This window comes from Candoia aspera, chromosome 1 (assembly GCF_035149785.1).
Source record: "Candoia aspera isolate rCanAsp1 chromosome 1, rCanAsp1.hap2, whole genome shotgun sequence".
NCBI lineage: Eukaryota > Metazoa > Chordata > Lepidosauria > Squamata > Boidae > Candoia > Candoia aspera.
In genome coordinates, this window is record NC_086153.1 from 296,442,580 (window position 1) to 296,514,668 (window position 72,089).

The following is a 72,089-nucleotide window of genomic DNA, read 5'->3' on the forward strand; positions in this document are numbered from 1 at the left end:
ATAACTTCAATATGGAGAAATGTAACTTAATTTATACAATGGCTGGAGGTCAGTGAACTTCTCACTGGTAATTTTATAAATAAGAACTTTATATCCTGAAGCAAGGGAATGTACACAACAGTAAATTATGTAGGGGCACAGTAGGTCACTTGATATGATTTCTAAACACAAGTTGGTTCTGAGATTTGGTATTTCTAAATAAAGAAGTGCAACAATTTCAAATGTGAAATGTTCCAAACTCAAATAATTGTATCAGGTTTGAAATGAAGTGTTCTGATCATCTGGAAATATTTTGAGTTCAAAATGTTTGTTTCAAACTCACACCATTTCTAAATATTTTGTGCACATCTACTTCTGAATGGATATATACAGAAATACTCCTATGCGGAGAAAAATAAATCTATGGTATGATTGCCCCTATAGCACTATAAACAGCATTTTGTAACATTTCAGTTATGCCCTACAAATGTTGGTGTGATTCTGTTGATCCAAAGGGCCAAATTGGAACTGTATAAAAAAAGCAGTGGAGACACAGACTGGCTCCTGTAATTAGTATAAAAATGCAAATGGTTACTCTTCATGCCAATGATAGGGTTGTGCTGTAAATCTTTATCCCTTTTATCCAGTGCCTTGGGCTGTTTAGGAATGGCAACTGAATTGGTATTTTTTTTCTCCATGGCCATCTTATGAGCTTAATTTTCAGGAAAATATATTATATTCATTTAGACGTCAGCAAATAACAAACGAATCAATCTTAGGAGATATCTGAATATCTACTGGAAAGAAGTGTGATATCAGATTAATTGCTCATATGGAAATCTGAATGATGTCCTAGGAAATACCAGGTTGATTTTAAATCTTGTTAAAGACTTAAAAGTAACAAACTATGTCCTATTTTAAGGTGGCTGTATTTGTATGACAGACTGAATCACAGACTATCCAACCGCATTTTATTTTAGAATGTTGTATGGCCCTAGCCTGTATAGCTAGTTTATGATTCACTGTTTTGTGCAAACTCAGACTCAGACTTGATACAGGTAGTCCTCGACCTACAACAATAGGGAGCGGAAAATTCATTAAGCGGTGTGGTCGTTAAGTAAGGCATTGTGTGACCGCACCCGATTTTATAATCTTTTTTGCAATGATTGTTAAGCAGGACATCACATGACCATGACTTGTGACTTCCTGTCAGCTTCCCCACTGACTTTGTTTGTCGGAAGCTGGCTGGGAGGATCACAAATGGCAATCACGTGACTGCAGGACACTGCAACTGTCATAAGTGCTAGCCGGTTGCCAAGTGCATAGTTCATGAGCATGTGAGTATGGGGATGCTGTGATGGTCATAAGCGTGAGGACCGGTCGTAATTTTTTTCAGTGCCGTCATAACTTCGAATGATTGCTAAACGGTCATTAAGTCGAGGAATACCAGTAAATCATAATAAAAATAACTGGATGAATATTCCATGTGAACATGGCCAGTAGTTTAAGGAGTCTGAACACTTAATTATAGACAAAAGTGTTAATGCAACTTTGTAAATAAGCCCATAGTAATCTAAAAATGTGCTGGTTAAATGGCTAGAACAGGACATGGTAATTTTTTCAGAAACTAGGCAATAATAATAATAATAATAGCTAAAATTGTGAGACTGCAACATTTTGTATCGTTTTGGAATTCTTACCCTCAACATTCTCATGTTTTCACACAATAATGCCAAGGTCATGCAATATGAAGATTTTGCAAGACTTCAAGCATTTTCAACTGAAATCTCAGAACTCATATGAGAACGTTAAAATCTTGTGGTTTTGTGAGATCTTGACTTTAACATTTTAAAAAAAACAGTGTACTGGGGATATGTGCACATAAATCCATTTTCCTAAGCCATATTTAGAGAAGTACTCCTAGTAATCCTACATTGTATTCTGGATTCAGTCTCTTCTAGGATTTATCAGTGTGATCTAAAATCAACATTTCAAATTTCAATTTATCAGGCAAAGAGACTGAGAGCTAGTCTATGGTCACCCAATGAATTTCATGAAGGGATTTGAATTGCTCCTAACCTAGTCATTTAATTACAGTATCACACTAGTTCATTTATGGCTCAAGGAGGCAGCAGGAGGCAGGAATCTATCTGAACGCCCCTTTTCTCTGACTGGAGAAAAAATACAAATTAAATGCATACATTTTAAATGAAATGTGGACAGTTACTTAAAAAACCCCGGTGCTCATAGGTAAGACTTAGATATACACCTAAGTTCTACCCGAAAAAGAGCATTAGGTATGAATATATTCCACTGGAGAATGATCAGTCTGTGCTAGATACAAAATAAATGTTTCAAGAATAATTGGACACCAGAAGGCTTCAAGGACAGACGCATCCACGTTTTATTTTATTTTTGGCAGTTATAGAGAAATGGTTTGCTACTGCCTACTCCTAGGGTGTTGAAAGTGGAATACAGTAAAACAACTCAGGAGTAAGCAGCCGTCAGTAAGTTGGGTGGGTGAGATAAAGGGGGAAGGGTTTACTACTGAAGCCAAGTTGGTCTGGTTACTTAGTGCCTAAGCCAGAGTTTGCTCCATACCTAGAGAGGGGCCGGCATGAGCCAGCAGCGGCAAAAACTTGAGAAGACGAATGGCTTTTGTGCCTGCAACTCCCTTCACGTTGAGGTATAGCCACCTCAGCACAAATACACGAGTCACTTCAATAACAGTGAAAGGGGCGCTCGCGTGACCTCACACAGTCGGACGGCATGGAAACCCAACTGCCGTAGAACATTTGTCGGGACAAACGCCGGGCTACGAGTGTTCTTCAGAATTGATTGGCGCGCGAGTTGTTTCCGCGGACGCCGTACTTGGAGATCACAGACGCCTTTCTGGAAAAGAGGAAGTCCCTCTCTCCGGACGCGACTGCCAGGCTTCCTGTGCTTGGCTTCCACGTGGACTGCCCGAGTCTTGGCCTCGCTTATTAAGAATCGCCGTACGATCCTACACAAGGTTTCTCAAATGTGAATCCCGCTGGATTCATATAGACTTTTCTTTCTCAAAGCAGGGCCAGTTTGCTTCCGCAGGAGGCACGAGTTCCCCGCGGCGAGCCCCAGCCGCCGCATTCAGAGCTGCCTAAACCGGAGAAGCGGGAAGGGAATGACCGAGCGAGAGTCCCCACAAGACAGGAAAGAGACGCCAGGGCGGCAGAGCAGCAGCCCCCGCCTGCCAATTCTCGCCTTGCCTCGTTCCCAGCGCCTGCACGAGAGCCCACGAAACCCGCCCGGCCACTGGTACCAAGGCGAGGCGTGACGTCGATGTTTCCGGAAGAGGAGGTAATGCCCCCCTCCGAGGACCGGAAGCGGTTTTTTGGAGCTGACTCCGGGCCGAGCCGGGAAGGCCTGGAGAGGTGGTTGCGGTGAGGGAGTTGGGAAGGTTGTTGCGGAAGTCGGGTGAGTTAGCAGATGCGGGAAGGGGGAGCGCCCGGTGCCGATAGTCAGTGGCCTAGCCGCGGAAACGGAAGAGGGACTGCTGGGGTGGGCCGAGAAGGCCTTTCGCCCTCTAGGGAAGCGGGGAGCGTAGGGACCGCTGTTTTGGGAGGATCGGGAGCTCAGGGAGACAGCGGTGGAGCGGGGAGGGAGAGAGGTATGGGCAAGGGAGTGAGGGGCGGAATAGAACAGGCGCCCCGCTGGATCGGACGAAAGATCCACGTCGTCCGGTGCCAGAAGACAGCTCGATGCTTTTGGCTGTTGCTGTCCAACAGCAGGTGATGACCAGAGCCTCCGCCACTGTTTGGAGAGGAGAGCGAGCGAGGGGGGGGGGCTAGATCAGCATTTGGTTATCCTCTCGATGCTGTCTGTACTAACTAGTACCAGTTTCCCACAATTTCGGGCAAGGTTGCCTGTTTTCCAGCAGTCTCTGTGATGTAGTAAATAGAATTTGGAGAGTGGCTTTTATCACAGAGCAATGACCTTTTTATAAGATAGCTAGTTCAGACACCAGTTGTGATAAGAATTAGGTTATAGAAAGGGAATAGAATGCCCCACTTCCCTATAACCATTCTTCTCCATTTGGTAAGGCAAGGTGTCAGTTGACTAGGATGGATATAGAACAGGATGGTGCTTGTTCTTAGAGAGGGTGGATGCTGTTGTATTCTTAAGCCATGTACCACCCCTTGTAATAATGTTGCTAACCTTCTTCCCTTTATCTGCATGGCCTGTTTTATACATGGTCTCTTTACATTACTGTACTGTTGTTTTCTTCCCATGATTATATCATGGATTTCAGGATGCTGCATAGGGTCCCTTTCTTCTTCTTCAACTCTGTAAAATAGTTTAGCCCGAGAGACACTTATAAACAGGTAGGTATTAACGTTGTATATTACATCTAAGTGACTTCTTTTCGAAATGGAGCACAGTGTTTGGGTTATTAGGCTGCAGTGGGTTTTAGAGTCATTCTCACAGTTCTCTATCACCTCAGAAAGACTAAGCAGAAGACTTTCTTAAGAGTTGTCTTCAGGTTCAACACTTGTTTTTCTTTAGGCTTTTTTTCTGTAGAAGAAGAGGTCATTGAAGTATATGGTACAGAGGCCATGTTAACACTTACCTGATGAAGCGAACTATATCTCTTTCATTTTATTCTTTGCTTCTTTAAAAAATAAAACTAAGCAAAAGTTATTTTTTGAAAATATGTCACTTGAAAATAAATTCGATCAATGTGATGACCTAGCAAAATGGCTGATTTAATTGTTTATTTTTCTATTGGTAGACATTGCTGATGGATGAGCTAGTACATGATTTGGCCTCAGCTCTTGAGCAGACATCTGAACAGAACAAACTGGATGAATTATGGGAAGAAATGACTCTGAGCCCAAGACAGCAGCGGCGGCAGCTTCGTAAGAGACGGGGACGCAAACGGCGTTCAGACCTCACACACCAAGCGGAACATGCTTGCTGCTATAGCGGGGCCTCAGAATCCAGCCTGGAAGAAGTTGTGGAAGACTGCCGGGAAGTGCTAACTGCTTATTTTAGTGACTCGGATGACATGGCAGTAGCCAAACATCATCCAACTCTCAGCACAGCTCTCAAGAATAAGCAGCACTCATGGCATGAATCAGACTCCTTCACTGAGAATGCACCTTGCCGACCCCTACGGCGCCGTCGAAAAGTTAAGCGTGTGACATCAGAGGTGGCAGCTAGTCTTCAGCAGAAACTCAGAGTATCAGAGTGGACTTATGAGAAGGGTTGCAGATTCAAATCTGCTAAAAAGCAGCGCCTGTCCCGTTGGAAGGAGAATGCTCCCTGGACATCAACTGGCCGGGGACTCCGTGAGTCAGCAGAGACCAGGGCCTTCCTCGGCAAGGGGGGAAGGAATGAAAGGATGGAGTGTGAAGCAGATGAACAAAAACAGGGTTCTGATGAAAACATGTCAGAATGGTGAGATGTCTAGGCCTTTCTTCTCTTACCTGAGGCTCTAATATTTTGCTTTATTTCTTTGCAAGTAGTGGCTCTTTCCTTTAAGTAATTCTCTTTTTAACTAGACTAACTTGATCCAGTCTTCTCAGATAATTTGCTGAAAATATGTTTTGCAGGGTGTATTTGTATAGACCAGTATTTTGTGTCAGACTAATTTCCAGTGTTTGCTAGAAGAAAATAAAGTGTGATTGTTTAGTCTTTAGTCAGCATTATTGCCATTTTGTTCTTAACCAAAAATAAGTAGATATGTCAGAATGGTGCGATGTCTAGGCTTTTCTTGTGTGTTTTTAAATTCTAGATGTTTGAAAAGTGATTTGCTGATGTTGAAATGGAGATGTTCCAAAAGGAATGCTACTATATGGATTTCTGTGAAAAGAAGTATCAATTATAATTCATGCTGTTGGTTGGGTAGAATCACAGGTGTAATAAAGGATGTTGAATGAGAGTACATCATTCTCTCCATTGCTGGTTATTCTATAGATTTATAACTTTCACCCTCATTTACGATGAATTGCATTTGTTTCTGAATAATATGCTCTAGATGGAGTTCAGCTACCTGTAACATTAAGTCAAGGTTCATGTGATTGTTGGCCTATTTCAAAAATATAGATTCACTTGAGAGAAGAAATGGTCCTGCATGCACTTCCTGCAACCATTTACCTCCAAGAACATGCTATTTTTAACCTAACAGTTTCCTATCATCAGTTATAAAAGATGTGAGTAATTGACTGTGGCTTAGAATGAAGCAAAACTGTTTAGAAAAAGAGGTCCTATTGGTTATTCCATCATGTCTTTACCGCTAAAGTGTTGGAAGATATTGTAGGTTCTGGAGCCTTCTTGATAGTGGCACCTGCCTGTAGATTTATGCTCAAGTAAATTTATTTGGCTTTAAATTTATTGGGACTTCAGATACGGGTGAATGCTGATCTATTTCAAAAATATTTTATTGCATTTTGATTGAATATGTGAATGGTATGGAATTGTATGTCAGGTATGATGATGAGTAAAATACCTTTCTTAATGAATACTCTATACAGTTAATATTTAAATTGTGGAAGAATTCTGGATAGAACTAAAACAAGGTTGGTCATTAGGATACGGATGAAATAGAAATGTTTTCCATGGCTTACAGAATATATTGTCTTTTTGCATTATTTGACAGAGCTCTACAAAAGGGCTGTAACCTGGTTGTATATCCTTGAACTTGATTTTTGAACTGAATTTTTTAAATGACTGGTTTTCAATATGTGCTTTGTGTTAGAAATAGTTCAGGATACATATATTGGTACCATGATTAAACAGCTTCTGAGTGAAGAAAATAATCTACTAGTCATTACATCTGGTAAAGGAACTTAAATTAAATTCATTTTTAATCCTTTATACAAATAAACAGTACAAAGATTGGTTTATCTTTTCTTTCAACATCTTGAGTTTAATTGTAAAGTAAGACCATCCCATTTATCCATCTTCTCCCTTTTTATGTTATTTTCATTCTTCTCTGTCCTGTATGGACTACAGTATGTTGTTGGTTTTTATTTCTCTTTTCTGTTCAGGGAACTGTCAGGAAAGCAGAAGCTTTCAATTCTTTACTAACTGTGAGAGGTCAAATACGGTGGAGAGCACTGGGTGGGCAGCATACCTAGCAATTCAGTCCTGAATTACATGTTAGTATGTTCTATATTCTGAAGAATGTTAGATTTAGTAGCCCTTCCATTTGAGCATAGCATTTTCTATGTAACTAGGAAGAGATTAGTTGAAGGTTGGCTTTTTCTGAATTCTCTTAGAGGAGCAGTGATATCTTTCTTAACTTCTCCATACCCTTAATCAAAATGAGTAAACCCACAGCATTCGAGAGGACTCACTCTATAGTTCTTTAGCAATGCAGACATGCTGTCTAAAACATTTCTACTTATAGTTTATAAGGTTGTGAGTTATACTTTGGAAGGACTAATAGGAAAAGTATATCCAGGATTAGTTGATATGAATAGTATTTTATTATGTATTAATTTCATTCCTTGGGCCACCCAAATTGGTCTAGCTCTTTCAGATTTTAGGAAGTTACTGATCAAATAAAACTCCCTTTAGCACAACTAATTTGCTTTATCTTGTGGTGCTTGATTGCAAATAAAATGTAATGTTGAGTGCCCTTATTTGTTTATATGTTTTGTAGTGTGTCAAATATGAGACTTAAACCATCTACTTGTTTCTTGGGTTTTTAAGCTTTCTTTCTTTTCCCTCTGACGTAGAGAGTATTAGCTCATAGCCTGAAGTGGCAGTTGAGAACTTGGGTAAAGAGGTATGAGTGCTTGCCTGTTTGGTGACAGAGCAAATGACAGAGATGGAGTGTTTAGCCTTCCCCTCCTTCTTCAGCCCAGCCTGACCTTTTCCACCCCCTCTGTGCCTCTTGTTTTCTTATTTTTATAGAAAATCAATACTCTTCTTGACACAAACAATAGCTCAGAAGCGGAACTAAACGGGAGAGAGCTGAGATCTGTCCATCACATCCCACTTTAACTCTTTTGAACTATTTAATTATAGGCATGCTTTGCTCCAGGTGTTGGCAACAGTGCAGTTGCTAAATGAGGACCATTTTAACCAAAGATTGTGTGATCAATAACACTCTATAGCAGTAGCTTGTTGGATCAATAGCATTCATTATTTTCTGGTTAAGGCAAGTGGCCTCCTTTGTAACTGGAGGTCATTAATCAGTGCTTACTGGACTGTATGGCCTGTACTAAGGGATTGTGAACTTTCCAGTAAGTATCTGAGGTAAAGAAAACCCAGAGACTTTTATATGATCCTTTGGGTGGGAAAAGTGAGAATTGAGGCTTAGTGACTTACTCTGCTACTTTCGTTTCATCCTATTTGAGGATTTGGTATGATTTCCAAAACAGATCTGTGTAAACCATACATGTCAAAACTGCAGACCCTTATACCCCCAGATTCTGTTGCCAATTACCAGCAAATCCCTACATAGGAGGTACCAGGATGCTGTCTTGTCCTGGTACCTCCTATGTACTTAAGACTTGTAAGTAGATGTATGGTAGAATCTATGTATAAGAGAACAGGTTGCCATTTTGTTTTGCTCACATCTTTGTATATGTTAACATTAAGAAATGAAAACAAGAATCACTGTGAGTTTACATTTAACAGTTAAATAATTGCACAAATTATATGCTGTAATATTACTGTTTGATTATCCCTCAGTCATTTTTCAGACGTTTTTATATAGCTTAATTTCCCTCTGTAGTGCTGTGCCTGACGTGCCATTTAAAGATGGACATGATCCTCATAACTCCAACCCCACCCCCAAGTTGTGCAACACTGATATAAGCAAAAGAGAGAAGTACAATTGCCATTTGAAGCAAGAAGGCCTTGGCCAGATTTACAGCAGCTACTGGTGTCTGCTGCCATATAATGTATTCTGTGATTTTGCTTTCTAAAGCTGCACTAAATGTTTCTTTAACAAGAGAATAGTACTGAGCATTTGCATAAGCATTAAGTCTCCCATCCTTATTAACATTAATACTTGTATTTTTCAAATTATTACAAAAGGGCGATCCCATTTTTTTTTATTTTTGAGAATAACCATTTAAAACTGAGAAACAGATGGTTGCAAGAGCTGATTATTATGGTCTTTTAGTGCCTTTTTAATGACACTGACAAAGATACCCCAGAGAAATTAATATAAAACACATAACCTATCATACTTACCTGATCTTCTGGTAATTGCAAGATATACTTAGCAATTGTAACTATAGCATGTAAACAGAAGGAACACTGTAGTGTGTTCTTCTGTTTAAAGACATACAAGAGCACCTAATTATTCTTGCTTAGTTTTTTATTTACAAAATATGAAGATGACCACAAAGCAGAATAGTTAGTAAATAAATAATTACCTAAGTATTTGGAATGTTTGCAGTTGACCTGAGGTACATGGGGATCCAGGGAGATCTATAATTTTATGCAGAAATAAAATTTAGCTTCCTTTCCAAATTAATAGAGAAGGCATTTACATGTGGTATAAGCACAGTGTTATCCTGCAAATAGTTTTGTTTCTACCCCTCCTCCCAAATAAAAGATTATATTTTAAAATGCCTATTCATTACTGTATAATATTTGTGTCCTGTCATTCTAGTTAACAGTCTGGATGTTAGTTAAAGCAGTGTTTGTCAACCCTGGCAACTTCAAGATGTGTGAACTTCAACTTCCAGGCTGGCTGGGGAATTCTGGGAGTTGAAGTCTACACACCTTAAAGTTGTCAAGGTTGAGAAACACTCAGTTAAAGCAGAGTTTAATCAGTAAGAGTGACAAAATAGCTGTGTGGTTGAGAAAATCTGTAATGTTGCCTTTGCTTGTACAATGTGCTTTATGTCCTCATTCATTCTTCTTTGCAGATGCCCAATCAGTTGTGCTCATTTTCTCTCATTATCCACCAATAGGTCTCTGTCTTTTTCTATAGAGAAGATACCTTGATTCCCTACAATTAGTTCTCTTTAGACACATTCTCTGTATGTTCATTGTACAATGCTGAATAACTTAAGAATCATTGCTTACTCTTTTTCTGTTGTAATTACTATAACTGGAACTGTCTTGGAGGCTTCACGGAAGCTATAGTTACTAACTGGGCATAATTTACTAAAGAGAGCCAGTTTGGTCTAGCGGTTAAGGTACCATGCTAGAAACTAGGAGACTGTGATTCTAGTCCTGCCTGAGGCACAAAGTCAGCTGGGCGACTGGGCCAGTCACACTTTCTCAGCCCTAGGAAAAAAGCAATGGCAAACCACTTCAAAAATCTTGCCAAGAAGACTGCAGGGATTTGTCCAGGCAGTGGCCAGGAGTCAAGACTGACTCAAAGGCATATGTACATGCCCCCAAATCACTAAAGCCTGCCTGTTTCACATGTTCTGAAAGGCAGCACCAAAGTTTTGGTGTATTTAAATAGCATAGATCCCTCTGTTTCTATATCCTCCCACATGACTGCCCAAACCTTACATTCTTCATCACTTTTCTGTCTCCTCACAAACACTCTAAGTGTTAGGTGAGCTGCAGCGAGAGAGAGGATGCTCAGTAGCTTTGCTGGGTCTCTAGAATGCGCACTTGAAGGCTATCTTGGCACCAGCTCTGTTCTTCCGTTATCAGGCAATCTTTTCTCACCCGGGCTTCCCAGCATGGCATTGTTCTCTGATTCTCCTTTTAATAGGAGGTTCCTTATATTTTTAATGCTGAACTAAAACTTCATTTTATGCCCTTTGAGGGCAGGAGGCCAGTATATAAATATTACATCAGATGTCATATAAGCACATAGCACCATGAAAAGTAGCCCTTAATGTTGCTCTCATTTGATGTCTCCAAATACTGGCTTTCCCCACCCCCTGCACTCCTGCTTGCCAGATTTTCCCCTGCTAATCTGTAGGGTGTCCTTTTTCCCTGCAAAATTACTTTACTAGCAACTTAACTTATTTGGGGGATTTCCTTAAGTATGGGAGAGATGGCAGACTGGGCTGGCATATTGCAGATCTTCCAACATTTCATTTTCCAGAAGATTGTACAGGTATGCTGGGAGAGGGGAAAAAGTCTGGAAACCACTTATTTCTGCTTTCCAGCCACGCAAGATGTATAAAAACCAGAAGGGGCAAGAGGTAACTAAGGATACTGTTATGCCTATGGGCACTGCCTTGTCAGTTGCAGAGTAAAGAATTGCCCAATATATGTCATTTTTACTCATGACTGTGGCAGAAAAGAAACAGTGGGTTCATCACTATATGTACATATTTATCTTCCATGTTTGTTTAACTCAGACAAAACATACTTGTTTGTTGCTTTTTTGTTGTTGTTGTTCCCAGGGGAAATGATACCTACATTGACATAAATGCCTGTATTTTCTCCCTAGTCCCCTTTTCAGATTATTGCATATTTTCATGACCTATTTTTCATTCCATATATTTTATATTCACCTGACTTGTTTGGGCATTTTAGTGCTGCTCATTGATTAATCCCATGTCAGGATTAATCAAACTGTAGAGACGAATAAAGCAATACTGCTGTTATGTGTTATACTGAAAGTTTGTGAGAATCTTCCTTGCTGTGAAGGATTTACTCTTGGAAAAAAGAATATATATGAAATGCATCTATACTTAATTCTCTGTATTCTCTTTCCAGTGAAACCAGCAGTGTCTGCAGCAGCAGTGACCCTGGCCTTTTCACCAATGACGAAGGTCGCCAAGGTAAGAATAGGCCATGTCCCTTTTTCTTCTTTAATTTGGTGCTTTGCCAAGGTAAGAATAGGCCATGTCCCTTTTTCTTCTTTAATTTGGTGCTTTGAATTATAAATCAGGCACAGGTGATTGTGATCAATCATAATAGCAGAAAAAGAAAAGGGAAGTTTAAAGTATTGTTTGGAGTATAGGCTCTGATTCTCAGATTGCTCTGTAGGGTTTTAGGGTTTTTTGTTTTGGCTTTTTGCAGTTCTTTAAAAGCCAGATGGTATGAAACTTTGCTTTTTAGCCTGTGTTGTGGCTCTGTAGCGTTAAACCTTGAAAAATAATCCAAACTACAGTGATCACTCGTGGCAAGGCTATCTCCATTTTTCATTCCATGCCATTTATTAAAGCGAAGGTGAAAGTGTTGTGGCCATTCACATTTTGCTGAACTATAAGTCTCAGCAGCCCCAACTAAAATGGCCAGCGATGAGGGTTGCTGGGAACTGCAGTTCAGTAATATCTTGGGGGTTGTAGCTTTACCATCCCTGTAATAACCGAAAAAGGCAGTGACACATAGATTTAGATTGTCTCTTCTAAGGGTGGCAATGAGTTGTGTCAGGATGCCTAAGGGTTCATTTGGGTGGGAGATGGAGGTGTCCACAGATAATTATAGAGACATCATGGTGCGGTACTGTTATCATAATTTAAGATTTAGTTGTCATATATGAATTTAGGCATAAGGGACAAATTTATCTTAGAAGAGTGGTTCTCAAACTTTGTGATATACCAGCCCCCTAAAATGATAAATGAATTTGTGTGAACCCACCATGAATAAATCTAATGATTTCATTGGTGTTTGGTCTGGGTAAGAAATAAATACACTGTTTTTAACTATTACATTTTAACTGATATATCACAAAAGTTCTCCAAACTTGTGGAATGCAACTGCAGGCAAAATGAGCAGCAAAACCCAAGGTAAGTTCTGACAGCACTCCAGCTTTGCTTCTTTACATAAAAAGAAGCACTGTCGAAACATGTTCTCAGATTGTCTGGGCCAGTGTTTCTCAATCTTGACAAGTTGAAGATATGTGGAGATGCTAGCTGGGGAATTCTGGGAGCTGAACTCCATACCTCTTCAAGTTGTCAAGGTTGAGGAACACTGGTCTGGGCAAACGGCAGCTGGCAAATCCCTAAGTGAGTTTTGACAGTGCTCCCACTTGGCCTGTGCAAGCCTGATTATGATTTTTTTTTTAAAGTTGTGACCTCCTCTAAATTGTCCCCTACCCACAGTTTGAGAACTTCTGCCTGCTCAGTGATACTGATTTTTTAGTGTATAAGGGGAGTCACAGTAAGAATATATTGGGATATTTGAATAGCTTTTTATTTCCTTCATAGGTGATGATGAGCAGAGTGATTGGTTCTATGAGGGTGAATGTGTCTCAGGATTCACAGTCCCCAACCTTTTGCCCAAGTGGGGACCTGACCGCCAGTCTGATATGGAACGAATGGACTCGAGCCTTGAAAAAATCTCAGAGCCCACATTCCTTCTGCCCTCTCGGCCTGTTACAAGAGGTGAGCTTCTTACAGAATTCTTGTGAATCGTGAATATGTTGTAGCTTAAATCAGATTTGTAATGGGCATGTGCAACTTTCAGAGTATATATTGGTGAGTATAAAATAGTCATTTGGATTATAGTGTAATGTAGAAACTAGATGTCATAGTATATACCTCAGAAACCAATATGAATTGGTTTGCTTACGCATGAATTGATATAATAAAGATATATTCTAACATGGTAAGTTTGTCTGTGCATCTGAATTAATTTCAGTGCTTGTACTGTAAGGAAACTGCTTGCTTAACATTTATAAAATAGACTCTATGGTCTACAGCACACTCTTGTCCGAAGAAGGTGCTGCAATATACAGTGCATTCATGTCTTGTGATTACCCTAGTTCTTTGGTCTAGCAGTGTAAAGATACAGGAGAACATGCTCGATAGAATAGAACCTGGAAATCAGGAGCTGATCTAGATTCTTGTTCTTTCTTCCTCCTGATTCTGTTTGAGTTTTTCATGGTTTCTTCATTAGATTCTTTCTTCTTTCTTTGCAGGATTTCACCCCCGTTTGAACCGTCTTCCCAGTGTTGCTACCCGCTGTCTTAGGAAGGGCCGTAGAAGGCTGGTTAGCAAGGTATTGCTTTACAGGGGATAATAGTTTGTTTAGTTTATAAAGTCAGGAAATATACCAATTGGTGAAATGGGCCATGTGGTTCATTCTAGCAGTTTCAAATGTGTATCCATATAGTTATGTATAAGCTATCTTGGTATTTTTTTTAATGGCAATAAGCTTCTGTTGGAAAAGAAGGCTGACTGAATATGCATGTGTGCAGTATAGAAAAATCTGCAAATAGAAGCAAGACTGCAAGTGCAAAGCAGAAAGGAAAGGCCTCCTGAGATGAGGAAAGCTGTTTTAACAGCTGGGCTGGAGGAAATAAATGTTGATTGACGTATTAATGTGGTTCTTGTATTATATTTAAATGCTGAGAGTTATGCCTGTCATCTGCAAGGTGTTTCATTCTTTAGAGCTATATATCCAAGCATTTCTTGCCACCCTTGGAATCTTTTTGGGTGTGAGGCTGGAATTCTGCAATCTCAGTCTCCCACATATTAAGCAGAAAAGTTTCGGGGGAGTTTAATTTGCAGGCATGCGTAATGGGTAGTTAGACCCTCTGTGCAGTTTGTTTGTATTTTAGGAATTTCATTTGAGCCTAGAAAGAAGAATCTTGTGTGTTAAAAAGATTTGCCTCATCAGTTAATTGGCTTGATGTGTAGGAGAACAGCTACTTCTTTACTTTAACGTGCCCCTTCCATCTTCAACACATTCTTCAAGCCCTTTCTCTCTACTTATCTTATCAAATTAAAGAATTGAAATATGTCTTCAGTTATGGTGAATATTATGTCTTGGGCAAGGACTGTTAGGCCATTGGTGAAGGCCTAGGGTCCTAAGCTTTTTAAAGGTCCGTCTAATGAGAAAAATAATATTTACTTGTTTAATTCATCTTCATCACCTTAAAGGGATCTATGTCATTTGCAGTGGAGGTCACTGCTTCCCCTCCTCTCTTCTCTTCTAAATTGTAATAATAAATAATGAGTTTCATTCAAAGCTCCCTGCCAGTGAGCTGCTAATTACCCAAAGTGTGGCTTGTAATTTACACAGTAATAAACTGTAAATTTAAACATTACGGCACTTTAGGTTAATAATTTCTCTACTGTAACAAATAGCTCATCTTTCACCCCTGCTGTTGCTTTCCCACAAGCCTTGCATTTGATGGTGTTTGTGGACACCAACTCACTTACATTTTTATTGATAATGAAATCCTAATCCTAGTTTTCTGGCAGTATGAGTATATGCAACAATACTCATTACAGTATTTGAATGTTAATTTCTAAATGCTGCTTTATTTTCTAGGACAATGGTTCTTAAATTATTTGACCCAATTACCTTTTTTCCTGATCTCAAATAATGTCATTACCCCGGCAAAAAAAAAAAAGACTCTGTTGTTTTAGACTAGATCCTCAACTCACAAACAGGAGTCCATTATCCCAAGGATATGCTCAAACTACCACCTTGGGAATAATTAACCCCAGATTAAGAACCACTGCTGTAGGAACACGCCATATTACATACCTTTTCTTTTAAGGCTGATTCTTATGAAATAATAACTTTTGTGGAACTGTTGGGTTGTAAGAAATTGCTCAAAATAGAAGGGCCTTGCAGCAGAAATGCCTGATGATGAATTGTTTAGGGATCATGTTACAAGTAAAGTGACATATTTGGATGGGTGACAGACCTCGTTTCTTAGACTTGGACCTAGTCTTTGATATGTTATTTAATACGTACAAATAAGAAGAAGTTAACCAGCTTTCATATGAGAATTCTGCAGTTAACTCAAGGTACTTAATGGACTGTAATTAACAAGGGTAGGATGTAAATAGTCATGTATATGCATCTTCTTTTAAAAAACAAATGCAACAGAAACTCTTTAGGTTTCATCATTTCCTTAGGGGATTAATGTGATGCTAAATACGTCACTAGACTCTATGTCCGTTCTTTATTTGATAACGTGTCAATGGGAACTTTTTCTAAGGCTAATATATTTGTTGTTCAGTCGTTAACTCTGTCCAACTCTTCATGACCCCATGGACCACAGCACACCAGGCCTTCCTGTCCTCCACTGTCTCCCGGAGTTTACTCAATTCATGTTCATTGCATCGGTGATGCTATCTAACCATCTCATCCTCTGCCGTCCCCTTCTCCTTTTGCCTTCAGTCTTTCCCAGCATCAGGGTCCTTTCCAGTGAGTCCTCTCTTTGCGTTAGGTGGCCAAAGTATTTGAGCTTCAGCTTCACTATCTGTCCTTCCAATGAACAGTCAGAGTTGATTTCCTGTAGGATTGACTGATTTGACCTCTTTGCAGTCTAAGGGACTCTTAAGATTCTTCTCCAGCACCACAGTTCGAAAGCATCAATTCTTCATTGCTCAGCCTTCCTTATGGTCCAACTCTCACAGCCATACATTACTACTGGGAAAACCATAGCTTTGATTATATGGACCTTAATATATACAGAGGGGTAATTTTCATTGGAATGGTGACTAAAGAAGGAAGGGTTCATCTTGACTCTAACACTAGGTATATAATTAGAGGGAAGGTGATACCATTTTAAATGATGTGTTCAATTTATGTGTACTTTAGCTATATGATGAGTAGAAATTAAAGGTATATAGGCGATGGTAACCTCCTCCCCCCAACTTTCATATAACTCATAGCCCAATAATTGTCATAAATATTCCCTTCTTGATTCCTTGAATGGAATAGAAAATACAGGTAGTCCTCGCTTACTGGCTGCCTCATTCAGTGACTGTTCAAAGCTATGACGGTGCTGAAAAAAATAACTTTATGTCCAATACTCGCATTTATGACCTTCACAGTGTTCCTCAGTCACGTGATTGCCATTACAGTCAGTACGCGTTGTTCTGTACCTGACCTGTTGTTTTTCTTTTTTTCTCTCTTTGCAGAGTGGAGAGATTGGAGAAGAAGGGATTGCAAGAGAGTAAGCAGGTACACAATGGGGAATACACTGGGCTGTTTGTGCAGTGGGCTGCCAGCACCACCGCATTCCTTTCCGTGTGTATTCCCCATTATGTGCCTGCTTACTCTCTTGTACAGGTAGTCCTCGACTTACGATGACAATTGGGACCAGAATTTTTGTTGCTAAGTGATGCTGTCATAAAGCGTGGCCGCATTGCTTAGCAACAGGAATACTTGCAGATCTGGTTGCTGTCGTTAACTGAATCCCATGCTCGTTGGGTGAGGCAATTTTCTGCAGGCTTCCCACAACCAAAGTCAGTAGGGAAGCCAGCAGGAAGTTGCAAATCCCAGGCAGGCAGGTAAGTGGCAGCTGCTGGGTAGGGGAGGGAGCAAGGGAGAGTGGCACAGGTTGGGGAGAGTGTGAGGGGGTGCATGAGAGGTATGGGTCGGGGAGGATGTGTGAGAGTGCAAGGGAGTGTGTGAGAGGCATGGTGTGGGACAGGGAGGGGGTGGAGGGTTGACAAGGGGCAGTGCAGTTTGAGTGCAAAGGGGCTGGGGGAGGGTGTGCGGGTGGGGGAGACTTACCCCAGCAACTTGTGACCTTCCTTGCCAGATTCCCCATTGACTTTCTGAGGAAGTTGACAGGGAAGGTTGTAAATGGTGATCATGGGGCTCTGCAACCGGTTGTAAATGTGAACCAGTTGCCAAACATCCAGATTGTGATCACATGGTCACTGAACGAATGTTCGTAGGTTGAGAACTAACTGTAATCCCTTCCTCTCCAATGAATGGAAATACAAACATTAATTCCCATCTTGCTAATTATGCCAGCACGGGGGTGAGCATTCCAAAGGGTGGGGAAGTGGTTAGGTGGCAAACAAAAGTGGAACGTGTGAAACTTTTCAGTTTCAAGCCAGCCAGCACAGGGGTGAGCATTCCAAAGAGCAAGGGAGTGGGGCAAAGGAAAGCACAGTTGAGGTCTGTTGATTTCCCACTTAGTGACTGCTTCGCTTAATGACAGAGGTGCCAGTCCCATTTATGGTTGCTAAATGAGGACTACCTATAATGTAAGCCAATGAAGGAAATCAAATTGCCACTGATATACGTACAGTGTATCAGTTATCTGTTTAAACTAATGAATAGAACCTGGATTCCTGGATATTGTCATGAGCACTGATGGTAAGCAGGAGGGGCCCCTATCCAGGGGGGAAAACGCATGCGTAGTAGCGAGAATTTGAGCTGTTATTCAGAGAGACACAGAACAGACCTGCCTTGACTTTTGGGGTTTATCTGTAGGGGTTTTCTCACGTTTCTTCAGTTTGTTAGGATTTTCTGTCTACTGTAGCAGTAATAAAACACTAGAGACCTATTCCTCGTCTTGGCGTGGTTCCTGCTTGTCAGGTCAGATATCAGTAAAAAAAACACTTAAAATATTTCTAAGGATTTATTTTGTCAGAGAGCATAACATGTTTATTTTACTCTACAAGGTTTTTGATAGTTGTGTAAGAATGAGGGTCAAGGATAGAGATGTGCCTCTTCATCAAACAGAAAGGCTGAGTTTCAAGGTGGAATATGAAAAAAGTATGATTTACAGTCAGTCAGAATATTTCAGTTATAGTTAAATCTAACACAGTTGATTTGATAGTAAGATTTAATCTTAGCTTGAAACACAGGTCAAGCAGCCAGACAAACATGGCAGAATTTGGCTCATCTTATAGGATATACATAGAATAAACATAGTCCTTACCAGCCTCACTAGAAGTAAATTAGAGTTCATACATTCTAAGATGCTTGTTGCTTCATTCTGTTTTTTTACCAAAATTGGAGACGAAGTCCTCGTAGGGAATAATATTTTCCTTGCAGTCTAGATAATTTGTACAATGTTGTAAAACAATCCTATACGTGTCTATTTGAAAGTAAGTTCCATTGAGTTCAGTGGTACAGACTTCCAGGAGAAAGTTCATAGGCTACATTTTTCAATCAAGTTCATACTTATGGTTGAGCTTTTGTGTAGCAGTAAGACTGCCTATTCTTAGAGCACTCAAAGAAAGTGAATCAAATTCAAGCTGAGTCCTTATTATTATCTTGGAACTGTTAGCTATAAGCAGAGTAATAGTAGCAAAGGCACCATTGAGTTGAGCTTGAATCTTGATGACTATATAGGTACGTTTATGCAGTTTTCTTGGCAGAAATATAGAAGTGGTTTTCTCCTGCCTTCTGTTTTTCCATCTTCCCAGGCTAGCCTTCAGTCCTTGGATTTGCTGTGGTCTCTCATCTAAATACTAACCAGGATCCATTCTCCTTAGCTTTTTGATATCACCAAGGTGTTGCTACTTGCTCCAGTTTAAATAGAGTACACAGTCTACTGAATTACTCTGTCAAAAGGAACAGAGCAGTGATTGTGGGTTTTTTTTGCTGTTTTTTTTTTTTTTGGTCTGATTTTTCTGAAGTAGTTTGTCATTGCCACCACCTCCCTAAAGCTGAGAGAGAGTGACTGGCCCAAAGTCACCCAGCTGGCTTCAGGCCTGAGGCATGAACTCATATTCTCCTGGTTTCTAGCCCAGTACCTTAATTGCTACATCAAACTGGCTCTCTCTATATGCTGTAGGTAGAATAAAAGTTGTATTCCAATGAACATGGAAGTTAACTTTTAAGGGGACTTCTGGTGAGGACATGGTGGACTGAACAGCTGTACCCAGGGGCTCTGCGGGCAGAGCTGACAATGTGGCAGTTTTTTTGGGCTCGGGCAGGTTTTCCTGAAGCCCAGGAGTGTTTTGCGGAAAAAGGAAAACACCAGGAATCACCCCATCTACCCGCCGGGTGGCTATTTGAAGCCAGAAGATCACAAACAGTGTTTTGCGTTTGACTGGTAAGAGCTTAGCTGGGAGGTGGGGATGTCACCATTTTCCAAGTTGTGCTATAGCCTTAAAGGGACACTAAGACCGGCCACCCCATTTCTAAATCACCCAATTTCTTTTTCTTTTAAGTACACGTACCCTAAGAGAGGCTTTCTACGGCAAAGAGAAGCTGGTTCTCTTGGTGCTTATTGTTATTTTTGGGATTAATTTTTTAAAATTCTAACTTTTGGACTTTGTTTTCCCTTTAAATATTAAGGAGGATTGAGAGTAAGTAGTTTTATCTCTGTTATTATTTTTGTACTAAATTTGAAGATATTGGTATTTCTCTAATGTTGAATTGGCTGATTTGAACCTTCAGCTTTCTGCTTCTACTTTCCCTTGAGAACTGTCTGCTTATCTCACTTTTGCTTGTGTAAACACATTCTGGAACTCTTCCATATCTTTGACTTTTGCTGGTTAAACTCCTGGGCACACCATAATCTACTGTGTGAGACATGGAGGATTTTAAACAGATTTTCTCTGACTTCCACTAAGATTTTAAAGAGATTCTTTCTGATTCCTACCAAGTTTTTATGCAAGACATTCAGGACATTGTGGAAAATATGAGGTCTAAAATGTGTCATCTGGTTGGGGATGTCGAGGATGGAACTGAGGAATTTAACAGCAATAGAAATGTTTCTTCTAAGTGTGAGATCGTGACTTACATTGAAATGCTGGATGAAGATCAGATAGTGGAGTTGGAGAAATTTAAGGGAGAGAGCAAGTTGCAAGCCACAAGTGAAATTGATTTGGTGGAGTGCCATGGAAAAGAAGGGGTTATAATGTATGGGACGTTTCTTGAAGAGAAGTTGGAGTTTTTGAGGGGGGCAGTTGGGCTGTTCGATTTTTTTAAAGCAAAAAGCTCTGTGTGCATTGTGGGGATATGTAAATGCTCTGGTTTATTTTGGAGTGGGATAAAGGTTGAAGAATATTTATCGGGATTGTTTTTAGGGTTTGGTTGATTTCATTTATCTTTAACAATTTGGATTAAGATTATTATGGTATAATAAATGTCTATTTGGATGGTTTTAGGTGTAATATGATTAAGTGTCATGTTCCCCATTTCAATGTTCTGTTAACATTGTAACGTTTCACATGTCAAACCGTTTTCCGTGTGTACACGTGCTCATGCCTGGGTTTTTCCATTCCTCCGCTCTGTTTTGTTTTGGAACTTTGGAATGTATGTTTGGGTTTGTGCTTCTGTTCAAGGTTACTTTCCCAGGCGCGTGTAACGGTTCCTAGCACCTGGGAGGGGGTGTGTGCTGTCGGGTGCTTGGGGCGGGACTGGATTGAAGGCAAGGCTTTTAAGTTTGTATTTGGCGCGCTTTTGCTCATTCTCAGCTTTCTCTGTATTTGCATACTATTCCTTTAATAAATCAGTTATCTTTAAGCCCGAGCTTGTGAGACTGAGTATTTGGGATTAGGCAACCATTACATAAAGCTGAGAATCGTTTATATCATTTCCGCTAGCCCCATCCAAAGTTGGGTAAGGAGGAGCGCTAGCGATGATCGAACCTCCGCTTCGCGAGAGTGAAGGGAGCGAAGAAGAGCCGGACTCGACAAAGACTCTGGTAGCTCCAACTTCGAGAGCGCAAAGGGCAGCACGTCGGGAGAGGCGAGATGTCCAACTGGATGATCTATTGTTAGCAGTGCAGGGTGCCACAGGGGGTGTACTCCAGCCCCAACCCGAGGTGGAAGCAGCACCGGGGAGGGGATCTCCACAGCCATCCTGGGAACCCGAAATCCCCTTATCACCGAGGGTGGTGGTAACCAATAGACCCTTAGAAGAGCCTGTCACCCCTGCCCGCATGAAAGCAATAGAGGACAAAATGGATATGATAGTGACCCTCATAAAAGATGCCACCAGAGGCTCGGGGTCCCTGCAGGAAGACTGGGAAGAGGACCCCTCTCAGCTGGTTCCCCCCAGACGGAGTTCCCTGTCATTCAGGGGAAGACGTAAGACTCGAGCTCCCCGGCAATTGGGGGGAAGGGAGTCAAGGGCGTCCAAAGATCGGCCACCACTGGCGGCTCGACGCACGTTGTTGTTTGCAGAGCCACCACAGCCAGTGGAGCCGGTAAGGACCTTCCCACCCTTTGGGGTGAAGTTTGATGGGGACCCTACCACGCTTTCCTTCTTCATTACAAATGCTAGACATTATATGGAGGATTGGGGTCGAAATTTTCGCTCTGAACAAGGCAAGATTAATTTCATTGCCAACAAGCTGAAGGGGAGGGCAGCTGATTGGTACGTACAGCTGTGCCAAGCTGAGGCCACGGAGTTAGAGGACTTTGATGAGTTTCTGTGGGCGCTGAAACAGCACTTTGAAGACCCATTGGCCCAAGAGAGAGCGAAGAACGCCCTAAGAAAACTTTATCAAGGAACCCTCTCTGTCACAGACTACGCTTTAGAATTTAAAGCCCTGGCGGGAAAGGTGGAAGACTGGTCCCAGTCGACTTTGGTGGAGATGTTCAAGCAAGGGCTGGAGACGGAAATCTTCTGTTGGGCTTTGTGTAGGGACGATCCTAAAACGTTATATGGCTGGATTCAGTTGGCAGGCAGTGCGGAAAGCGCTCTACAAATGTATGCCCAGAGCAAGGAACTGAGACAAACCCGAGCCGCTAAGGGGGCTTGTGCTGCTGGATATTCGAGTCGCCCTAAACCAAAACCCTGGGAGGAAGAAAGGGAACGACGATTTGCGAAAGGGCAGTGCTTAAGATGCGGGAAAGATGGGCATTGTGCTACTTCGTGCCCAAGACGCCGACCAGAGGAACGGCCCGGGAAAGCGCCGGGAAAATCGCCATCCCTGCTGCGCAAGATGAAGGCTGCCTGTGCTGAACTCGACCCTCCAGACCTCCCATTCGGGGATGAGGAAGAGGAATTACAATTTGACCAGCCGGCGGGAAATGCCTTCCACCTGCCCTGAAGGGCGCCGTTGGGCAGGTGGAAGAAACCGGGTGCGACCACGATTCGGTGAGTGGGAACTTCCCTACAATGACTGTCAAAGTAAAATTGGGCTCTAGAACCAAGACTGTCGAAGTCTGGGCCATGCTGGACTCGGGTTGTTCTCGTTCGCTGATGCATCCTGATGTCGTAGCTGCCCTAGAACTGCCCACGTTCCCTCTGCCACGGCCCATGATCTTCACGCAATTGGATGGGACCATGGCGGGAGGGAAAGCAGTCACTCACTCTACAGGACTGGTGGCTTTACAGATGGGCACCCATTGGGAGAAATTGCCTTTTGTCATAGCTCCGGTGGGGGGCCCTTTGGTGATTTTGGGAATGCCTTGGTTTGTGCAACAAAACCCTTTTATCAATTGGCTGCATAGAACTGTAACGTTTGCTGATGGATTTTATAAAGTACCTGAAAAGGACTTGTTAGAGGACATGGAGGGAGGACGGGTGGCTAACACTACAGTACAAACCCTTTCGCCACTAGAAGGGCTGCCTAGCCAATACCAAGATCTGGCTGATGTGTTTGGGGAGAAGGAAGCAGATCGCTTGCCACCTCACCGGAAAACAGACTGTGCCATTGAGTTTTTACCTAATGTAAAGTTACCTCACCCAAAAATTTATCCCATGTCCCCCAAAGAGCTAACTACGCTGAGGGAATTCATTGACAAAAACCTGGCTAGGGGTTTCATTGAGCCGGCAAACTCCCCGGTGGGGGCCCCTGTCCTCTTTAGACCAAAAAAGGATGGCTCATTGAGGCTCTGTACCGATTTCCGCGGGCTCAATGCAGTCTCAATATTAAATAAATATCCTTTGCCCCTTATCAAAGATATGTTATCACATCTGGCCAGAGGCAAAATCTTCTCAAAATTGGATCTGAGAGAAGCCTATTTTCGCATTCGCATAAGGGAAGGGGACGAGTGGAAAACAGCGTTTAACTGTCCTCTTGGGGCTTTCCAATACAAAGTCTTGCCCTTTGGTTTATCGGGGGCACCTGGGGTTTTTATGCAACTTATCAATGAGGTCTTGCACGACCACCTATTTAAGGGAGTACTGGTGTATTTGGATGATGTATTGATTTATACTGAAACCATGTCAGAACATATTCACTTGGTGCGTCAAGTGCTTACTAAATTGAGAAAAGCTGAGTTGTATGCTAAACTGTCCAAGTGTGCCTTCCATCAATCACAAATCAATTATCTAGGATATAGAATTTCCGCTAAGGGCATTGAAATGGACCCTGCCAAGGTGGAAGCGATTGTGGCATGGGAGCCTCCACATACCAGGAGACAATTACAAAGTTTCCTTGGATTCGCCAATTTCTATAGGGCATTTGCCCAAAATTTTGCAAAAATCGCCCTCCCCCTTACTGAACTGTTGAAAACTAAAGCGCAGGGGGATATGTGACACTCTAAAAACCCAGGAGCACTCCTTAAATGGACTCCAACCTGCCAACAGGCATTCGAGGCGCTCAAACAAATCTTCACTACCGAACCCATTTTGCAGCATCCAGACCCCACCAAGCCTTTCGTAGTACAGGTGGATGCCTCCGATTTCTCCGTTGGGGCGCTACTGCTCCAGTCAGACCAGTCTGGCACCTTAAAACCCTGTGCTTACCTCTCTCGCAAGTTCACCGAAACAGAGAGACGGTGGCATGTTTGGGAAAAGGAGGCTTTTGCTGTAAAAACTGCTTTAGAAACTTGGCGCCACTTATTAGAAGGGGCTTCAAACCCTTTTGAAGTCTGGACTGACCATAAGAACCTGGAAGCATTAAGCACCAGTCGAAAACTCAGCCCCAAACAACTTCGCTGGGCTGAGTTTTTCAGCCTTTTTGACTTCACCCTCAAATTCATACCAGGCAAGAAAAACTTTTTAGCTGATGCGCTGTCACGCAGACCCCAAGATGCTGGCCCAGGGCCAACCGTTCAGGGTACTGTCTGGACGGAAAAACAACTGAGTCTGGCAGCGGTGACACGCAGCCAAGCGCGAGCGCAACAAACTCAGCCTCAAGCCGCTCCGCCTCCCTCCTGGTCACCGCGCTTGCCAATTCCATCAGACTTGCAACAACAGTTGCTACTCCACCTTAAAAATGATACTTGGTTGCAAACCAACCTACACACTGTAACTTTCACTGACGATTTTGCCTGGCGCAACAATCGTCTCTATGTGCATGACGCTTTGCGGAAAACGATCCTCCAGCATTGCCACGATGACAAGTTAGCTGGACATTTTGGATATCTAAAAACACTTCACCTAGTTCGGCGTCAATTCTGGTGGCCAACTTTGCTAAAGGACCTTAAAGCATATGTCACTGCATGCCCTGTCTGTGCGGCTACAAAGCGCAAGACAGGCAAGCCTCAAGGTCTCCTCCAACCGGTTGCCACCCTGTCTTTCCCATGGCAGGACATATCCATGGACTTTATTGTCGACCTACCCCCCAGTCAACGAAAAACTCATTTGGGTGGTAAAGGATTTTTTTTCTAAACAAGCGCATTTCATTCCATGCGCCTCTATCCCCACCGCGCAACAGCTGGCACGCCTCTTCCTCGTTCACATGTACCGCCTTCACGGTATCCCCGCCCGTTTGATGAGTGACAGAGGCACACAATTTACCTCACAATTTTGGCAGGCATTTTTGAAACTGCTTGGCACCAAACAAGCCCTATCCACCGCTTGGCATCCGGAAATGGATGGATCTACTGAGGCAGTTAATTCTACTCTTGAGCAATACCTTCGGGCTTTTGTCAATTACCAACAGGACAACTGGGTGGACTTACTCCCGTTTGCTGAAGTCGCTTATAACAACGCCGTGCATCAGAGCACTGGTCAAGTTCCCTTTAAGGCTGTCTTCGGGCGGGAGTTCGTCCCGATCCCTGAACTCCCGCACCCGCAGCCCCTTCCAGTCTCTCTCACTGACTGGGCTGACACTCTCAAAGACTCGTGGCTAAACATTCAACAAGCTCTGCACCATGCCCAAACCACCTACAAACGTCATGCCGATGCTAAACGCTCCCGCGAACCTACTTTTGCTGTGGGGGATAAAGTCTACTTATCCACAAAATTCATCAAGTCACCACAACCCTCAAAGAAACTTGGCCCTAAATTTGTGGGTCCTTTTCCCATTGTTGCACAAATTAACCCGGTTACTTTTAAACTGGATTTACCCCATAACCTCAAGCGTTTACATCCTGTTTTCCATTGCAGCTTGCTCAAGCCCTATCTACACTCGGACCGCTGGCATCCGCATCTGGCTCCACCACCTCCGATCATGATTGACAACCAACAGCACTTCGAGGTCACTGAAATCCTTGACTCCCGCCGCCTGCGTTCCACGTTGCAGTACCTCGTTCGCTGGAAACACTTCCCCCCATCCTGAATGGGTTTCTGCTCCCGATGTTCACTCACCCCGCCTGGTTGCTCGTTTTCACTCTACCTACCCCAACAAACCGGCTCCTTAGCACTGTTCTCGGGGGAGGCGATATGTCATGTTCCCCATTTCAATGTTCTGTTAACATTGTAATGTTTCACATGTCAAACCGTTTTCCGTGTATACACGTCTTGCTCATGGCTGGGTTTTTCCATTCCTCCGCTCTGTTTTGTTTTGGAACTTTGGAATGTATGTTTGGGTTTGTGCTTCTGTTCAAGGTTATTTTCCCAGGCGCGTGTAACGGTTCCTAGCACCTGGGAGGGGGTGTGTGCTGTCGGGTGCTTGGGGCGGGACTAGATTGAAGGCAAGGCTTTTAAGTTTGTATTTGGCGCGCTTTTGCTCATTCTCAGCTTTCTCTGTATTTGCATACTATTCCTTTAATAAATCAGTTATCTTTAAGCCCGAGCTTGTGAGACTGAGTATTTGGGATTAGGCAACCATTACATTAAGATTATTAAAATTGTTATATTAAGTATAATGGCAGACAATTTATATGTTTTTTAGTTTGATTTTTATTATAGTAGACAGAAATGTATAGAATAGTAGTAGGAAGGAAATAATTAAATGTTATCTTTGGGGGGAAGTTGTTTAGGAGGTTTATATACATTTTTTCTTTTTGTCTTTTAATGTAAGGGGAGGGAGTAACTGTATTTAGTGATTTTTACAATGTGCCAATGGAATGATTTATAAAAATAATGTGATTTTGGTTTAACATAGAGTAAGTATTTGATTATGGAAATTTTTGTTTATCCTTGGTGTTAAAAGTCGGAAGTCACCTCTTTTTGTAACTTTGAAAATTTTTCTCTTGTGTTTTCACACTTTTTAAGTTTTTTTCTTCATAGTTGCTTTTTGTAGCTTTTATCTTTGCTTAAAGCTTAATAAAATTCGTATTAAAAAAATAAAACAAGAAAAGTTAACCTGTAAGGCTTGTTGCACCTGTGTTCTTTAATTTCTCAGAGTTTAATTTCATACCATGTAAGCATGAACTTAGAACAGGTTTGTAAAGGAAGACTGTGATTTGGGGAGTAAGACTGTCTGAAGTTCAGAGAACACGGAATCGTAGAGTAGGAAGGGGCCATTTTGCCATCAAGTCTGAGTCCATTCTTAAAGCAGAATTCAAATGAAAGCATCCTAGAGAGGTTAAAATTGAGTCAGCCACAATCATATTTAATGTGTGGGTTGAGGTCCATTGTTATATGCAAAAGAGGACACGTGGATGAATGCAGTTTGTATTTTGAACCCCCATCCCCTTGTTAGACCCAATTTTGTATTAGGTCTTGCTTGAATGTTACGTAATTTACCCAGTAATGAGATGCTAGTAGTTTCCTTCTGAAGTATTTCATGATTGTCCCTCTCTCTAACACAAATTAAAATTCTAAAAAATTGCTGTGGCTGAATATTATTTTAAGCTAGATTTTACTTCCATAATCTGCCATGACTTGGTTTGTGGACTCCAAGGCAGTGGATGATTACTTCCTTTGGTTCAGGAAGTAAACTGTAGCTTAAAACTAGGCATCATGGCTACACCCTCAATCTACTGCTCAGTTTAGCAAATTGTTTGGAGGAGAATGTGATGGAATGTCCAACAGACCCTGGGGAAGTGTAGGAGGAAACAGGACCATTGCAAAAGAGACACCTCAACTGAGGAGTGGTGAAGCTTGAGAGAGAGACTCAGAGCAACTCTGCTTTAGTTATGCTAGGCATAAATTGAGCAGAATTTCTCTGATAGGCTTTCATGGTCCTGTTACATTACCCTATCTTTCCAGAAATCCAAGTGGTTCTTGTTTCTTGAGTTTGCCAGCCTCGCAGGGCTTGACAGAGTACAGCATTTTTAGCTTTTCTACTCTCATTCTTGCTACTGCTGTTGCCTAGTTTCACTATGGGGCAATTTTGCTATTCTTCCCTGAAGGTGGGCGGCACTGAAGCAAGTCTTGTGGCCTTAGTTTTCCTCCCAGAAAGGAATCACAGAAGCTTAATTTTGCTGTGTGTGTACAGTATTTTTGTATGTATACAAAAAATACAATGTATATGTGGGAATGAACTGGGGGAAAACAGTGATGTTATTGTGTCAATTTAATTCATTTTTAAAATGTCCACATTTTTATGGGAACTGTTTTATATGATTAACCCCATTTTTATGGCAGCCATTTTGAAACTGTTACTGAAAAATCTGAAAATGGTTTCCTATCCCACAAAAGACTATAGAGCTTAATGCACACTTGTCCTCTTTCCCTCTTTCTCTCCCCTTCTCCCCCAAGCTTTCTTGCATGCACTTTTTGGGTTAAAACAATCTTCTTCCCCACTCTACTTATAGTTAGTTGAGGTTGACTTAGGCTTCAGTAAATGAGTCAGTGTAGTTTCAGCCTTAGTCTTTCCCCCTCTTACTTTGTGTTTCAGGAGACCATCATGAGTGCAATGGGTACTGAGAGGATTAGCCACATCATTGGTGATTCCTGCCAAAAAGAGTAAGCATCTGGGCACAGTAGATAAAGGTCTAGAACTTGGGGATGGGCAGGAAGCAAATGTTCATAATTTTAAGTTTATTATAAAATATATGGTCATAGATCAAATATGAGAGTTCATCCATGGAGGCATCCATAGGGAGTTTTGGGGAAGCAGGGGCAAATGATGAAAGCAGTATCACACTGCAAGCTCCAACCCTTTTGTATGTGTGTCATAGCATTGCCTGCATATATGAAAGCATCGGATCCTGTGGATGCTTCTTCTCATAATATAGAATAAGATTTGTTCTTCATTTTACAGGGTTGCTGGAAGGGATATTTCCGCAAACAATGGCTCTGTTTGTTTGACTACCCACCCACCCCAATTCTGGGGACACTGCATCTTTAGTTTCTAATGGGGTTGCACTTCCTATGCAAGACTAGTGTGCAATCTGGGGTCTTTTTGATGCACCAGCTGTGCCTGTTCCTGGACCAGGAGACCCTTCAGACAGTCATTCATACCTTGGTTACATCTCGATTGGACTACTGTAATGTGCGATACATGGGATTGCCCTTGAAAACCACTTAGAAGTTACAACAGTCCAGAATGCAGTGGTGTGGCCAGTGATATATGGGTTGCAGTCCACACATATGTCCCTGCTGCTTTTGAGCTGCACTGGCTGTCAGTTGGCAATTCAAGGTGCTGGTTATCACCTTTTCATGTCATAGGGCCTGGCTACTTGAGGGTCCATTTGTTTCTGCCCACTCAGTGAGGTCAGCTAGAGAGGGCACACTCTGGGTCCTATTGATTAAGCAGTGTCACCTTGCAGGACCTAGAAAGCATGCCTTCTTGGTGATAGCATCTGCCCTGTGGAATGACATCCCCCTGGACATCCATACTGTTCTAGTCCTTTTGGTTTTCTGCAAATTGTTAAAGACCTGATTGTTGTTCCAGGGGCCTTAGATTAGGATGGTGGTTGAACCCCTTTGGTTTTTGGTTCTGTCTTCTAGTCAGTTGTATTCTTTTTCTTTGATATATGTTGTTTTCCTTTTAATTGTAAGCCACCCAGAGTCGTCGTGGAATCGGGCAACCTTGAAATTTAAATAAATAAATAAATAATAGGAAGCTACCACCTGAAGAAGTAATAATGTATTTGCCCTTCTGTATTGACACTGCATGTCCTCTCCTTTTTCCACTCCCTTTAAAAATGGCTATTGGACTGCTCCCCATTAATTGAATCATATACTTCAGTCTTTTGTAATGTGCAGTTATAAGATGCATGAAAGCCCAACACAATCTAATAAAAGAAGTGTCAATGCTTGAATAAATAGCATAGCCACTTAGTTATAATAGAAAGGATACCCTAGTAGTAACAATTTTATTTTGCTAACAAATGTTCAGGATTTCTGAAATAATATTTTTCCTGGCATTAGATCATCCTAATCACAGATCTGGGTTGATTGATGGGCAATATACTAAAATTTCTCTTTCTAAAAGGAAGTTAGTGTATTTGTAATCTTGAATGAGTGTTAAAAGATGATGTGGTTTCCCTTGGATGTGCTTTATTGGATTGAATTTCCTGTCATCCATTAATATCTAGATTAATTCCTATTGTCTTATAATTAATTTTAGCAAATCTGCCTTACATGGATGTTTAATCTTCTTCTTCTTTGTGCATCAATTTTTCCTTGTTTCTTCATTTCTTCCAACTCTATTCTCCTGCTCTCTTCAACTTCATCTCTCCTACCATCTCGCTCTAGTTTCTGGTTGCCATCAATGGGAATGAGAGATCGCAACCAGGTAAGCTGGCTCTACTTTGTATATTCTCTCATTTGATTTCTATCTCTCTAGAAAGAACAAAGTGCTGGCTTCCAATTTCTTCCACATTGCAGCCTGGGTGCAAGAGGTAAGGCAGCCCCATTTTTTGGTCCAGCAGACCACTATGGCTCCTTGTACCAAATAGTACCCCAGAATGTTAGCTTTCTGCAATTTTCTTTTTAGCTGCAAATGTTAATTGCATGTTTCTGTCAATTCTCCTGTATTTATGACTTTTCAGCCTCTATACAGTCTCCTATTTTTTCTTTCTCTTACCATATTTTATAGTTACATCTTCAGCCATGTTAGTACTTTCTTACACACAATTGTGAAGCAGGGAAACAGAGGATTTGTATTTTAGTTCAGATACTGTTTTACAAACATAGAATATTTACATTAATCACCCTCTGATTTTGAAATTTCAACTAAATTATACCTGTGTAAGTGTTAATTAATTCACTTCTGAGTGTGTGCAGAGTAGTTTAGTTCACTGACTGTTGATGTTAGTAAAATCATATTTCCTTTTTTAATGGAAAAGCAACTCTCCTTTTCAGCTTTAAATCAACAGTGCTTGTCCCTGTTCAATACCAATCCCTTGTTTTGTTTCACTCTGAATAATGTTAACATTTTACCAACCACTCTTTTTCAGAACTCATTTTTGTTTTACCAGCCTAGGACTGTTGAAACTCAGCTACTACTATCAGACCTTTTTTGGTGAATTTGTACTTTTTAGACAGAAAGGTAGACAGATGCAAATGAAAGGAGGGTTCCTTTGTGAATCTGAGGGAAGTATCCTCTTTACCATATGTTTAGATATTAGACTTTGTGAGCAAATATTCTAATTTAATGTGATTATTTAACTACAATAGTCCTGAACATTTTGTTTACTAGTTGTTTGTGTTACTATTTTCAGTTCCTTGGCTTTTATAGAAAGATCCTGTAGCAATTGAAGAATGTTGTATTCAAAGATAAAAGAAGGATTTTTTGAAGGAAACCATGTTAAATGATTACAAAGTTAATTTGGAAGGAGATAGTAAGAGGCTTTAACATTAAAATTTGCAGACGTTAATGAAGATAGAGTTCAAAATATGATCTTGTTTTATTGCAGTTTATGTTTTTCACCACTGTCTTTTGTCAAAAGGCATTTCTGAAGATTGAGTTGATCCAAAAATTAAGCAAGGCAGTTAGGAATTGCATATTTGAATGGTTTCCCATCATGAAATCTCCATATGAATATGTCTTATCAGATGAAATATCTAAGGTAAATTGCTTCTAATATATGCACACAGAAAAAGTTTTAATATACTAGAATACGCTACTCTATCGACTTCAATCCAAGGAGGGCTGTGCCACACGCTTTGCTTAATGTTTGAACAACTCACAGCTTTTAAAAGAATTTCAGTTGCTGCTCTATTGTGTTCTAGGAGAAACTATCTGTGAATAAGTTTTGGTATTCCAATAGTTCATATAAATAAATAATAAATGCCTTTGTAATGGTTTTTGATAAATAATTTATTCTGCTGGTAAAGCTAATACATTTAGTTCCTTATGTCATTTTTAATAACAGTTTCTGCTGTTATGTTATGTCAATGTCCTGTTTGTAATATTAAAGTGGCGTTTATGCAATTGGTTTTCAAGCTCTCAGGGTTCATGATAAGGTTGTCAGCTGAGATGTAGGAAACCATGTACAAATGAGAACAGGGTTAATATCCAAACGAACAGTCTTTCTCAGTATTTTGGAGATTTCTTGGAGATCTGGGTTGGTGAAGATATATTCCAATTCTAGATGTATTATTCCTTATCTTAAAACAGAAGAAAAATACTTGCTTCTCAGTTTGGGATGGTATGTTAGAAGTACAATTGGTGGATATGGAATGGGCTCAGAGTTGCCCTGCTGTTGGATGATACCATAAATGGCCATACACTGTGTAGGTTTGAATGAAGGTAATTCAAGCATCTTTATTCAGGTAATATAACTTGGCATGCTGTTAACTGACTCTCTTTTAAATTTATAGTTCAATCCATTATCTCCACTGTATTCCTTGGATGTTCTTGCTGATGCTTCACACCGAAGGTGCTCACCGGCACGCTGCTCAGCCAGGTAATCACATGCTCTGCTTTCACATCATAGGGAATGATATTATTTCTTTGTTGGCTTTAGGATATATAAGTCTAAAAACATGTATTTGTCCAAAACATTTCACTTCTACCATCTCTAAAGAGAGTCTTAGATAGATATCCAAGATGGATAATAATCTTGAAAGTAAACACATGAGTAACAACAGCTACAAAAGTGAAAGCAGCATTGTATAAGAAAGCGCTAAAGTACACCACTATAATGAAACACAATCATACTCATGGACGTTACTCCATGGGGATGAAAGTCCATACCTAGAGTATACCTTTATTGGAGCCAGCCAAATATTCATAATGTCTATTTGACCAAAATATGTACAGTTTTAAAGAACTGTTCAGCTGACAGAATGTTACAAAAACCAAGAGATAGGGAAGAAGCAATAACATCCAAGAATTAGTTTAGATGTTTTAATCTATAAGGACTGCAGTACAACTTCTGGGGATGAAATGTCAGACTGAAGATGGCTCCATGAAAAGCGGAGCCAACCACAGTGGAATGAAGAGCTGACAAGACAAGACAAGTCTTCAGTGGGTCTAGAGCTCTGGGAGATGAGGGAATAGCCATCTTGTTCAAACCATGGTCAGCGCCTTAAGGACACTGGGTTTGCATCCTTCCTTTCCTTACCTGATTGAGGCTGATTTGAAAGTGGATTTAAAAATGACAGGCTACAAGAACGACATCGAAAAAGATGTTACACTGGACATACAAAAGAAACCAGCTGATGTCTTAATAATTAAAAGGCATATACAAATAAGAAACCAAGAGAATGACTTGGATAATCTTCCTATAATGGATTTACAAAAGAGGCTTGTTAAAGCTTTGAAGAATTTTGTGAGAAGGGACAAAGAAAAAATGAAATCAAGTTTTAGGACATTATTTGAAGGGACTAAAGATCAAGATTGTTAGAAGTAAAAGGAAGGCATATAAAGTTGGTTTATTTGATCAAGGTTAAAATAGATACATTGTTACCTCTGGTAACCCTTAATGGACTTTTACTGACATCAGGATTGAAATCACAAGGCTTTAAGGATTTGTTTATACGTAAGAATTTGGTTATGGGAAGAAGAGAAGGTGATGTTACTAAAATTGTTTATACTTGTATGAAGGGGGAAGTAATTTCTTTATATATTTCTTTTTTTTTTTACTACTCTTATTTTTCCTTTTTTCTATTTTTCTTTCTATTTCTCCTTCTGTACACCTTCTATTTTTCTTTTCTCTTTTTCTTTACAGTTTGTATTAGTTTGTATTGGTGCAATTTTAATTTTTAATAAAATTACTATAAGGTCTGCAGTACAAAGTCAGTCCTGAGATGGAGATTGTTACTCTTAGGTGTTTATCCCATGACAGCTAATCTTCAAGGACAGAGGAAATTGTGGCCCCCCACCCACAGCTGAGGAAACGGTAAAAAAATTACAATGAGAATACTTTTAGCCAAATTTAAGAAACATTTAAAGCAACAGCCGAAAGGAAAGGGCTTCATTGCAGCAGAAAGTCATTAACAAATGGAATTTATGGCAGTGTGTTACTATGCAGTGACTTTTCTAGGACTAAAGCTTGCTATGTACTTGATATAAAGGCTATATTGCAACTAATACTTATGCTTAGTGTTGAATTTCATAAGATTTAGTTAGTGGAGTTTCTGTGATCGAAATGTCTACTTGATGTTTCTCAGAAAGTTAAAGAAGATCCCTCCCCCCTTAATGTGTATTTAAGAGTTGATCTTATACCCTTTCCTTACTTTGGAAGAAATAACATCTGCTCCAGAGGAAAGAAAAAGTTTTGCAAGAGTTTGTCAGTGGAACCAGTTAGAACCATAGTTTTAATTATAGTTTCTCACAGGTCCAGTTTCTCTCAGAAGAGTTTCTTTCTTTCTGTCAAGCTCTGCAGTTAGATTTGGTTATCCTATATGATGGAAGTGAACCATAGATGTGAGAGAAAATTGCAGAAGATAGGATGGGTGGAACTACACTGCATGCACAATTATTAGGCAAGTTGTATTTTTGAGGATGAATTTCATTATTGAACAACTACAGTGCTCTCGGTCAATCCAAAATGTTAATAAACCTCAAACCTGAATATTTAAAAAAGTAAAAGTGAAGTTTTGGCTTTCTTAGGAGCATATCTATGTGTGCACAATTATTGGGCAACTATTAGTGTGCAGAATTATTATGCAACTAAGTGAAAAACGAAAATTCCCCCATCTCACTTGTTTATTTTCATCTCTTAAAGTGAGAATAATAAACAACTCAAAATTTACAAATAAACATTTCTGACATTTCAAACAAAAAATCAGTGACCAATATAGCCACCCTTCTTTGCAATAACAGTCATAAGCCTTCCATTCATGGAGTCTGTCAGTTTCTTGATCTGTTGATGATCAACTTTTTGTGCAGCAGCAACCACAGCCTCCCAGACACTGTTCAGAGAGGTGTACTGTTTTCCTTCATCGTACATCTCCCATTTGAGAAGGGCCCACAAGTTCTCAATAGGGTGTAGGTCAGGTGAGGAAGGGGGCCATGCCATTATTCTTTCACCTTTGAGGCCTTTACTGGCTAGCCACGCAGTGGAGTACTTCGATGCATGTGATGGAGCATTGTCCTGCATAAACATCATGGTCTTCTTGAAAGATGCAGACCTTTTCCTGTACCACTGCTTGAAGAAAGTGTCTTCTAAAAATTGGCAGTAGGTTTGGGAGTTGATTTAGAGTCCATCTTCAACCCGAAAAGGTCCAACTAGCTCATCTTTAACAATACCAGCCCATACCACCTCCACCTTGCTGGCGTCTGAGTCAATGTGGAGCTCTGTGCCCGTTACTGATCCAGCCACAGGCCCATCCATCTGGTCCGTCAAGAGTCACTCTCATCTCATCAGTCCATAAAACCTTTGAAAACTCTGTCTTCAGATATTTCTTGGCCCAGTCTTGCCGTTTCAACTTACGTGTCTTGTTCAGTGGTGGTCGAGTTTCAGCCTTCCTTACCTTGGCCATGTCTCTGAGCACTGAACGCCTTGTACTTCTGGGCACTCCAAGTAGGTTGCAGTTCTGGAATATGACAGCACTGGAGGATAATGGGTTCCTGGTAGCTTCATGTTTGATTCTTCTCAAATCTTTGGCAGTTAATTTGCGTCTTTTTTTCTCAACACGTTTCTTGCGACCCTGTTGACTATTAGCAACAAAACGTTTGATGGTTCTGTGATCAAGCCCCAATATCTTAGCAATTTCAAGAGTGCTGCATCCCTCTGAAAGACTTTTTACAATTTTTGACTTTTCAGAGTCAGTTAAATCTCTTTTTTGGCCCATTTTGCCTGAGGAAAAGAAGCTGCCTAATAATTATGCACACCTTGATATAGGGTGTTGATCTCCTTAGGCCGCACCCTCCCTCATTACACAAATACACATCACCTGATATGCTTATATCCAATAAGTATTCAGGTTTATACAGCTTGGAGGTGGAAAATATGCATAAAAATGATGATATGGTCAAAATACTCACTTGCCTAATAATTGTGCACACAGTGTAGTTCTCCAGGGACTTTGTGGGCTCTCCCTCATTGGATGTATTCAAGCAGAAATTAAGCATCTGTAAAGGATGCTTTAATTTGAATACCTGCATCGAGGAGGTATTGGACTTGATGATCTAAATAGACCCTTTCAACTCTGTGAGTCTATGAAGAATAACAATTTTGTGGCATGGTAGTCAAGGACAAGACATGGTTTCCCAAGCTTGGGTAGCGGTCTGCATCATCCTTCCCATTTTTCTGAGTTATCTCCAGCATTTAGCTGATAGAGAGGTCAAGCCATTTGGACTTCCACTAAAGTCTGTTAGAGAAATTGGATTTTATATATTGCTTTACAGGCAACTGGGGGTCTGACCCATAAGTAGCTTATGTGCAACCATAATATAATTTTTAAGAGCACAAACATTTATGCAATTTCTACCTCTTCAGCATCACAGTACTGTGTTTCTGTATTCTGAAACTTGTCTAAAAACGAAGATTAGAATTTTTATTTTGATTATCAGGTAAAATATGAGGCATTTTAACATGTACAGAGAAGCCAGAAACATAATGCATTCTTAATTCATGTTTCTTTCACTTGGTGACAGTGGAAAATCGTTTCTTATTTAACTCAGTATGCCTAGTTTTATTAAGGAGGAGTTTTAGAAGGAATATTGTCTCTCCTAAACTAGCAACTACAGTAAATGTATGTCATTTGAATAATTACATAATTTACATTTTTATGTCATCTGTATCAATTTAACACTTGCAAATGGAAATGACAAATTAATTCAAAAACATAATGACATAACTATATCAGGTAATTTTGATTTAATTGACATTTGGCTTTGATGGACAATTCCTCTTCCAAGAAGAGAACTGTATGGTCCAGAGGAGGTTCAGGATGGTTTGAACATTTCAGAGCTCTCTTTTTCCAATTGATAAATCATATACATCCCTCGCTTCAGTGGAGTCCTGATTTCCATACTGGAAATTGGATAAACAACCTACTCTGGATAGCCTTGCACTTGCCTTCAGAGAATTGGAGACACAAACACCTTTGTGCATTTGTCACTTGGTTATACTTCTTCTGTGTAGCACTAATCCTCTTCTTCTATTAACCAAATTTCAGTCTCCAAATTTGTTGCATCTTACCCATCACTGTACACCTACCATATTCTATTTCCATTAATCTCTTCCGTAAGAATCTGAATTTTCAATTAAAAGTATTATTCAATTTTATAACAAATTTTATAATTTTAGACTTTATCTAAAATTGAATAACAGATTATTCAATTTTAGATAAAGTCAGTTTTTCCCCAAAGAACTCTCTTTATAGTTAGCATAGCTCTTCTCATTTAAATAAGTGAATGATTTTCCACTTTCACTAAGTGAAAGAACATCAACAAACAACTTTCAGAAACGGCAATTAGTTTTGGTTGCAGTTGTCTATCCTAACTCGGTCCTACCAGATTGCTTCCCTATTTTGTTAGACTGCCATTGTTTTGCTAGTTCTGTCTCTGCCTTTGCAGAGGTATTATGCTACTGGAAGTACTATTGTCAAGCAGATTCTGGAGGGTGGGAGCTGTGTATTTACTTTGCCTCTCAAATGGTTTATGATTCCGTTCATTTTGGTAATGTGGTGACTACCTGGTAAGCCACTGCTTCATTTAAACAGAGCCGCCAGCCAGATTGTTGGGTGTGGAGCCATGAGTGTGCAAGGAGGTGCTCTTTAGTGTCAAGGAGATGGCTCTGTTGAGGTTTTCTTGGAAGATGCAGTTAAAAGACTGTATAAATTGTACTATAGCAAGATTTCTTTTCTAGATTTCTTTCTGTGATGTGTTGAGACTTCTCTCAAAGCATTAGAAGCAGCACTGGGAATTCCACACCCATCATTAGAAATAGTCTGTGTCTGTATGTCTGGTGACTGTTATCATTAGTAGTATAATTTTATTTTGCAAAGTGAAGAGAGTTTTCTGCATTTTTTGTCTCCTTCCCTGGAGATGGTTGGTATATTAATTTGCTGTATTGCCTCCTGGCTGTTCCCAGGCTGTTTTTGATTCTACATCATGGAATTTTAATGGCCTGCTGCCTCTCGGGAGGCATGTGATGAACAGCATCTCAGGGGTTTCCTTTCCTTCTCTTCACATGCCTGTAATAGCTGCTCTTTAAGGGCACAAAGCATTTACTAATCATGCTTGCCTATCATAGCTTCTGTTTTGACTGTGCTCTGTAGAGGAAAACATGAAGAAGTTGGCCTGAGAACTCTTCTCTGCATTATTTTTCAGTTTCAAGTATATGAACTGCATTGTGATAGCAGACTTGATTTTTTCCCCAATGATATTGAATATTGTCTAGTAATATAATGCCCCCTTTTGAGGGTGATTACGACTTTCCTTTACACAACCAGTGAGCCAAAGCTTAAGGTTTGGCTTACAGTATATAGTGCTTAATCGTTGGTAAATTCCCAAGCAGAATCAGTGTCTGTTGAGATCCTTAACACAAAGAACACAGAAAAGTAAGAATTCGGGCTCACTGGATGGTCAGTTGGATCCAAGATGGGTGAAGATAATAGGAACATTTGGCTCTGTCAGTGGAGACAATGAAATGAATCCATGGGAAAGATACCTTTGTACTGAGCCAGGTGTAACATATTTTTCAATACCCCCAGAAAATATCTCCAGTCTTAAGGAAGATATTGTTTAGCCACTCAGAGGAAACATTTCTTTACTTGTCCCTGCAGGTGGGTCAGTTAGATGCTGGTACTGCAATACATGCTGCAAAGTTGGAGGGAATTAATCACATGGGTAATTGTTGGTTAATTACCCATACATTTTGATTATTAGCTTTGAATGGCTGAGTTAAAGGGCAGGGAGAAGAAGGTGGAATTTTTGTTTCACTAGGCCGTTTGATTTGCCATTCAGAAGTAGACAAGCTTTTGAATTGGGTGTAATTTTATACCTGGGCACTTGCCTATGCTGTATAATGAGCTATTTCTTCCATACAAATATGTGGTTATTGGATTGATTGGATGAACGACTTGCACTGGTTTCTATCTGCTGTGTGCAGATCAGACATGGTTGCTCAGCTATCTGGTGTCATTTCAAAGAGGTAGAAGATCTCTGTTCTCACTATTAACTTTGACCTTTGAAGGCATCAGAAATAGCCCCAGGTGGTACCTCAAGGCTTAAAAAAGGTATCTTTTATGCTGCCTGCTGTGGATGCAGTGTGTACAACAGCAATAGCTGAGCTGAATACTGTCTCGGTGTCAGTCCAATACCCTTGATAGGAAGTATTTCTTCTTAATGGTTCCTGTCCATGAAGATAGCTGAATGATTTATTTAAAAGACAAGTGGTTATCCTGTATTACACCCTTTTGTAGTGCAATTCCATTAGTATAGTTCATATAATTTGTTCATGTTATTTAAAATATTTCAATCCTGCTTTGGATGCTTTCTGGTAGAAAATTAAGATAGAATTATTTTTGAAGTGTCTTACTCTGCTTTCTGATTGTGAGACAATTAAAGACCCTTCAACTGCATTTGTACTATGTAGATTTAAAGGATATGTATCTTGGATCTTTTGAAAACTTATTGTTGTTGCTCAGGTTCAATATTACATTAAGAAACAACTTATTTATTACTTCCAATGAAATACTTTGTGTGATTATCATTCTGAGTGTTAGTTGCAACTAAACGTAACTTCTAAGAAGTGAATCTTACACATTGTTCAGAGATGTTGTTGATGTTCCGGCCCAATGCTGTGGCATTGTTTGTTCTACCCTACAGTTCGCAGTGTACTAGTTCTCTACAAGTGTGCTAGTTCTCTACAATAGTGTAAAAATGTTAATTAATTATCAGAAAAGTGAATAAACTCCCCCCTGCATATCTCCATTGCTCTTTAGCATATCCATTGATAGACCAAATAGGCTTAAATTTAATCAAAATGCTTTAATTATAGGAATGTCCAATTCTTATTGTGCTAAACAATCAGGTTCCTTCCTTACAGTTGAAAAGAGGACATCTGAATTGAAAATATGCTTGTAGTCAACAGCCATTGCTGCTGTTGCTACTTTGTGGATAGCAGAAGTAGGTGATAGAGTGTAGGCTGGAGACTGTGCATTAATTTTTCACACAGTGTAAGCGTGAGATGCATTCTGTCATACTGAGGACCACTTAGGATGCAGGCCAGAAGTGGTATAAGCCTTGTGTTTTGTGTCTAGCCTGGTTGGCACACTTCATAAAATATCACAGGGCATTAATGTCTAGGATATCCTGTTATTTTATTTTATTTTATTTATTTTATTTATTTGATTTCTATAGCTGCCCATCTCAGTGAGTGACTCTGGGCGGCTTTTACATTTACATTTTACATAAGAAAAGAATCTGCCAGCATAACCTATTTACTGCATTTGGAGACATATGAGATGCCTAGAATCGGGGTTGTTGACAACTGGCTATAAGTTGGTCATCTTGAGTGTACAGTGTCAAATTCTTACTCATTGCATCACAGCGTTTCTTTGAATCTTGGCAGAATAGACTGTATAAGAACAAAGAAAAATGTTTTACTGTCCTTTTGTTCCTGTCACCTCAAATAAATTTACATATCTATATTTTATTGTTTGTTATTTTTTATTTGTATATGAATTAGATACAATATAATACATACACAAATAAAATCTAACAACCAACAAAAGTTTATGTTCCAGTTGGATTTTAGGTATGGAATTAAATTTGGTTATAGAAATGTTATTTTCAAGAATAATTTTATATTGCACATGAGAGACAATTTGTATTGCATTGGTTAAGTAAAATAAAACTATTATTATACTTTTGTACAACCAATAGAAATAGACTTTGAACTGTGGAGTCCTTGGTGCTCTCTGAGCCTTGTTGTTTTCTTGCAGACATTTCATTGCCAGACTAGGCAACATCTTCAGTGCAAACCTCCACTCCACTGCTCCGGAGAGCACCAAGAACTCCACAGAAATAGACTTTTTATATAGTTGCAAATTCAGACTACTGTGTGTATGTATTTAAACAATTTAAATCTGTATATCTTTTTGCAAACTTATGTTGCAGATCTCTTAATAACTCTTAATGTGGAATCCTTGGTGCTCTCTGAGCCTTCTTGTTTTCTTGCAGACGTTTCATCACCAGGCTAGGCAACATCTTCAGTGCGAACAGGGAGTGGGCCTTGCTCTCTGTTTATATACTGTCCAGCTTGTGTTGGTGGAGGTGTTGTTCTCTCCTTGGGAGTTCCTTGATTGGGCTGTCGTTTGCTGCTTGGTTGGTTGACTGAGTTAATAGTTCCTTGATTAGGATATATTGTGCTGTTTGATTGTTCATCTGGTGTTAATCCTAGTGTTAATCTTTGCCTACGTGGGTGTTGATTGCTGGTGAGGAGGTGTCCTGGTCTTTTGGCTTTTCTATTGTCTCTTTTGAATGGTATGTAAATGTTGTTTACCTCTATGTGTCTATTGATGGCTGCTTTGTCTGAATGCCAAGCTTCCAGGAATTCTCTAGTGTTTTTGGATTTGGCGTGGTTCAGGATGCTCACAGTTTCCCAGTTGAAAGTGATTAAGTCTGTCCATGTGTTGTGAGATTAAGGAGTTTTCATCGTGTCTTCTGACTGCTAGTTGGTGTTCGTGGATGCGCTCTGCTAGTCTTCTGCCTGTCTGTCCTACATAGTGGTTGTTACAGTCTTTGCACTGTATGTTGTAAATAATTTTTCTTCTTGGGCTACTGGGTCTTTTGGGTTACTTAAGATGTTTTGAAGAGTTTTAGTTGGTTTATGTGCTACGGTGATGCCATGCAGTTGTAACAGTCTTTTGGTGGTTTCTGAGATGTTTCTGATGTATGGCAGTGTTATCCTTTTCATAGCTTCTGTTGGTTGGGTAGTAGTGGGTTGAGTGGTGAGGCACTTTTTGATAAAGTTGAGTGGGTATCCATACTTTCAACTGGGAAACAAAGATTAACACTAGGATTAACACCAGATGAACAATCAAAGAGTACAATATACCCTAATCAAGAACTGTTAACTCAGTCAACCAACCAAGCAGCAAATGACAGCCCAATCAAGGAACTCCCAAGGAGAGGAAAACACCTCCACCAACACAAGCTGGACAGTATATAAACAGAGAGCAACGCCCACTCCCTGTTTGCACTGAAGATGTTGCCTAGCCTGGCAATGAAAAGTCTGCAAGAAAACAACAAGGCTCAGAGAGCACCAAGGACCCCACAGTTCAACACTGAGCTATAAATTTTCGCTTTGATTGGTAACTCTTAATGTGTGCTGTTTTTTATTACTATTACGTGGTGAGATGCTCTCAGAAGTAACTGGTGTTGACATACTCTCTATTTTGACTTCTGTGCTTGAATGGTGTACTTAGTAGGGATATATGTATTTCCTGCGTCCAACGTGTATTTCCCTGGGTGTTTGACCCCCCACCCCCCAAATGTATATGGGATTAGTAGTGCAATGAGGGCTTGAAATAGTCACTTAACACTTCGTTGGTCCAAGCCAGTGAGAGATCAATAGACTCTTGATTTATTAACCAGAAGGAAGACAATCAATAAAGGATAAACTTGAATAAATTGTGTGCTACGAAAATTTATGACATGCTGTATCTGTGTGTGAACTAGTGGAGATCTTTTACTTCATTAGATACCTCTCTTTCATTTCAGCAAAGTATTTTTAGCATGGTCTCATCTTACCACATTTATACTCCCCTCTACCTTGTTGATAATTATTATAACTGTATGTTAATATTCTCAGAATTTCCTAAGTATCATCATTTTGCCACCTAAAAATGGAGGCAAAACACTGTGCATTGAATGACCATAGTTAAAGTAGATGCATTGACCTTATGACTATTTTTTCATTGCTTTTAATAGATCTACTATAAATCTGCAAGTTGGATCAAAATCAATGTCTGTTTAAGAGATACATGTCGATCACTCACAGAAGTACTGTGTATTTTTTCATGCCAGGACTAAACCAGGCATGAATCATAATTATTTGGTCTAGCAGTGAAAATATATAGGCCAGATGCCTCTCTGCTACCACAAAGGAGCATAATTAAAAACTTGAGCACATTGCCTTTTGCATCACATAGCTTAATATCTGTTCAGGATTAAGGGAGCCACTTGTGAAACAGATTGAGTTCTATCTGGCTGTTTCATTGAACCCTCAAGTACATTAAGTACAATGTGCTTACAGAGGAGGGCACAGCTGTAACACAAGGCAATGTGTACTTCAGCCTGTTGAAGTAAAAGGGCTTGAGTGTGCTGCTTTATTACGCCCTAAACTTTTTAAAAATCTGCGTATTGCTGTGGACTTGTCTGTGAGGTTGTCCTGTAGCAGCTCCTATGTGTCACGCAACTGCATCAGGAGTTGGACATGTCTGGTCTTTCTAACTACTTTGTAATTCTGCCAATCATTTACTTATTGTTTGATCATAGTAGATAAATGAGTAAAGACTATTTCCTCCCCTTTCCTTTCTGAAGCCCTCGCCCCAGCCCATTATCTATGGTTAAACACATGTCTTCTGTATTCTTTGATTATACGCATTTTCCCCCTAAGTACCTTTAGCAAAGTTGTCCACAAATGTTGGAGAATGTTTTCCAAGCCAGATATTTTCACTATAAATATTCAATCTGTTTTTCTTCTCTCACAATATCCATTGATAGTTTCTGGATAAGATATGAAATGTACAGCATATCTGCTCTTTGGAGGAATGCTATGGAACACATTCCTTCTGGGGGTGCTTTTGGTTCCTACTCACTCAATACTAAGAATATCTGTCAAGTCCCCTTTCTTTTGCAGGGTTTTACTATATAATTTTAGCATGTATTACATTGTTAATTTTCATCTATGTTTTTGACTTTTTGACTTTTTTCTTTTTAAATTTTGTTAGCTGCCTTCAGTGCTCAGCAGAGTAGAGAACCGGGGTATAAATCAAATCAATCAATAAAAAGCATTGTTCTTATATTCTAAAAATAGTGCTTGGTAAATGCTAATTAAAAATTACCCGGCTGATGCATTTTCTGTTAAAGAACCATCAGATACCTGTTGGCTTATTTTTCTAATCAGTATAGTTTATTCATTCTTTAGGCAGACTAATATACATCTGGGACCGCCATGCTCAAGGGACATCAAGAGAAAACGCAAACCAGTCATGGCAACAGCCTCACTTTCCAGCCCCACCTCAGGTAAATGGCTAAAACTGTGCTTCAACAGTTAATGATACGGAATGCGGCAGTTTTGGAGGAGAAATTATTTGAAATTCATGAGAAGATCTGCAGTTTAAGAGATCTGCCCTTTCAACTGTTTTTGAAGATACTAAAAAGCAGGCATCTTATGGCAGTATTATATGAATTTTTCATTTGCTGTACACAAATGCCAAATTTAATATTGGATACTGAAATTACTGCCCTTTTGGTAGTAAGTGTTGGTCTGCAAATGTGTGAGCAGTGCCTGATGAAAAAGCAAAAGTCAGCAGTAATTGGAGCCTTCACAGCATGTCGTGTTTTGTAGCTCACAGAAGAGACTATTTTGTATGCTAAAAGATGCATATGTTGTATGTATGCAAACCTGACTCCTTTTACATAATTCAGCCAGACGGCACAATGTGGCCCTGTTTCTCACAAAATTTATTTTAGTTTAAGATTGCATTATTAACCTGTCCAGCCACCAGTTGTGGCTCCTTAGAAACCTTTTGATAAAGAAAAGTGGGATATTTATGCCTTTTTTGTGCCAGTATCGGGGCACTTTGGCTGAAGAGCATCTCACTGAGTAGGAAAAGTTATATTGTGTTTGAGAATACAGTGCTTGTTCTTACATGCTTGGAACAGGATGAAATATGGTGATACTCCAAGGAAATCTAGGCAAGCCTTTCCCAATATGATATCCTCCAGGTATTTTAGAGTTCTGTAATTTATTTTGGAAGATGATCATTAAAAAAATTATCCAATTTAATAAAAAAGCATTTTTTGTTTGAACACAAATTATGAAATATATCACCATCAGTGAGCAAATATTTGGAAAGCAATGAGATAGAAATTAATAAATTCATAAGAAAAATGGTGCCAAAGTTCCATCGTGTGGCAGTACCAAGGAGTCTGAATTGCCAGCCTTAATATTTGTTAATGTTTTTCCTGTGCTTTGGGCAAGCTTAGATTTTGTTCAGGAGTACAAATACAATTTGTATTATATTTGTATATTATAAATACAATTGCAGACAGCAGTGCCACCCCTATGACTTGGATAGGTCTAAAAAATTAATAAATAAACACTTATATAATGCAGAGAACTGTTCCCAGTGAAGACGTGCTTTTTGAGAACTAGTTTAATATAGAGGTTCTTAAACTTTGGCTGGATTTGTGACTTTTCTGTTCACAAACTATACCATTCATGCCAAGAAATCTGTGACTGGGTTCACACACTGAACACAGTTATGTGTTCTATTTCACTTTGGTTAATTGCATTGTGTAATGCCAGCCATTGGGGTTTGTCAGTCATGGACTATGCTTATTATATGATGTGATTTCAGCCTATGCATCTTACACTGCTGAACTTTGAAGCAGGTCCAAGAAGTCCCTGCTGCTTCTGCCTGCTCCAAAACTCAATTTGGTGAGATCTCCTCTTTCCCTCGCCAGTGTCAGGGCTGACTGGTGGCTTTCATGCGATACTGAGCTGGGCTGGTGCAAAGGCCAAGTACATTTTCCCAGGAAAGAGGATTCCATTAAATTTCGTTGTGCTTTTTTGTCTCAAGAAAGTATACATTGGCTAAAAGTATAAATTATACCCGATCGTAATATAGCAATTGGAAACAGCCAAAACTGTTGGAAACAATTGGAATGGATTTGTGGGAATCTGCCCAAACAATGTCACTGCTATGCATATTTTTTCACTGTTAATCAACTATAGTACAATTATTTACAATTACACACATATTAATAAAATAATAATTATTTACAAGTACCCCCAGGATGTTGCCTTAGTCTTATCTATTAGAACTAAATAACTTCTGATAATTATTGCAAACAAGTGAAATATAGTGCAGTAGGAAAATGTTTGGAGGGAGTTTTTCTATAATCTTGTGCATTAGAAGAGGGTGATCTTTTTGTTCTGGATGGATGCATCCAGTGATAGCAGTGATAGATACACTGGGTTCCATATACACATAGTCATTAGATTGAGGTAACATATATATTTGCTAAATAAATTAATATATATGTGCATATACAGACATTATTCTTATTTCCATCCACCCACATCTCAGCATAGAAGAATTGGTGACTTAATCCCATCTCAGCATAGAAGAATTGGTGACGTAATCCCTCATCCCTATCTGCTGAGATCAGATAGATGTATGCTGTCGGTAGTTGGAATGATAATCAGTGCTAGTTAGCTTGGTCCTAGTTTTTATAGTTTCTCTCTGCTTCAGTGGAAAAGGGCAGATATCTCTTTTGCTATAACAGAGGAAAAACATGCATCACATTGTTAGCTGTCTGGCAGACTGGAAGAATGTTTTACCTTGCAATGGTAATTGCTATTGGAGATAGGCAGTCCCTCAAATAACTAGGCCCTATGCCATGTAGGGCTTTATAGGTGATAACCAGCATCTTGAATTGCAACCAGTGCAACTCACTAAGCAGTGGTGACACATGGGCATATGGTGGCATTCCCATCATTGCCTGTGCCACTGCGTTCTGGACCAGCTGTAGCTTCTGAGTGGCCTTCTAGGGCAGCCCCATGTTGAGTGCATTGCAGTAGAGCATTCATGAAATCACTAAGGGATGGATGACTGAAGGGCCTCCTGCTCTATGAAAGGGCATACCTGGAGCACTAGATGGATCTGTGCACAGGCCCTCCTGGCCACAGCTGCCACCTGCTCTTTAAACAGAACCTATGAATCCAGGATGACCCCCAGATTGCTCATGGGTCTTGAATGGGGTACTGCAATATTGCAGTCCCATCCAGGACCAAGTCTCCAGATCCAGGGGGAGGCAGACAACCACAGCCACTTAGTCTTCTCAGGATTGAGTCTCGGCCAGTTCCCAGTCACTTGCTACCCATCCAGACCTACACAGCCTCCAGGCACTAGGTCAGGAGACTGATGCTAGAGCAGTGTGTGTGTGAGGTTCACTTTGATTTGCAATGGTGTAGTAGAATGTTTATCAGTAACTGAGGTACCAAATCAGCATTTGGTAGTATATTTTGATGTGGGTTTCTAATCCAGATAGGGATTTGAGTCTGACAATTTTTTTTAAGAAAAAAAAAGTATTTTCAGTGGCATAAATACTTTGAGTTTGTTTGTTTATTTATTAGACATTTCTCCTGCCTTTCCTTCAGGAGTTCAAGGTGGCATACATAGCACTCCCTTCTCCATTATTTCCCATAACAAGAACCTGGTGATATAGGTTGGCTGAAAAAGAGCTTATAGTTTATTATCCTTATGGTCCAAGACCAAACAGCAATGCACAAACTAAAGAAAATATGTACTATACAACTAAGCCAAACAATAATTAATATTATGTGGGAACTAGATGGTTTATAAGCCACTGCAAATGACAAACATTTTGCCATTGTCTTAGAGGCATTAGTGGATTGTTCATTAAGTAATGTAGACATGACTTCTTGGTCCTGCAACCAGATAAAGCAGGGTTTCTCAACCAGAGTTCCATAGAACCCTAGGGTTTCACAAGAGGTCACTAGATCTTTCCTGGGAGATCATGATTTATTTAAAAAATTATTTTAAATTCAGGCAACTTCACATTAAAGAGGTAAGTTTCATTCTTTATGTTTAGTTTAAGAGCACTGGTAGTGCATATATACAGGCCTACATGTGAAATGAATGTAATAATTTTGTGACTTCTGGCCTATATTTGAGCCTGAATGTGCAGGGGCTCCCCAAGGCCTGAAAAATATTTCAAGGGTCCCTCCAGGGTCAAAAGGTTGAGAAAGGCTGAGTTAAAGGGTCTAATGGTGACTGCTATTAATTCCATATGTCACTGAATATATAATTTACAGTGAAGTAGCATGTAACGGCGTTCCATTTAGTCATGCCAGCCACATGACCACGGAAGGGTCTACGGACAAACGCCGGCTCTTTGGCTTGAAACGGAGATGAGCACCGCCCCCTAGAGTCGGACACGACTGGACTTAATGTCAAGGGAAACCTTTACCTTTACTAGCATGTGTAAGACAGATTTGATTTCCAAGTCTGAACTTAAGCAGGTACAGCATTCCTTTGGGAGCTTGGAATATCTGCCTGGTGCCATCCTGATAGGTAGTGTATTGATCTGCACCAGTGTGGGCCATAGAAAATATTATAAAATTATCTGGGGTTGTATAAAGAGGATGAACAATGTTGCTATAACAGAGATGTGAGATGCTAGCTATATCTATTTATATGTCTTGATCCCCAATCCTCAATTTACATTCAACCAAGGTTTTATGAAGGCTGAAGGTAGGTAATTCTGGGATGAAAAGCCAGAACACACAAGGTCCTTTCTGATTTGACTCCTCAAAGATGTATTGTACCCATCAGACATGTAAGGTGAACCAGGGAAGATTCCCCCATGGTTTGCTTTAGCCAGAATCTGAGATAGCATATACTCAAGTGAGTCTCTAAGGAAATGCAGCTTAGTTCTAACCATATCAAGGCATTGGGGATTGAGTGTGGGACGCTTATCAGGAATTTCAAGAATTTTGTTTGAATTGTCTCCAGGCAAGATACCTTTTTATGTAGACAACTGGACACCATATAAAACTGGCCCAGAACTTCGGCCTTAGAAAATTTGATTGCTGCTGGGATATAGGTATGAGCATTAGAATTTGCATACTTAATGATTGCAAGGAATGTTCTGTGAGTTTTTTTTTATTAAGCTCTAACAATTGGTTAACCCAGTTGGTGGAAGATTCAAATGATATCCAGATATTTAAAGGTTTTGACCTGCTGTATAGACCCCCCATTAATGTTTCACCTGGGAAAGGTCTTAAAACATTCCCTCAAGACCATTAGAACAGTGGGTCCTGTACTTTTGAGTACAGTAATTAGTTTTGAGGAATTCTTTGAAGAAGTAGAGTGGTAAGTCTTGGAGACATCTTCATAAACCCACTGGAGTAGTGGAAAGAATGGAAGCAGCATCCACACATAATAGTATTGAAATTGGACGATGAGGTGAGAAAGAGTGGCCCAAAACTGCTCAGTGAGTTTGCATGGCTGAGGGTAGACTTGGACTTGTATCCATGTTGTATCTAATGTTGTCATTCTGCTGGTGAAATTCAGACCACCAGCAAAAATAGCTGGAGGGGTGGGTGGAGAAGGGGTGAGAGTCAGAAAAAGTCCAAGAGAAGTTAATTTGATGTAAATTGAAGATTTCTGCTTTTAAGGGCAAAAATTGATGAAACAGAGGCTATTATATTTTGATCATACCAAACTGCATCTGAAGGTATAGCTTACATAAAAAGAAGACATTGTGGTGAGATGAACTAAAACCTTTCCTGCTGCATTTTATTTGATTCATATATTACTTAGATTTATATATCACTCAATCACAATGACTCTAGGTGGCTTACAGTATCATGCATAACATAAAACCCAAATGTCCTGTCACTCCCCATAAACCAACACCTCATAAATTAAATCTACCCCAACCACAATGAAAACCCTCCCCAATAAAAAAGCAATCTGTCACCATCCCTAGCGCCCAAATGCTTGTCAAAACAGGCCTTTTTTTTTTTACAACTTTCTGAAACACCAGCAAGGAGGGGGCCAAATAAACCAAAGGTGGTAATTTATTCTACAGTGTTGGGGCCACCACCAGCACCTATATAATTGATTTCCTTTAAGATGAGGATTCTAAGTACCCTCTAGGGATGAGCAAGATCTTGGGTTTTGTTCATTTTTTTTCTTTCCAATTCACACTGATAATAGAAGTAGGTTAGGCTGGGAAGAAAATACCCATATTATAAAGGTATGGGGAAAAAAAGGGGAAAGATTCAGCTGCTCACGGCCATTCCCCCCCCCTTTTTGCTTTAATTAATAAAATAAAACAAAGAAAAAACAAAGAAAAATAATAAGAGAAAAAGAAAATACAAATACAGCAAGATGAAGTGTATATATAAGGGCTTCTCATATGTATATAGATGTATATCTAGGAATTATTTTACATAACTCTTTCAATGAAAGATAAACATATTTAGTGCAATATTTTATTCCATGCATAATCTATATTTATAGGCAACTTTTTCATAGGACACAAGTAACATTAGATCTTCAATTCATAAATTTGTCTTTCCAATGTTGAAGAACTAATCTCTTGGCTGTCAAGTTCCATCTAGTAGGTATATAGTTCAAATGGATGCATATATCTGAAACTACTAAACTTAATTTGAAATTAAGTTATTATAGGTAATTACTTCTTCTCAGAACATAGTAACTTTAGTTCTGGTTGCATCTCTAACAACATAATGATTTACTCATTCCTTTTCTGTACAAGTGCAGTACGGTCCAATAAGCGAAATATTTCTGAGAGGTTGTATAAGCCATACTCTTAAGATCTAATGAGGTTTTTGGTATTGGGGTAAAAATTATTTCCAATTGCTTAGGCAAAATGGGGGTCCCTAGTTTCTTATTCCATTCAGTTTTTAAAGTTAGTATATCAAACTGATTTATTGATAATAGATATTTATACAGATTGTGGACTTTTTGGTGTCTTGGGATTTAACAATCCCATCTAATAACTTATTTGTCTCTGAGGCTGAAAATTCTGGTACAAATTGAGTTGTCAATAAATGTAATTTTAAGTAATGCTAGTCAGTGTCAACTGACAAATGGTATTTATCTTTTAACATAGGAAATTATAAACGCTCATTGTTATCATTCACTATCTGATCAAATATAAAGATCCCAGCATCCATCCAGATTGCTATAAAAGCATAATCAATTCTGAGATACAGATTACTTATAGAGTCAATTTAGCATGAGAAATATGATAAAAACATTTTTTCATAAATAATATGTCACAGTTTTCAAATCAATATACTGACAGGAGTTACAGTAGTCTTTTATATGATTGTATAACCCCCGAGAATGAACTAAAAGTGTGATATTGGAATATTCCAAAGTAGACTCTAAAATTATACCACATTCACCTGACAATTGTACCTTTTTCAAAGATATTTTCAGAATTGTGGAATCCCATAGAAATTTACAAAACATTGTACTGAGATTTTGAAAATATTTTCTAAATATTTATATAAGAAATTCCACACAAAATATAAAGTATCCTGGGAATTATATTAATTTTAAGAGTGTAAAGCCTACCCCAGAGATCAGGTTTAATGACTCCCATCTATCAATGTCCAGAGAAACCATTTTAGGTATCTTACTCATATTTGAGAAATATTGCTTGGAATAAGATAATTTATAAATTCAGTACATATACGAAAAGTTATACTCAATTAACATATCAAAAAAAGTCTTTACTTACTGGCATCAGTTCCAGTGTAGGCCTGTTAACAGTATATTCCACAATTTAGTTGAAGGCATTAATCAGATGCATCAAAGCTGGAATAGAAATATGAGGTTCAGAGATAAGTAATAAAATATCGGTAATGCTAATTGAATTATGTAAAAATCCATGGACATTATAATCTTAGTCTAGTAGCACAAGCTAAAGGTTCTAGACAAAGATCAAAGGGGAAAATGGACATACTTGTGTAGTGCTTTTACAGAGTGTAAAAGTAGATGAAAAAAATACCATTTTCACTTGGGATGTAGGAGCCTCATAGAGAATCTGGAGTCACTTTATAAATATTTTTAGGAAATCCACATTTGGCTAAGATGTATGTATATTTTTGTAAATTTTAATAGTTTTTTTCCACATATCATGAATCCCTTTGATCACCATATAGACTTCTACCACCAAACTTTGCTTTTTTATTTTGTTTTTACTGATGCCCACTATATTTTGTTAATAGTGTATATGAACAGTAAATCTAGCTACCATCCTCACATTTAGTTTAGTCCCCCAAAAGCATGTCTTCTGGACAAGACATAACCAGTATTAAATCTCTGCAAAGAGTCATGGTTACAGATCACTGGAGGAGAGTACAAGTGAAGAAAGGCAGCTAAGACAGAATGTATAAATTCTGCCTGGAAAACCAACTTGTGAATCTCTTTTGGTTTCTGAATTTGTTGGAGCATTTTCTAAGATCCTAACTGATTCCTTTATCTTTAAAAAAAACAAGTGTAACTGAATGCTTTGCTATTCCAAGAAAGCAAAATACTTTCTGTATTTTGCGTGATGAGCATCCCTAGTCATTGGACTTTCTGTTTTTTTCTCTACACAGCTTGGTTTCAGTCATCATTCATTGGATAGTTCTCTGACTCGCTTGTGAACTACAACCTTCTTTCACTGTAGATATAGTTCCCTTTTGATGAATTCTTGTGTCTTCAGTAAAAGATTGTCATGAATCAGAATTCAGGCCCAGGTTTCAGTTTGGGAGTCTATACAGGCAAGGCTGTTCCTTCAGAATAGATCTCTGGCTGAGCCCGATTGCTCTCAACTCACTTGTTGACCAGGTCCTGCTTCAGTGAACTCCTTTATGCAACCCAAGTGCCCCACAGAGGTGAAGGACACAGCCTGAGCTGGCTCCATCAGTCAGCAGAACAAATGGGCTTGCTCTGCCTAACATCAGGCCATCTCGGATTCCACCTCTTTTATAGAGATGAGTGATGAAGAGAAGCTCGTTCCGCTTTGCTGCTGTATTAATACACATCAGGGGCCAGCTCCCAGCACTAAATCATGCTCCTGCATACATCTGTTATCAGATTCCTCACCAACGTGATGAACAAGACTGCAGATAGAGGCTTCCTCATGTCATTCTTTATAGGATTTTCCTAAAAGAATAAATAGCTCAAATCTCTGCCAACACTCTACCCTGTCATTGTGATGAATTTAGCTTCTTTCTTAAACATGCAGCAACAAATCTTCCTCTGTCATAGACCCTTTCCCTCCCTCAACTACAGAAAGTTTTGCTGAATTTTGACTGAATTTAGATAGTGATAGTCAGGCCGCTGAAGATGCTGCCCTCGTTCTATGGTGGAAAGGGGAGCCTCAATCTACAGTTCTCTCTCTTTTAAAACCTTAATTAAATGTAATAGTATACCATTTATACTGGGCTTGTCTGATTTTTTTTTAATGTCTTGGATAAGTCTGCATCATCAAATTTAAATGTCTGAATCATGATGATTCAAATGTATGTTTTGGGCTAACTGAATTAAAAGTCTCATTCAGACAAAGATTTGTGCATTTGCTAAATGCCTATTTTTATTATTCAAATCAAACCAGATAGTTTAATCTGATTCAAGTAATAGATCAGTGCATTTTCCTTGTTTGTTTATTGCTGCAATCTCACAACTCTTAGTTTAGAAAATATGTAAAAAATGAATAAAACATCCTTGGTATGTTTAAAAGAAAAAATAATATAAAGTTAACAATCATGGTTAACATAACATAAAAGATGGCACAATAGATGAGCAACAGGGGAATGTTCTCCAAAATAGTTTAGTTTTTAACAACCACCTAAAGGCCATTATCAGGGGGCTAGCCTAATCTCCATGAGGAGTCCATTCCATAGCACCAGCACTGCCAATGAAAAACAGTGCCTTCTAGTCTTGGCTATCCTCATCTCCCAGAAATGTGGGACCACAAGGAGTTTTGCCCTTGATGCTCTAGCAGGGTGGCCAATGCAGGGTAGAGATAGTCAAATGTCAAGCCATAAAGGGCTTCATAGGTTAAAACCAGCAATTTAAATTGTGTTGGTAAGTAGTGTAGGACCTGCAATATCAGTGTTACATGCACCCAATGTCAGGAGTCCTTTAACACACAGGCCATTTGTTCTACACCAGTTGTAATTAGCCTTAAACAGCAGCCCCAAGTAAAGAGCATTGCAATAGTCTATCCAGGTGATAATGAGGTTATGAGTTACAGTATCAGGCCCTCTTGCATCCAGTAAGGTTGTAGATGGCAGACCAGCTGCAGCTGGGCAAAGACCACTTTAGCCATGGCTTATACCTGTTGTTCAAGGAGCTTGCTTCCTTTTGCCAGTAGTTTACCAAGCACTGAATCAAACCACTTGCCAGAGAGCTGGAAAACTCCCCAAGCACTCTCTGGAAACCAGTGGGATCCATTAGGGGCCTGGGGTGGACTGTCCAAATTGATCCCACCACTCCACTGGGGTCCTGCATGGCTCTTAGTTGTAAATGGAACAGGATATGATCTGGCTATAGCAACAGGGAGGTGGAAAACCCCACCTCCAAATCACAGCATCTGCTCTGAGACAAAGATGAGGTCTAATGTATGACTGTCCACCTGTATTGGCTCTGAGATTATCTGAGAGAACCTCATGATTGCCATGGAGGCCATGAACTCTGAGACCTTACAGGAGCCAATTTCCAGGGCAGGAGGTTGAAGTCCCTCAGCAGAAGATAGGGCTTCTCCACACCAGCCCAGAGACCAATCCCAACAGTCTGGAGAGGGAACCGGCTGGGCAGCAGGGTGGCCGATACATCAATAGGATCCCAAGCTTGTCTCTGCATCCCAGCCTAACAATATGTGCTCACACCTCAGTATCTCAGGAGAGAATCCTTGGCTACAGATAATCAATGGTAATCCCCCCCCAAAGGATCTGTTACCCAGCTAAGCAGATTTCAGACAAGGTGACACTGTCACCTTCTCCCAACCAGGTTTCAGTAATGTATGCCCAAAAGGTCTGCTGTCTCATCCACCATCAAGTTGTGGATGAAGATGGATTTATTGCAAACAGACCTGCCTTTAACCATCAGCACCTTGAGGCCAAGACCCCCAGCAATCCAGCTACCTGGCCCTAGGATGGAGCCATCAGGTTGGAAGGGCTGTAAGGATCAGGACAGGAGAGACAGGCTAAGCCCTTTATGGTTTAGGACCAGTTTACTTATGGGACTGTCTCTCCCCAATTGTTTCTACCTGTCGTACCCGATTGGGCAGGAAGGGCATGCTCTGGGTACCGTTGGCTAGGAAGTGTTAGCTGGCAGGACCCAGAATGGGGTTTGAGGCAAAGAAACAGTGCTGAGCCAGGAATGAGGCTCTAGTTCTTTATTGTTTTTACCTTACACAGAATCTTGCCAAACTAGGCAAAGCCAAAAGGTGCTAGGAAGAAATACTCCAGGGAATCTAAGGCGGGTTCTGTCTCAGCTTCTTGGCTGGCTGCCCAAGGTCCTCCAAACTGTAAGATTGTTTCTTCCCCTGGAATGCACCCCCTCCTTCCTCTCCTGTGGTCTCCATAGCATCACCTCCCTCCTCAGAGACATGTTCCATCACAGAATGATAGCCTTTTCTGCCGTGGCACCTTCCTTTGGAACATCATCCCCTCCTGCCGCCAATTAGATTGACCTTGAAAACTTGGTTTTGTGCCTGAGCTTGGGGCCCTGGGGATAGGTTAGAGCCTGTCTCCTGGTTGTGTGGATGATGGGTTAGATTATGTCCAGCTGCTATGTGTTCTATTTTTATTTGTTTTTTATATTGCGTATTTTATGTATTTTATTTGTTTTATTTTAAGCCACCTAGAGTCATGTAAAAGTGAGCTGGGTGGCTATATAAATCAAATAAATAAATAAATAACTTTGAACTGAAGCAAGATACAGTGCTCTTTGTACATTGGAGGTCTCCTTTCCCCTGTAACCCAACCCATGCCCGCCCCCCAAATCTCCCTTGGCCCCTGCCTACCCCTGCCTCCTCCTGCCAGGGTTGTTCATCCCTCCCCCAGACAGAAGGGAGCCTCCAAACCCCATACCCCTGACCAGTCCCATCATACAAGCCCACTATTAAAATGCCATTCAGCTGGGCCCCATGCATCCAGTACTACATAATCACATACATACACAATTTATATATCCTTTGTATGTCATAAAACTAGAGCCCCTGTCCCTCAGATACCCTCTCAATAATGCCTGGTAGACTGCAGTTCACTCCTAGTCTGTCTCTCACCACTGACAGGGCCTCCTGATCCTCTGCCTTGTCTCTCACCCAGGTACACCCCAGCAATCAATGGCAGAAGAGATTTGAGCTGGTGCACTCCAGGGGGTGGGTGGGTACTATTTACACAGTCCTACCAACTCAGGTGGTAAGGCTCCTGAAACTCCCATCCAGGCTGGTTGGTGCCAGTCGCTTTCATCCCCCACCCCTTTATTGGCCAGTAATCTGGCAGGGGTTGAGGGGAGGATTTTATAGTATACTTATTCCTGTGGTATTTTTGCTACTTACTGATCAACAGGAGGCTATGTATGTCTGGTTTCATTCTTGTTGGAATTCATTAGATACAAGTAGCCATTGTAATTAAAGTTAGATCTTATATAGTCAAACTTCCTTTACTGGAAAACTGAGGTTTGAGTTTTACTCTGACTCTGAAAACAAAACTTACCTTGAGCCAGAAGGGGAAAACGAAACTTATCCAGAGGGAATTGGGGAAATAGAATCCAGGAGTGACTCAGCAGAGTGGGAGAAATTGTAGACGCTGATTGGACAAACTCCGGAGGGAGGTTTGAATCCTCCAGTCAGTGCTTGAGAGAGAAGAGCAGAGAAGTGCATGAGACAAAAAGCAGCCCAATTGGCTGCTGAAAGGAAATGGCGCAAAAAGGATTGCATAAAATGGCAACCATGCCAAGAGCAAGCTGCCGGAGACAACCAATCCTTGGAGCTCACAGCCTCTGCGGAAGAGTCCTTACCGAAGTCAGAAGCCTTGTTTGTAGCTGTTGCAGAATCAGAGCCAACTCCTCCTGCCGTTGTGGACCAGTTTCCTTTGCACATTGCTCCAGTTGAGTCTAGTCTTTCTGGTCCAGCTGAACACAGCCTTGCTTCCAGCGCTGAGCCTCGTTTTGTTGCTCCAGCCAAGTCCAGCCTCGCTTCCAGTTCCAAGCCTTGTTCCGTCGCTCCAGCCATGTCTAGTCTTGCTCCCAATTCCAAGCCATGTCTTGTCACTCCAGCCAAGTCCAGCTCCACTTCCAGTTCCACACCCTGCCTCGCTGTTCCAGCTGAGTCCTACCCCGTCTCTAGATCCGAGCCTTGCCTAGCCTCCGTGTCAAGCCCGACAACCACACCTCAAGCCTCCTCATTGCCATGTGTTCTAGCCACACCAAGTCTTGCCGCCTCAGTGAGGCATTTAGCCGAGTTCTGCTGTGCTGTTTTGCCACGATCTCCTGCTACCCTTGATTCTTCAGCCCTGTCTTGTTTTCCTCCACTGCCTGGGTGGACTTGATTGAACTGCACTGTCTAATCTATTCTAAGGACTTTCACTGTTGTAAATAGTTAATTGTAAATAAAGAATTTAAGAGTGATTCTTCCTGGCTGTCTCATAGTCTGAACAGGAGGAAAATGAACTCTCAGGCCATGACACTTTGTTAACTATATTTGAGCTATAGTGGCCTGGCTGTCAGTAAGCTTCTAGGAAGAGAGGTATGAACTAAACAGTGACTTTCTTGCTTTTAAGCAGTCAGATGTTATTTCATATCATGCCCTCAGGCTAGAAGTCTATGGCTGTTCCCCTCCCTTATCCTGGGGGCTGGGTGAGGGGTAGAATTTGGCTATGTGTATCTGATGAGTTTCAACAAGAATGAAGCATGTTCTACACTGCCTTCTGTTGGTTGGTAAGAGGCAAAAATCCCACAGGAAAAGCACTAGTCCTTCTGTCCAAGTCCAGAAAAATCCCACAGGGTCACAGACAGAACCAGAACCACAGGAGATTGCAGCTTGGTTGGCAGTGCCTCAGCAGCCTGGTCTCCAGTGCAGTCCAACCATGCTATCTCCCAGCATCTGCTTTTCTAAAATACCTGAGGAATTGATGCCAGGAAGGCATTAATTGAGAAATGTGTGCTTCCTGATTAATCCCACATGTTTCTGAAGCACATTCAAATATCTTATTCCTATTCATAATCCTGTGTTGAAAGAATCAGAAATATGTAAAGAATTTGATACAGGGCTAGACCTGCCATGCCCAATCTTTCTGAAAATTAGCTTATGTATTTTCTTTATTCTAGGAATGGTGCTTTTTATCTAAGTGCTTAGCAACATTAGACCCCTGTTGGAGTTAAGCTTGTATTTGTTCACTGTTCATTGATGTGATTTTGAAGGAACTAAACTTGTAAGTTGTCCCTTCCCTCTATCCATATACTTTTGATATGTCCAGTTTTCTTCAGCTACGTTCTCAGTTGATTAGTTCTGTCCTTGATCCCCTTCCTGTGATATAGATAGGCACTGAAGCATGGGTTCAGGCTGCCTCACTAACAGCCTGGAGACTTCCTTCCATCTTGTCTCATTCTCTTGGCAGGCAAATTCCTCTATACTGCCTAGAAGATATTTATGGTGTTTAGACTGAATCCTATTACTATTCTTAAAGTAGATTCAACAAGGAACTTACCCTGTTTCTTTACATGCACTAGATGTGTTTTGATTGACCTTTGGAGCAGGGAAGACTATAGATAGTTCCTCTTGGTTTCATCACAGAATTTTGATTATTTGGGTACAAAATTCAGTTTTTCCAACTTGGCACAAAACAAGCACAACCCTGGGTATATTAATACATAAAGCAGGAATAACAAATTGACTAGTGTGCTTCACTTTCACAATGTACAATAACAGGAAGATTTGCTGTTAACTACCAGAGCTCTCTACAGCTGAGATCAGAAGTGATTTTCAAAAGCTCTAGAGCAGTGTTTCTCAATCTTTGCAAGTTTAAGATGTGTGGACTTCAACTCCCAGAATTCGCCAGCCAGGATGCAGCGGTTGAGAAACGCTGTTCTAGCGTGAGCCAATTCATATAAGCTGGGACTGTTTTGATTTTTTCTTGTACTTTGCAGTCTGGCAAAATGACTTTTTAATGATGTTTGTGTAGTGACGACTGGACAGAATATATTGGTCAGAGAGCAGAACATCTATCAACAAAGTGTGGCTTGCAAGTTCGCATTTGAAAAAAAATCAAGCAGACAATGAAATACTGTTCTAGAAACTTCAACTATTTTAGTATTTTACCTTCACCCCACCCCAGACTGGTTGAAAGGAAATTAATTAGCAACAACAGGAATGGATATATGGTGGGGTTTGGCATGTAAATCTTGGTATTAAGAATGGTAGTTTCCTATCTGATTTGGCCTTACTTTTCATTGTATTTTCTTCCCTCTTTATTGTTGTATTCTAGCAGCTTTATCTATCCACATAGATGCATCAGACCCTGATCCACCTGTGACCCACCAGAACTGACTGTGGAGCCAGAATCCATCCATCATCAGAAAGCGTCATCACTACCACTTCCAACAGCTTTTTAAAAAAATGCCCTATGAGACGGTACTAAAAGCAGGCAATTCTTCTGTTAGCAACTAGTTCTGTTTTTATCTGTTGGACTTCAGCGTATATCACAATTTTTATCAGATGCCTTGACTGGCAATAAACGTCTCTCAGTATTAGTATGTGATATGTCAATATTACCTGATTACTCAATGTATCCTGCAAATCATGTTTATATAAAAATGCAAATATAATCAGTGTCGAGATTTCTATACTAGTAATGTTCTGATTGGTGTGCAAATAGTTATTGCACACTCTTGCTTTCAAAGCCAACAAAGAATGTGGATATGTGCAAAATGTTATTGTTTATTGCAAATGCTTGCTTTTGTTACCAACCTCTTCATACAAGTATCAATTGTAGTAGAGTTTCTGTATTAAACAGGGAAACATTACAGTACTTTGAAGAAGCAGACTCTCTCTCTCCAGCATGGATGGTTTGAATGGAGGTTAACAGAGGATAGACGATTTGTATGGACTGGGTAACTTGACTGCTATAGAGGGAACACTTTCACAACATTTACTTGTTAGGAAAGATTTGAGCACAATACACATAATCCTTGGCTTATGTCCATTTGTTCAGCGACTGTTCGAAGTTCTGGCAGTGCTGAAAAAAATCGGTCCTCGAAGTTCTGGCCATCGCAACATCCTCATCACATGGTCATGATCTGGGCTCTCGGATGCCCAGCTTGTGTTTACGACATTGCAGGGAGCTGTGGTCACAGGATCACCATTTGCGACCTTCCTGCTGGCTTCCCACAAGCAAAGTCAACGGGGAAGCAGGCAGGAAAGGTTGCAAATCACTCTGGTAAGTTGCTCCCACTTTTTCTCCTGCCCACAGCACCCCCTGCCCACGTGTGGCCTGTGCCGGCCCTCCCAGCCCCTCCCCCATTCTATACTTTGTGAACTGTTTTAAAAGACATCTGCCATATTACCCTGATGTCTGCATGTTGCTGTATTACAGCCTTTTAGATAAAGCGGTTTGGAGTCTTCAACTTTTGGGACCCCGTGCACACATTTGTTTTTAAATAAAAAGTAGCTAGGATGCATTTGGGTCATTGTGGAACATAGTAGCTATGTTTGCCTTAAACCCCACTGCCAGCTCACCAACTTCCATTTTTATTTCAACCCGTCTTTGCCTGCCCTCAGCCCCATGGCCTCCTGTATTTCGTGGCCAGTTCCTTGTCCTTCTCCAGTTTTACCACAGTTCTCTAATCTGTAACACATGTCTAAGCAGCATAGCACAAGTAGAGCAGGAGATAAGCTGGCTGTGGCTGCGGGGTGAGGCTATAGGAAGTACAGGCAAATTTCTTAACTCTGATGATTGGTAAGGGAGCTGCTAAGAAATTCCCAGGCAGCAAGGAAGGCAGTTGCCTTCCCTTAAACCCTATTCAAGGCAGGAAAGATGCTACATATTTGCAAATGTAGATGTACCAGGTACCTGTCTCAACAAAGAATATTGCCCTTAGTGCAGTCAATGCTCCTATGGCCTTGCCCTTTCCTCTGCTTTTTATTTTTCCTCATCCTTTGTGCTACTTTGTTCCTCAGAAAACAGCTATGGGAGCCCATCATAAGTGAGTCTGGAGGTGCTCCCATTCCACTCCAGTTGCTCCAAAAAGTTGGGGTCAGTGTTAAGGCAGAAGCCGACTAACAAAATTCCCTCCACAGTAGCCAAGTGGCAGCTCCACTGAAAGGGTTTTACAAAGCTATTCTGTTCCAGAGGTACAGTGAAAGCCTCCAGAGTCTTTTCACAGAGGCTGAACCATTGCTCCACAGTTCTCCTTTTCTGTTCCATCTGTTTGATTTCTACCCCTCTGACTCCTTGCTCCTTCATGGTCTTCACTTAGAGCTTATCTTGATGACCACGGCTTGTCATCTTCTACAATCTCTGTCCAGCATAGAATATAAAAAAGTGACTATAACTCCTCTTGACATACTCCAAATCACAGCTGCATAAATACTGTTTTGCTTCCTGGACTCAAATGTAAAACTGACATCATCAACAATAGCAAAAGCAGCCAGCATTGAGAGTTCCCCCATTTTTAAAGTATTCAATGTTTTGGTCATCTTTGTTGTAAATCTCAGAAGGATGCACTTGTTCATTTAAACTAGGTATCTATCTGTGCAATTAATACCATGGATATAAAAGTTTAAAAGGAAAGCATTATGGCTTCCAATTATTCAGCTTTTCTGAAATATAATGCAGTAGAATTTTAATATTTTTCAGTTCAGCTGAGTATGGGAGAAGTCAATATTTTGTTTTTAAATTTTATCTCTCCTTTGTTAATCGCTTGTATGTGTATGTACAGTATGTATGTGAGTGGCTAATTTTTTTTTTGAAGCATTGTTTAATTGTTTACATTTTTTCTTTCATATGTTTTCCCCTGTTACTCCTGTCTTGCTAAAGATGCATCATATGTGAACAGGACTACAAAATAGTCTGCATTTTTAGGTACCACCGTTCAGATTTAGAAGCCTGACAACTGGGTACCCGTATAATCATTCTAGCACAGTTTGCTATGCATTATGCCTTTTTGTGCTTTTTTTAACCATCCCCCCTTCTCTGTTTGAAATCTTCTGCTAGTTTTAATGTTGACAAGTTGGAAACCACTGAGTGTGGATTAGGACACCACAGTTATATATTTGATTTGGCCATGTTGTATATTAGGTACAAAGTCAGAGTGAACAGGGCTGCAGGCTTGGGTGGATCTTGCAATGCAAGTAGGCAGCAATCCCCCCTTGCAGCATTTGGTGTACTAATCTAGCAGTTGAAATGATGCTTAGGAACAGAGAAAGGATTAGTCTGTTTCATGTGCTTTTATAATGCTTCGATCTCTTTGTCTTAGTTGATAAAATTGAGGAATACCATATAGAAATAAGAATGCGTACTGATTCTATACAAATATTTAAATGCAAACTAGCACTGTTTTTGTTGATAGATTTTGCCAGGTGTGGTGATATGGGTTTATCAGGTAACATAGTGCAGCTCATGCATGCCTTACTAAGATAGTTCGTGATGCCGTGCCTGTGTCTCAGCCATTAATGCTAACCATGTATCCCAGGCACAGACTCAGATCTTCATTAGTAGACTCCTTATATTCTCTTAATACACTCTGAAATTGATTGTCAAAAAAAGCCCCTTTTAATCGTGTATAAAGGATGCACAAGTCAATTTATTTGAATGCTTTGTGAAGATTTGAGAGGCCTTGGGGAAATCACTATCATAACTGTTGTTTCCAGATTAGTCATTTTATTGTCTCCTGTATAAATTCTCATGGAACTGAGTGGAAGCTCTACTATGCCTCAGATCCTATGCTGCATAGTATGCATTACACATTTAGACATGCTGAAGATCTTGGAAAACTCTTCCTAATTTTTCTGTGTTCCCAGATCTAGAGCTTATATTTCTCAAACAAGGTTAGAATGGGGTTTATATTAAATACTCCAATACAGTTTGATAAACCAGTACTGTTTGCTGTTTCATTAGTTTCTTATTACGATTGCCTTGTTCTTTTAAAATATCAACTTCCTTCTGCATGTAATAGTTGTAAAAATGATGAAACACTTGTAGCTGACTGAGTCAAGGAATATAGAAACAAGCCTAAATCTGTTGATTTGTGTCGATATTATGCTTTAATTAACTTTACTTAACAATTTTCTGAAAGTATTATTTCCATTCACCTTTGGAAAAACTGTTTTCCCTAAGAATGTTTGATACTTACTGACATTCATAGTTGCTACTATACACTATTTGTAGTCAGATAATTATTTAGCATGTACTATGTAAATAGGGCCCTATGAATTCCATGCAGAATATATTTCAAATCTTGGATAAGAAAAACACATACATCCTTTTAACAAGAGAAAGTCACAGTTCTGTTACTGGAATAAAAACAAACTGTCAGCTTTACTTCTGATTACAGTATTAATGGAGTTCTTTATAATACATAAAGTGGTATACAGTACAACAAAGAGAAAGCAATGGGGGCTTGAAAACCTATTATCATACAATTGCAGAACCCACAGGACCTTGAAACTTGCAAACTTTAGATTTTCTGTATTATGCTGTGGCTGCATTCAGATGTCATATTCACTGATCTTCCAAGTTAGAGCTTCTATATTTATTACAGTGTTTTTTATTTTAATTTTATAACAACAATTGTGATCCAAAAATCCTATTATTGGTAGAGCATAGCTGCTTGTTAGGTTGTTGGGAGTTGGGTGGTATACAGATTTAATTAAATAATAATAATAATAATAATAATAATAATAATAATGATGATGCGACACTTCAGTGGTGGAATAAATGAGTTTTAAACTAGACGTTGTGCCAATTCTAATTATTAGTAAGTACAACATGAGAGAACTCCCGTTAAAAGATTCATGCAACAACTTAATTGAGGCCTGGATACAGATAATGAATGGGAGAATCTCTCCAAAGCTGCATGTGCAAGGCTGATAACTACACAGATACCTCTTTCTAGATGAAGGTACAGGAATTTTAACACACATGATACACTTCATGGTAGAGATTTACAAAAGTATGCATGGTGTTGAAAAAATGGATTTGGCACAAGGTCATCTCAGGAAGTACTTCTTAACATAATACGCAATTTATGGGATTTGCTGCCAGAAGATGCAGTACTGACCATTAACTTAGATGGCTTCCATTAGACAAATCAACTAGGCAAAAATCTGTTACTGGTACTTCTTGTTCTGAAGCCTTCAGTTTTAGCAAGATGCACTGAATACTTCTTGCTGGGGAGCAAATATAAGAGAAAGCTATTTTCTTCATGTCTTGCTTGCAGAGATACCTAACTGGCCATTGTGGGGAAGGAGAAATTGTAAGATCCAGCAGACCTGTTGTTAGTTTTTAAATTTGGCTTATTTCTTTTTATCACTCCCTGTTTGAATTAGTTTAGGGCATGATGAAATAGCTATCATCATGCCCTAAACTACAGGTACCTTGCTACAGTGGTCCTATCTACTATGTGCTAAACACAAAAAAATCTGAGGAAAATTCTGAAAATCAGACTGGTTCTTAGTAGGCCATCATAAAACTGTCACATAAAAACTGCTCAAAACTGTATGTGCTGGCTGATCTATGAGGGAAGAAGTACTGTATATGCTTGCTAAGGCTTTGGCTTTCACTGTATGGCCTATTTTAGTTGCCCTAATTATATGCTGATGGCATATGAACAAGCCCACATGGAAAATCAACACCTATGAAATAGCTTGTTCCCTGGGCAGAGCCATGTGGACATGATTTAAAGTGATTCACCATGAAAGGAAATAGCTCAGAAGCTGTCTCTAGTGTTTTCTACCCCCAAAGGGGGTAGAATCTACCAGTTAAATGCACACAGATTATTACCAGTTGCAGTTGTCTGGTTCCTAGTTTTGACTTTTTAGTCTTAAACTGGAAATGGAACAAACAGACCCTTTTTTTCTGGAAGAATGTTTAGAATTTTGCCATGCAGGCTGTTGATGCTGAAACCCGTGTTGCCTCTATATATGAATCACTGAGGGACTAGCTTGTGCTGAATATCTCTGGGGTGTTCTGAGCATTAGGATTAGATGCACTGAATGTTTGTGCTGATTAACTTAATAGTCTCTGTGCAAACCTCAGATGAAACTTGCTTCTTGCTTTTGTCCCATCCTCTGCATGTCTAATGCTGTCAAATGTTTTGTAAATAGCAAGCTACACAGGAGAGACACTCAGGAACATTTATTGGCTAGAGAAGTATGTGTTTAGAAGACAGAGGGAGCCCTTTCTTGGTTCATTACTTTTTAAAGAAGATGACCTGTTTAATTTGCTGCCCATCTGAATTTTCTCATCTGCCTCTCACAGCAGAATATTAATGATACTTCCATCTATTTTGCTTAGACAAATGGATTCATGGTGCCAAAATACCTTTTCTCATGGGAAGACTGGTCTGCAGGTACTGTGGTCAAGCTTTATGATTTTTACATGATTTGTTGAAGTATTTTATCCACCAGTGTTTGCTTCGTAATTATCCAATTATTTTTGAAATCCTGTTGGAGTTGGTGATATGCAATGCTATGCATCAAGTTAGTCATTATATGAGGTTCAGAGAGGATGGGATTAAATCTTCAAATGAAGATCTATGCACAAAAGGAGCAAATCTGTGTCTTCCCTGCTAGCACTTCAAGCTACAGAATGGAGGGCTCAATTTGTCAATCAAATCTTGTTTGTTGTTTATTTGTTTAGTCGCTTCCAACTCTTCGTGACTTCATGGACCAGCCCACGCCAGAGCTTCCTGTCAGTTGTCAACACCCCCAGCTCCCCCAGGGACGAGTCTGTCACCTCTAGAATATCATCCATCCACCTTGCCCTTGGTCGGCCCCTCTTCCTTTTGCCCTCCACTCTCCCTAGCATCAGCATCTTCTCCAGGGTGTCCTGTCTTCTCATGATGTGGCCAAAGTATTTCAGTTTTGCCTTGAATATCATTCCCTCAAGTGAGCAGTCTGGCTTTATTTCCTGGAGGATGGACTGGTTTGATCTTCTTGCAGTCCAAGGCACTCTCAGAATTTTCCTCCAACACCACAGTTCCAAAGCATCGATCTTCTTTCTCTCAGCCTTCCTTATGGTCCAGCTCTCGCAGCCATATGTTACTACGGGGAACACCATTGCTTTAACAATGCGGACCTTTGTTGTGAGTGTGATGTCTCTGCTCTTAACTATTTTACTGAGATTTGTCATTGCTCTTCTCCCAAGGATTAAGCGTCTTCTGATTTCCTGAGTGCAGTCAGCATCTGCAGTAATCTTCGCACCTAGAAATACAAAATCTTTCACTGCTTCTACATTTTCTCCCTCTATTTGCCAGTTATCAATCAAGCTGGTTGCCATAATCTTGGTTTTTTTGAGGTTTAGCTGCAAGCCAGCTTTTGCACTTTCTTCTTTCACCTTCATCATAAGGCTCCTCAGTTCCTCTTCGCTTTCAGCCATCAAAGTGGTATCATCTGCATATCTGAGATTGTTAATGTTTCTTCCAGCGATTTTAACTCCAGCCTTGGATTCCTCAAGCCCAGCTTGTCACATGATGTGTTCTGTATACAAGTTGAATAGGTAGGGTGAGAGTATACAGCCCTGCCGTACTCCTTTCCCAATCTTAAACCAGTCCGTTGTTCCGTGGTCTGTTCTTACTGTTGCTACTTGGTCGTTATACAGATTCTTCAGGAGGTATACAAGATGACTTGGTATCCCCATACCACTAAGAACTTGCCACAATTTGTTATGGTCCACACAGTCAAAGGCTTTAGAATAGTCAATAAAACAGAAATAGATGTTTTTCTGAAACTCCCTGGCTTTTTCCATTATCCAGCGGATATTGGCAATTTGGTCCCTAGTTCCTCTGCCTTTTCTAAACCCAGCTTGTACATCTGGCAATTCTCGCTCCATGAATTGCTGAAGTCTACCTTGCAGGATCTTGAGCATTGCCTTACTGGCATGTGAAATGAGTGCCACTGTTCAATAGTTTGAACATTCTTTAGTGTTTCCTTTTTTTGGTATGGGGATATAAGTTGATTTTTTCCAGTCTAATGGCCATTCTTGTGTTTTCCAAATTTGCTGGCATATAGCATGCATTACCTTGATAGCATCATCTCGCAAGATTTTGAACAGTTCAGCTGGGATGCCGTCATCTCCTGCTGCCTTGTTATTAGCAATGCTTCTTAAGGCCCATTCAACCTCACTCTTCAGGATGTCTGGCTCTAGCTCACTGACCACACCGTCAAAGCTATCCCCGATATTGTTATCTTTCCTATACAGGTTTTCTGTATATTCTTGCCACCTTTTCTTGATCTCTTCTTCTTCCGTTAGGTCCTTGCCATCTTTGTTTTTGATCATACCCATTTTTGCCTGGAATTTACCTCCGATGTTTCCAATTTTCTGGAAGAGGTCTCTTGTCCTTCCTATTCTATTGTCTTCTTCCACTTCCACACATTGCTTGTTTAAAAATAATTCCTTATCTCTTCTGGCTAACCTCTGGAATTTTGCATTTAATTGGGCATATCTCCCCCTATCACTGTTGCCTTTTGCTTTCCTTCTTTCTTGGGCTACTTCTAGTGTCTCAGCAGACAGCCAATTTGCCTTCTTGGTTTTCTCTTTCTTTGGGATGTATTTTGTGCCGCCTCCTGAACAGTGTTGCAGACTTCTGTCCATAGTTCTTCCGGGACCCTATCTACTAAGTCCAGTCCCTTAAATCTATTCTTCACCTCCACTGCATATTCCTTAGGAATATTAGTGAGCTCATATCTAGCTGATCTGTGGGTCTTCCCTAATCTCTTTAGTCTGATCCTAAATTGTGCAGTAAGAAGTTCATGATCGGAACTACAATCAGCTCCAGGTCTTGTTTTTACCGACTGTATAGATGTCCGCCACCTTTGTCTGCAAAGGATGTAGTCAATCTGATTTTGGTGTTGTCCATCTGGTGAAGTCCATGTATAAAGCCGTCTCTAATCTATCTCATCAAATCAAATCTAATCTATCTCATATTTCTATATTATCATATAGAAAACTAGGATCATGGAGGTAGAAAACTAAACCCACCAATATGGTAATTGCAGGATAGAGGGATTGTTTTTCCCCTTGAACAAAGATAATTCTTTAGGCTCCTTTTTAAGTTTGGCTGAAGCCTAGAGATAGCTTACCACCTTGATGAGAACTGAGAATCAATGGAACTACTTGTGAGTAACTTCTGTGGAAGCTTGGTAACACATTTATTTTGAGCAGGGACTTCGTGGATTTAAGTGAGTCAAGATTCTTGCCCAATTCATTAATAAAATAGGTACTTCCATTAGAGTTTGGTCATTCACTGTGATCTCTGCAAAGCTGCTTCTTATGTTCTACATAGACATTGCTTGTGTGTGCATTTTGATTTCAGCAGGTCCCGGATTCTTGAGGCCTTTACAAGCTTTCTTTAGGACAAATACTGTATAAGTATGCTATGTTGTGATTCTGGAGTTTTATTTTAGAAAATACTTTTTAAAATAGTGTGCTTAATATGTTGAATAAAAGTTTCCTGCTAACCATGACATGGATTTATTTCATTTATTACTATACTTAGGTTTCAGCTTCCACCACCAACTGTAACATTAAATCTGAGCAGGATGAAATACACTTTATTAAAAGAGGCATTTGAGGCTTACAGTAGATCTCTTAGAAGCAGGATTAGTACAAAAATGTTGATGTGCAGATCCCATCCATTATAATTTAGCACTGTATATATTAGGCAACTTGAAGCTAGTTCAACAAAATAATTAAAAATGTATGGCTTAATGTTATGTATGAAGCAGTGTGTGTCAGTCCTGTTCAAGCATTCAGAGTTTGGTGCTCAGTACACTGGAGCAGGGATCAAGAGAGTGGGTGTACATTGAATAGTTTGGAGCTGGTCTGTCTCTTACAGGTATGTGAATATCTTAATCCCTGCTTAACTATCTTGAATGCTTTTTTTCAACATTCCTGGTTCTAGACATAACTTTTTAATATGAGGCAATTACTTATGTTTTGGTATAAGGATAGATGTTGGTCTGTCAAGAAGTGAAATTAGTAGATTTCTGGCAGATGGAATGGAAAAACAAAATATGCTTATATCAGTCCTCAAGTGTTCAAATAACCACCAAGAGTATATTTGGATTGCAGCAGCATATAAATGCAATAAACCATTATTTATCAACTTTAGATAAAAATAACGCAATGCTCACAACATTTTTGATTCCTCAACAATCAGCTAAGGTAAAGCAGTCATTCCTCATAAACTTATAGCTCAGACACTGTAATTCTAACTATATTAGAACTAGCAAGATCTGTACATGCTCCTTCTTGTTGATGATTCCTGGATTGTTACACTGCAGTTTCCTATGCACTAATTGGGAAAACAACACATTAAAATATTACGTTATTATACTATTACATAATCTGGATATTAATTTGGTTAGCAAATCACAAAACTGGATTAAAGTGTACATTGGGGAAAGGAAGGAATTGGTAGGAAATGGCTCTCATGTGTGGATTGAATTTCTGATTGCACTTTAAAAATTCAGTGCACACTACTGTTTCCTAGATTGGTATATGTTAATCATTTGAGAGCCTTTGAATGTATTATAGACATAAAAAGACAGGAAGGTTTATATAGGTCCTGCTCCATAGTGATACTCTACTACAGATAATTAATTAGTTGATTTTTCCCCCTTGAGATTATTTTGATTCATGCATGGTAATATGGCAATGGAATAATGTGCAAATGAGATAGATATCCTTATTCTTTGATAGAATTTCATGTCATGTTTACTCACTAAATGGATGCATGGAGATGATAATGAAAACAATAAAAATATACAAATTAAACATACCAATTAAACCACAAATACACAAATAAAAGGAAATAGAGGCCATCTAGTTAAAATCCACCTCATTAGCTGTCACTTCTTCAAGGTAGACCAGGTTAGGATACAGATCACACCACAAATATTAGAACTCTGTTGACATAGTCTATAATAACCATCTTGAAAGTCTGACAGTGTTTCTTCATTTCTCCCTCATACCAGAGAGTCATGGTGGGACAACCTTTAGTTTCTTTCTTGCACTTGCTTGTTTTCCTGGACTAAGCTCAGGTCACTGCATATTTTCTCCAAAGTCATCTCTCTTCTGTATTAACAAACAAACGTATACTCTTAAAAATGTACAGTATGTAATAGGGTTGTGCAAAGCATTTGAAAGAATGTTTTCACTAAGTGAAAACAGTGACAGAAGTGTCTTAGCATGAGCAAAGCATCTTTCCTCAAAGCTTTAAAACAACCATGTCCTCTGAAAAACTTGTTGCTTCTGACTGCTTGATAAAGCAGCTGTCTGTAGAGACAGCCAAGGACAGCTGTCTGGGGGGAAAAATGTGGGGGAAGGATTTTAATACTTGTTCTGTTGTTGATGGGGAAACAAAGGCTGAAGACAAGAAGGGAGATGCTCAGAAAACAATAAAGGCTGCTGTTTGTCTAGAAATACTTTGGAATGACCCTGGCATTCCTGTTACACATCTTCAAGCTCCAGCAGGAAGGCTACTGTATTAGTAAGCCTTACTTACTATTCAAGAGGGAGAGGTGGTAGTGTGTTTGGATCCAGAAGAGGACTGCCTCTTTTAAGGCTCTGTACTCCTTACCTTCATTTCAAGGAACATCAAAGTACCTGCTTGTGATTTAGCTGTTGCTGGCATAAACTCTTCTTGTTGCTTGGGCTCTGTCCAGGGTGCTGAAGACTCTTGTCTTCAGGGATTGCCCAGGGATCCTAGGAGGAGAGAACCTCATTTCCTAGCAACTGATGATGCAGGTTATCAGCACAATTACTGCAAATAATGCAGCAAAATACTCCATAGCTTGGACGATAGCTGTTTTCAGCAGCCTTCCTTTCATATTAGCATGCATATCACTTCTTTGTTTCAGTAAAGATTCTTCAGCCAACCCATTTACTAATGTGTACTGAAATGTATATCAATATCAATATAATATATGTGTGTGTAATGAAATGGCTTCCAACATTTAGGGTTATATTCAAAGTAAATAACTGTCACCTTAGGCCTATAACTGAAAAATAGCAAAAGTTTTGCTTGCAGTTAGAGGGAGGGCTTATCCTGAGAAGAGATGATTTTGACAAAACAAGAACCAAAAGCAAATGGATTTTCCTCCTCTGGTGCCTGATACTGCCCTTGTTATTCCCTTTCCCCATTTTCCTGTTATGAATTGGGGAAGCATTAACTTGGAATAATCAATGTAACTTCCTGGAGAGCCCTTTGAGTTAAAAGCTTGTCATGTTTCTTCATTTAGTGGAACAGATGGGGACTTGGTATCAGGAGGCTAGGCTTTGTCCCCTTACAGATGGATGTTCCAACTTACAAAATGTGTTCTGCAGGCTGATTGGTCACATTCTATCAGCACACCAATTTTTCTCTTTCAAGTTCTGGGATCCAGGGATAAAGCTACTGAGAGGAATTAGTGCTGCTATGAATGCTAAGATCCTAAAACGGTTTCTTGAACATGTGTCCTAGAAACATTCTTCAGTCAAGAGTAGCACCAGTTTAGTATTCCTTCTGAGTAGACTCATAAAAAACAGATTTATTCACTTGTAAAGGCCTTTTACACTTCTACACAACAGCAGTGTAATTGTTGGCCAATCTGGCAATCTGCCCATGATACTTAGAAGTCTTGCAGTGAAACCAGTCTGAACTCAGAATCTGCAGATCCGCACAATAATAAAACGTGGTGGTAACAGTTCCACACAACATGAAGCAAAAACAGATTTGACAAAACTTAGCAGTCATTCTACTTATTCAGGAAGAGGCAGCATTATTATTAGCATTTTCCATGAACGTAATGTTTATGGAGAACTGCTTCCTACCAAAAAATTTTAATCTAAAAAATGAACATCAAGAAAACAGAAAAGGCAGGAGAGTGGGACAGGAGATTATGTGATTATGTGTACTAGGATTCAGAGGTTTTTTTTCCCAAGGCTCCTCCAAAAAAATGAGGTCTTTCGAGGTATTTGAAGGACATCAGGGAAACAGTAACAAGCAACTGAGATTATGCTGGTTAAAAGAAGCAACAAAGGGAAAAGGCAGAATTGTAACAGGAAGGAGAAGAGATTTGGATGGCTGCAGGGGGTGTATATAGCTAAGCAAAACTAGGGACTGGGATATAAGAAGACTGGCTGGTAAGGGCTGGCTGGCAGGGGGAGGGATCAGCCATTCCAGGGAGAAGTTTAAGGCAAGGCTTCTTTAGGGCTCACAAGCAG

At 40.0% G+C, this 72,089-nt stretch overlaps 1 protein-coding gene across 4 annotated transcripts; it reads left to right on the forward strand.

Annotated features, from left to right (window-relative positions):
* The first annotated feature begins 3,271 nt into the window (after positions 1-3,271).
* Positions 3,272-59,693, forward strand: GPATCH2L (G-patch domain containing 2 like). Of its 4 annotated transcripts, none has more exons than XM_063290147.1 (10): positions 3,272-3,432; positions 4,748-5,415; positions 11,617-11,681; positions 13,053-13,229; positions 13,766-13,845; positions 28,415-28,482; positions 30,311-30,365; positions 32,290-32,375; positions 44,022-44,119; positions 59,154-59,693. In XM_063290147.1, the coding sequence occupies exons 2-10, from the start codon at positions 4,757-4,759 to the stop codon at positions 59,210-59,212; spliced, it is 1,347 nt and encodes a 448-aa protein (XP_063146217.1). In that variant the 5' UTR covers positions 3,272-3,432; positions 4,748-4,756; the 3' UTR covers positions 59,213-59,693. The 4 variants fall into 4 exon arrangements, with proteins under 4 accessions (XP_063146217.1, XP_063146216.1, XP_063146219.1 ...); XM_063290146.1 differs by having other exon boundaries at positions 3,273-3,432; positions 59,151-59,693; XM_063290148.1 differs by lacking the exons at positions 28,415-28,482; positions 30,311-30,365 and having other exon boundaries at positions 3,275-3,432; positions 59,151-59,693.
* The last annotated feature ends 12,396 nt before the right edge of the window (positions 59,694-72,089 follow it).

What these genes read in the sequence shown, in the direction of transcription:
- GPATCH2L (XM_063290146.1), top strand. Translation starts at nt 4,757, where the DNA reads ATGGATGAGCTAGTACATGATTTGGCCTCAGCTCTTGAGCAGACATCT. An exon ending in GATGAAAACATGTCAGAATG is followed by an intron (nt 5,416 to 11,616) that starts GTGAGATGTCTA and finishes TTCTCTTTCCAG; the next exon opens with TGAAACCAGCAGTGTCTGCA. An exon ending in GTAGAAGGCTGGTTAGCAAG is followed by an intron (nt 13,846 to 28,414) that starts GTATTGCTTTAC and finishes TTTGTGTTTCAG; the next exon opens with GAGACCATCATGAGTGCAAT.